Below are 60,948 nucleotides of genomic sequence, written 5' to 3' on the forward strand. Positions count from 1 at the left end.
CCAGCGCTCTGCCGGGCCCGTGGCTCGCTCCGGGACCCTCCGAGAACCCTGCCGCCAGCGGGCCCACGGACGGCCGCGTGGCTCCTTGTGCCGAGCGTGCAGTCAGCACAGGGGTAAAGGGTTGTCTGCGGGACCCCCAGAGATTTCGCTCCCAGCTACCTTGCTCTCCGTAGCACTCACACCCAAGGGCAAGTCTAAGCCTGGCCCAGGGGCTACTCCTGTGACCCTAGCCAGTCAGGTGGCCAAGGTCTGAGAATTAGGTTCAAAGCCAGCCCCAACAGGAAAGACCATGAAACTCTTATGCCCAATCAACCAGCCAAAAGCCAGGAGTGAAGGTATGGCTCAAGCGGCAAAGAGTGAAAAACCTAAGGGAGAATACAAAGGCGGAAGTTCAAGTCTCACTACCAGCATGTGTGTGTGTGTGTGTGTGTGTGTGTGTGTGTGTGCATATCACTATGAAACTAGTGATAGATGCTACACCGCCTGGTAAGGTTCCCGCAGAGGACAAGAACTGGGAACGTTAGGAATGAAAGGGATTCAAAGCTTACGGTCATGGAAGACAGGGAAGAGGAAATCGTCCATCTCCGGAGAACAGGGTGAGCAACGAGGACACAAAGAAAGGAAAATGAACAGCTGTCCTGCCTCACTGAAGCCGGAGACTCATTTGCTTCCCCGAACGGTCGAACCCACTGGTTGGAGGTGACGGACAGGAAACGTATAACTCACCAGCAGACAACGCTGAGCGTGTGTGTGTGTGTGTGTGTGTGTGCGTGCGTGTGCGGATGTGTATTTGTCTCCTTGCTTCCCATCACTGACTACTCTCTTCCTCGTATAATAGCCATGTGATCTTTTTTTTAAATCAAAAGCTCCATTTCCTATGCACGGAAGATTCTTGGCCTGAAAGCGAATTCCTTCCACGCTTTATTTTGCTCTGAAGCGTTTTCTCCGACTCCACACTTGCCTGGCGCTAGCTGCTCCCGCCGCGCGCGCGTGCGTGTGCGTGCGTGCGTGTGCGTGCGTGTGCGTGTGTGTGTGTGTGTTGAGAGCTCGTGGCACTGCAGGCCTCCGAGCCTGTGAGCAGCATGGCGGCTGACGTGGGCGGGCTCCGCTGTCGCCTGCTTTGCGGCCTCCATCAGGCAGCGCTGACTGGGTGGCCGCCTCCAGCCCGCGGTGACTTTTTCCTCGCAGGGGGTGACGGGGCTCCGGCTTCCACGCAGAGCATCTTCTGTAGGGTTTCCTGGAAATTTCCCAAGGTGTTTAGTGTCATTGCTTTCCTCGCCAGGAACAAGGCCAGCCATGAGGCTCCGCCGCTGTGCGTTCCCTGATGGCAAGAGACAAAGGCCCCTCCACCCTAGATCCCTGCTGCTGTTGCAGAGATAAAGCCTTGGGGAGTTTTCTTCCCAGGCTGCTTTTGAACCGGGATCCTTTGATCTCAGCCTCTTGAGTAGCTAGAGACAAAGGCCTGAACCAGTGGCCTCAAACAAGGCATTTTTGTTGTGATCCTCACCACTGATTCCATTCGATTCTTTTGAGTTTTTAAACTGGAAATTATCTCATGGAAATATTAATAAGAAATTGATTCAAATAACGAAGAACTACTAATTCCAAGAGGCCAGGATCACAGAGACTGGTCACTTCCATTATTATTGTTGTTGTTGTTACTGTTACTGGAATTTCTACATTTTTCTTATCTGACTATGTCCACGAACACGGATTTCACACCTTTTCTCAAGTCCACACGCAGTGGCTATAGGCTCTTAGCTTAAATTTCACCACTGTGGGAGCTTTTGTTTTCATGGCTGTGGCTCAAGTGGCACAGCTGTAGCCTTTATCAAAAAAGCAAAACAAGAGCAAGAGGCCCTGAGTTCCCGGTACCAGCACGTGCACACACGCACACGTACACGCACACGTACACACACAATTTCAAATACCACCATTATAACTGTTCAGATTCAAATACGCTCCTAGAAAGGTGGTTTGTGTGTGAGCGTACAGTACAGAGGCTTGAACTCAGTGCCTGGGAACTGTCACTTAAGTTTTTGCTCAAGGCTGGTGCTCTGCCACTTGAACCACAGCTCCGTTTCCAGCTTTTTGGTTCTTCATTGAAGGTAAGGGTCTCATGGACTCTCCTCCCTGGGCTGGCTTCCATCTGCGACCCTCAGATCTCAGCCTCCTGAGTAGCTAGGATGACAGGGGTGACAAGTTTGATACGAAAGCCACTCACTACCTTACCTATGTGACAGTAACCCCTCTGTACATCACCTTGACAATAAAATTAAATTAAGTAGAAATTAATTCGTGCTGCTTACTTGTTTGGAGATGCTAGCGGGGACTGTAGAATCCGTGCACTAAGCTCACAGCTCACCGGACATGGGCTGGCGTCCGATCTCGACTCCGGTACAGCTGGCAGTTTGTCCTCCGGAGTCTGCCCTGGTGAAGGGCAGTCGTGAAGGAAGTCATGAAGGGCATGATGGGGTTTCCTGAGCCCTGGGGAGCCAGGCACCCTTGGCCACATCAGTGCGCTTCGGGGAAACGGCTCGGCTCTCTCTGCCGTGTGTATGTTGGTGTTTGCTTTGCGTCTGCAGGAAGGCTCGTTTCAATCACCTGAGACCCGCAGCCATCTCGGGAGCGTCCACCGGGGCGGGCGGCCCCCCCACAGTCCCAGCAGGAAGGCCCCGCGGTCCACGGACAGCCGTTTGTCCAGCAGGCTGGCCGGCCCTCCCTGCTCACAGGAGACGGGTCCGGACGCCCCGGGCTTTGCTGCTTCTGCTGGACAAAGTGCCCGGCACGGTGGCTTGTGAGCCTAATTATGTACAACAGTCACTTTCAAATTGCATGTGTGAACAGGTAAGAAAAGCTGATGCGTCGCCTTTGAAATACCTTCTCCCGTGTTGTCTTCTTACAGTCAGGGAGCTAAAACAAGCACACCATCCATTAGGCCCTCAGTCACTCCTTGCTGGACCAGACGGCGTCAGCGCCCAGAGCCCCTAGGCCAGGCACGTGCCTCTACTGCCATCTGGTGGCCGGAGACTCTGCTAGGCGTCTCCCCGCTGCCTCCACGCTGCCGCTGGGGGTTGAAGGTGGTGCTCAGAGCTACCGGCATTGGCAACCACCAGGTCACAGTCTGAAATCCAGCCAGAGGAGGTGCAAGCCAGCACGTGCTGTGTATTCCGTGTATTCTCATGAGAGGAACTGATTCCGCACCGGGGAAATATTCAGGCTCTTTGCTGTTGGGTAGAAAATTCAATTCTTGTTCATCTTGAAGTATACTTAGCCGCTGCATAAATTGCAAACTTTAAAATGCACTTGTGCGTGTACTTCACAGGTCTCATTTAGAGGAGAAAGGGAGGGGAGGAGAAAGGGAGAGAGAGAGAAAAAAAAACAAAAGGGAAAGGAAGATGAGAGAAGAAAAAACTTAGTGGGAGATTCAGCTCACCCCTCGCGTATGGTCTAAATATAAAATAAGCCGTGTGGGTGAAAGCCAAGCCCAGGGACAGGACAGAACGCACACTGACCACTTTGCACCCGCGAAGGCCTCCGGCGCCGTCTCCACGTTGCAATGGCCCACGGAACAATTGGCGCCGTTCAGTTTGGTTGCTGGGGAGGCCCGGCTCCAGGCTTTCATTAAACCTGAACAACCATTTGTCTGCTCACGGCACACCACGGCACGCTGAAATGATTAGTTTTATTATTGTTCAACGCTAATGACTCACATAATTCCCAGATTGGACAAATCAACACGGGTCCCGTGGAGAGAGACAAGAAATCCTTGCTTCTGAGTAAAAGGAAAGGTTTTTGAACCGCACCCCAGGAAAAGTGGGTGAGCGGGCCAATGCCACTAGCACTAACAACCCTGGGATTGAAAAGGCAAAGACATGAGTCCTTCTAAATTTAAAATTGAAATAAAGAAGCCCCTCTAAATGGCGTATTTTCTCTTCATTCCGCCCCTCCCGATTGAAAGCTAGCTTTCTTTTCCATGTTCCTTCCTCTTGTGCCAGGACTCGGCTGGATCCTTTGGTGTCCCTGCTTATCTATAAGGAATACGGCGTGTCCGGCGGAGAGGACCTTGTAGGTTCACACTTGGACCCTTCTCCCCAGTGTCCAACCCGGAGCCATAACAGGGACTCTTACTTCAATAGACAAATGGAAACACAGGGTGAGTCCAAAACCGGAGAACTATCTCCTCAGAAGAGATACAGAGTAAATGCAAAGAAGCAAATGAGCTGACCGTGTCCGTGAATGAAGCAAAGTGTGGAGAAGCAGCCTCGGACGGCCTCCCTGTGCTGTCCATGCCCTACTTGACGTGGAAAACAAACTGGAGAGGCGGAATAAAGAAGGGTTTTCAGTTTTCTATGGTTATAAACAGTTGGTATGGGTTTTTAGATAAAGTCGAAATATATCAAAGAGCTTAATGTAAGACCTAAAACTATGAAAATACTACTACAGGAAAACGTGGAAATATTTTTCTATCTAGGCATAGATGGGGGTGATCTGAATTGAGTTCCAAGAGCTAAAATTGACAAATGAGGTTATATCAAAATAAAATATGAATAAATACAAAGCTCTTCCCAGCAAGATGAAGAGGAGGAAGCAGAGGAGGGAGAGGAGAAGGAAGAGGAAGAAGAGGAGGCAGAGGAGGAATCAAGTTGAACACAAAAGGGTGACATGTTTGTCTAGGAACAAGTCGTAGAAGGAGTGGGAAAAGAGAAGACATATTACATGTACTACATGTATGTGTGTAATTAATGTAATAAAATTCACTGAAAACTATGAAATAGAGGTTGGAAAGGGGAGGTTGATAAGAATGAACAGGAAAGATAGTCATTTCATTTACAATATACTGTATATGTAAATGGAAATGTCTCAGTGAAGTCCCTTTGTACAATTAGTATATGATAACAACGTTTTTTAAAAAGAAATCTAGAGGACAAATTACAGGCTTCATTATGTCTAATGTGAATTCCAGAGATAGAGATATCAAAAAAACAACATTTTCTGGGTACTGGTAGCTCATGCTTGTAATCCTAACTGTTACTCGGGAAGCTGAGATCTGAGGAAGGCAGTTCAAAGCCAGCCTGGGCAGACAAAGTTATGCCATGATTCAGAGGTGAAATGAAATGTGCTAAGTTCTGGATTTATTGTTCATAAATACAAGAATTGTAGAGATATAAGTAGTAAAGAGCAATAGACAGTTGTGCCTTGAAAAAACTCAAAAAGAATTAGAGAACTGTTAGTAACTGTTGATTTCTTAATTGAATTTTTGTCCTAAGAGGTGAAATCTAGATAGACTATATGTTCAATGTCAAAAATTTATAAAACAAAGCGTACAAGTTAAAAATTGTCCCCATTTTCGACAGAAATGACCACTGGTAGTATTAGCAAAAGCAGAGCATTATTTTCAAGCATATTATAATAAAATGATTATTATATAATGTGACATATCTGTAACTTCTCGCAAATATATTTTCATGTTACTATTACCAAACGTCTCTTCCTTAAGAGCTTAATGTCATTAACTTTTAAAAATTGTCTTAATTGGATAACCAGTATACTCTTGAATGTTTTACATATTTATAGACTTTTCCCTTGTTTTTGCTATCCTGGATTTGCAGTTTGAGCAAGGTTGTTCAAAGTTTTTTTTTTTTTTTTTGGCCAGTCCTGGGCCTTGGACTCAGGGCCTGAGCACTGTCCCTGGCTTCTTCCCGCTCAAGGCTAGCACTCTGCCACTTGAGCCACAGCGCCGCTTCTGGCCTTTTTCTGTATATGTGGTGCTGGGGAATCGAACCTAGGGCCTCATGTATCCGAGGCAGGCACTCTTGCCACTAGGCTATATCCCCAGCCCTCAAAGTTTTTTTTAATAGTCCTCTCCAGTTCACAGTATATCAGCATTATATTATTTAGCATTCCTAAGGATTATAAGTATGAAGAGTAAAAATGTTAAAAACAATTTTGGGTTTTTCAAATTATACAACTTGAGCATTTGGATCATATTATCAACAACATCAGTAGAAGTAGATGAACACTTCAACCTGACTGTGTAATTTATTTTCATTTTAAAAAAAGGCTCTTTGAAGATCACCGGCTAGTCAGCAAATAATTGCTTTAACTTGGACTTAACATAAGCACTGAATGATTTGTGTACATTAAATAATGTGATTCTCGCTAACCACTATCTCCCTCTTGTGGATAATCATACTTCAGGGAAGAAAGGTTAAGTGGTTTGTCTAAGATCACCCAGTCAGTGGATTATCTCAAAACACCATCCTGAGTCTTCAAATCATTACCCTCCGCTGGCCACAGCAATCCTTGGGAGGCATCCGAGATAGGCACTGGGAATTCTGTTCCCCTGCAATGATTTTGGTGGCACAATGCTGAATTTGTTTACATGACTTTTTCTGTTTCTTAAAACAATTGAAAAGATTCTTCTTCTGAATGCTACGACACTGTTTGCTGGGAATAGAAACTTGTCCAACCACTCTGGAAAGCAGTATCAAGGTTCCTCAAAAGACTGAACATAGTACTTCCCTATGACTCAGCAGTCTTACTCCTGGGCATTTACCTACCTGACCACAAACAAGATCACACAAAAGCCACTAGTACAACCATGTCCACTGTGGTATTGCCCCATAAGGAAATGGAGTCTTGGAAAAAAATTATATTAAGCAAAGGAACACAGGCTGCATGGTGTCCTTCATTTGTAATAATCAGAATGTGCCTGTAAATCCACAAGGTAATCCAATGGATAATAAAAGACAAATAATTACACTTGGACATGATTGATTGAATAGCACTCAAAACATTTACACAGTGAGGACAAAGGAGGATCTTCTTGAGAGAGAACTGCGGGTACTCAATAGCTATGTGCATATGATCATATAAAATGACGCTTATAGGAATGAATGCCAAAGAATGGAAATGAGAGATGTTTTATTGTACTGTTTATAGTTCTGTTTTTCTTTTTCTTTTTTCTTTGGTTTATTCCCTTTTGTCACTGTTTTTATTTCTGTACTCTTTGTCTCTTATGTAAGTTTATCTGGTTTGGGGAGAGAGGGGAAGCACAGAAACAGTGGGACAAAAGGTGAACCATTTCAGCAGTGATACCTGCTAGACACTGTGTTGAAAATGAACCATACAACTCGGGAGGCGGGAGGCCTAGAGGAGAAAAACTGGGAGCAAATGAGGGAGGACGTGACACTGTTCCAAAAGAAATGTACTCGTTACCTGATTTATGTAACTGTAATCTCTCCGTACAGCACCTTTACAGTAATTTTTTAAATACATACATAAATAAATTTTTAATTAAAAAACCTCCCTTTGGAAAAGTCTCCAGTGGCCTTAGAGCAGCAGTTTCCAAAACAGGCAATTAAACTAAGCGGACAGTAGAATCAACCATTTGTGGAAGGGCCAGAGGAGAAAGAGAGGATCAGAAAGCAAACAGAGGGCCTCTTCTGTAGGACTACAGATACCAGCAAACTTCAGTTGAAAGATGGATCCCATCATTGGCAATGCAGGGGGTGGGGGAGGGGGAGGGGGAGGCAGGGCGGTGCTCCCAGAAAGCTATGCTTCTAACTCCCATGTCACACATCCTTAAATGTCAACCTAGCCATAGCAATCGTGGCAAATGACCTTGTACATCCTTACTTTTATTTTGTTGTTTTTATTTTGTGATATTTAAACCAACATTAAAGTTATTGCTTTTATGGTATGATCTTTAAATTTAGCTTTTATTTGCATTTATTTTTATTCACTTTTGTTTTGTTATTAGGAAGGTGATACACAAAGGGATTGCAGTTACATGATTCAGGTAAAGAGTACCCATCGTTTATTGTATTTTAACAAACATGAAGCTTTCATTAGTTTATTATCTGTAAGCCGCTCTATGCAGGGGTTTCAGCTCACCAGTTCACAAGTCCAGTGCGTCTTGATCCCCGTCACCCCCCTGGTGTTATCTGTATCACACTTCAGCACCAGACACAAGAATAGTCAGCCATGATCTGCTTAGAATTAGAAATGACCTCAATGGAGTAGAAGCCAAATTAAAAAACAAAACCAAAAAACCAACAAAAAAGATTGAACTGATTTGTTAGAAGAACCACGGGAGTCCAGTCCGCTTTTCCCCATTTAACTGGTCTTCTACAATGTCATTTTAGGGACAAGAATGGATAAATTATTTAACACAGCTTTTTTTGTTATAAAACTAGAATGGCCAAACAATTCCTTGTTAGCAAAGAACTCCCCTGCGTTTAGTTCTGAAAAATCCCCTATCCTGGGAATTACCTCGGACCCAGAAAACTATAAAGACTAGGCAAAAATAAAAATAAAGCATAAGTGCATTCATTGTCCAATGTTAAATACATAAAATAAGTACAAGGGAGAATTAAAGACATCCATACTGCCAATAGACAGAGATGGCCACCTCTAATGCCACCAATAAACCTTTCATACCCATGGAATATTCATAACAGCATAGGTGCATGTGTGGCCCATTCATGTGACTTGAATTATCTTTTGAAGTTCTAAATAGAGATTTTCAGCATGCCAGGCTCTGCACTGTGCCGTGCAAATCACTGCATCGTGCGAGGAACAGCTAGCACGTTTCCATTGTGTAAGGACCACGTCTGCTCTTCCGCAAATTCCCTCCCCTCACACTTCATCCCGGAAGGTGCTGGCATTCTGCGCACGGCGCCAAGCTTTCTGAGTTCTGACAGCTGTATCCCAGTGCAATCTCACGGCCCGGGGGCAGACGGCCTTCTCACCCCGGTACGCGTTCCCCTGTAGCCCGTCTAATGGGGATGTTACTCGTACAAAACTCCCCCGTGTGAGTGAGACTGTCTCTCACACACAGTTCACTGTTACGATTTATCAATAGCTACTTACACACTGAGCTCCATCTTTTGTTTTCTTTGGCAGGGAGTGAGTTGGGGGCGGGGTCCTTAACTTTCTGAAAGCACTTCAAGTCCTGATTGAAAAGCAGGAGCCAGGGAGGAAAATGAAAGATAGGTAGAAAATATAGATGCCTTTTCTCTACCTGAAAATGTTCTTCCTTGGCCAAGGCCATATTTCAGGGTTATTGTGATCCATAAAAGGCCTCTTTCTTCCAAGTCCCGCTTGCTGTCCGTGTGTGAAGCAGCCTTGCCCTTGTCATCGAGCGCAGAGAGGAAACCTTCCATGGACTCCAGCAAGAAGACGCGGCATCCTCCCTTCCCGGGACCAGCCTCCAGCTGACCACTCCACGCAGGCCTCGCACGCAAGTGTGGAACTACCAACCACGGATCACATACTTGCTCCATTTCCTCTGGCTGATTGAGATTCAACAATGACTTGACTTTTCAGTCACCTTTGAGACATAATATGCTTTGCTTAATTTTCTTTCTTTTTCTTTTTCTAAAATTAATTAATTTTCAAAGTGACGTACAGAGGGGTGACATATGTAAGGCAGTAAGTACAGTCTTATCAAACTTGTTACCTCCCCCCTCATTTTTCCTCGCACCTGCCCCCTTCCCCAATCCCCTCCACCCTCCCCCACCCAAGTTGGACAGTTGGTTTATAGCATATTGTCTTGTAAGAATTACTGTTGCATTGGCTCACCTTTTACTCTTTGTCTCTCCATTTTGATGTTCCCAGTCCTTTCCCTAGTTCCAATAAATGTACATACAATACCCAGGGTACCAAAATCAGTCACAGTGACATCAGGGGTAAAACCATGGGGAAGAACAGCAAAAGGAAAAGGGCATAATTTCACATGGTACATTGAAAATACCCACAACAATGATAAACCACTTATTTCCATAACTTGGAATTTATCTCACTTAGCGTCATCATATGTGTTCATATGCACATAGTTGTTGAGCTATTGTGATCTACAGCTAGGGCTATCCTAAACATGTACTAATTATTACCAATGAGGGAAACCATAGGATCTATGTTTCTTTGGGTCTGGCTCACTTCACTTAATATGATTTTTTCCAAGTTTTTCTATTTCCTTACGAATGGGGTAATGTCATTCTTTCTGATGGAATCATAGAAATCCATTGTGTATATGTACCACATTTGCTTGATCCATTCATCTACTGAGGGGCATCTGGGTTGGTTCCATACTTTAGTGATGGTAAATTGTGCTGTCGTGAACATAGTTGTGCTGGTGGCTTTAGAGGGATCTTACTTGTGATCCTTAAATGCCCAAATGTGGGGCTGCTGGGTTATAGGGAAGCTCTATGTTTAGCCTTTTGAGGAACCTGCACATTGCTTTCCAGAGTGGCTGAACCAGTTTACATTCCCACCAACAGTGTAGCAGAGTTCCCTTTGGCCTCATCCCCTCCAGCATCTGTTGTTACTAGTTTTCTTTACAATGGCCATTCTTACTGGGATGAGGTGGATTTGCATTTCTGTTAGGGTCAGTTATGCTGAGCACTTCTTCATGTGTCTCTTGGCCATTCTCATTTCTCTCTTTAAGTCTTTAGCCCATTTATTAAGGGGGCAGTTGCTTCTTTGAGGATTTGTTTGGGGGAACTTATTTCTTTGAGTTCTAAGTATATTTTAGATATGAGGCCCTGTCTGTTCTGTGGCCAGTGAAGATCTTCTCCCAATCGGAGGGCTTTCTTTTTTTTTTAATTTTTTAATTTTTTTACAGTTCCACATATTAGGCCATGGGTACATTTCTTGTACTGTTTGTTACCTCCTCCCTCATTCTCCCCTTTCCCCTCCCCCTTTCCCTCTCTCCCCATGAGTTGTTCAGTTGGTTTACACCAAATGGTTTTGCAAGGATTGCTTTTGGAGTCGTTTGTCTTTTTATCCTTTGTCTCTCGATTTTGATATTCCCTTTCACTTTCCTAGTTCTAATACCAGTATATACAGTATCCAGGGTTCTCAGATGAGATACAGTGATAGTGCAGGTACAACCACAGGAAGGGGATACAAGGGGATCATCATCAATAGAAGCTATGGTTTCACATGGCATGTTGAAAGGAATTACAGCAGTGATATAACACTTACAAGTATGTCCTTTGCCGTGCAGAAGTGCTGCAGTTTCATGCAATCCCATTTGTCCAACCTTTCTTTGATTCGTTGTGTTTCTGGGAAGACATGAAAGAGCTCTATGATGAAAACTTTAAAAACCTGAAAAAGGAAATTAAAGCAGAACTAAGGAAATGGAAAAACCTCCCATGCCCCTGGATTGAGAGGATTACCATGGTGAAAATGGCAATACTGCCAAAGGTTATCTACACATTCAATGCAATACCCATCGATATTGCAACACCATTCTTTAATGAAATAGAGGAAGCAATCCAAAAATTCATATGGAACAATAAAAGACCCTGAATAGCAAAAACAATCCTATGCAGGAAAAACAGTACTGGAGGAATATCAATACCAAACTTCAAACTCTATTACAAAGCTATAGTAATAAAAATAGGTTGGTATTGGCACAAGAACAGGCCTGAGGACCAGTGGAATAGAACTGAAGACCCAGAAATGAACCCAGAGACCTTTGGCTACTTAATCTTTGATAAAGAAGCTAAAAAAAAAGATGGAAAAATGACAACCTCTTCAACAAATAGTACTGGCAAAACTGGTTCAACACCTGTAACAAACTAAAGCTAGATCCTTATTTATCACCCTGCACCAGAATCAATTCCAAACGGATCAAAGGCCTTGATGTAAAAGCAGATACCCTGAAAACATAGCAGGATGGAATAGTAGAAACACTTGGGTTGCTTGGCACAGGTCGAAACTTCTTAAATAAAGGCCCAGAAACACAACAAATTAATTTTCTTTTTGAAAAACAAAGCAGGAAAAAGATAGTTTCTGTTGGGCATTGATAGCTCATGCCTGTAATCTTCAATACTCAGAAAGCTGAGACCTGAGGATCACAGCTCAAAGCCAGCCCGGACAGAAAAGTGCATGAGACTCAACTCCAGTTAACCAGTAAAAAGCTGTAAGTGGTGAGATGGCTCCAGCGGTAGAGCACCTCGAGCTTTGAATGACAAAGTTCAAGGATGGAGCCCAGGCCCTGCGTTCATGCCCCAGGACTAGCGCATGCGCGTGCGTGAGTGAGCACACACACACACACACACACACACGCACACGCACACAGCTTAAAGAATGAAAAGAGTAACAAAACACAACCTTACAAACTTACGTTTTTCTAGAACGCCGTAGTACTCGTGTTTGTGCTCATGTGGTACTTTCTAGAATGCCCTAGTACTCGTGTTGACGCTCGTGTGGTCCTCCTTGTGAGACGATTCTCCGTGTTCTGGATCTGCCTTGATCAGAGGACTTTTCTCAGACACAGCAGCTGCAGCCAAGCTGAAAGCGGAGACGTCATTCTGTGTCTTTGGCAACCCGGCGACTTGCTGAATCCCCTTCATTCTAATGATGTGTCCTCCACCACAGAGGTGTAGGATCAAGAACCCCTGGTTCATCTGATCACTGTAGAGAGTTCCTCTGAATAATTAGAGCTCCAGAAGTGCTCATTTAGGCACACATTAACCCTGACAATAAGCAATACCCTGACAAATTGGAAACTTAACTTTCTTTCCGTTACTTTTTTTCAGTGTGTGGGCAGGCGTCCAAAGCAGCATGTAAGAATATTTCATCAAGTGCAGATAGCTCACCCTGTAATCCCAGCTACTCGGGAAGCTGTGACCATGAAGCCCTGAGTTCAAGGACTGAGAGTACACACACACACACACACACACACACACACACACACACACACACACACAGAATATCTAACATTTGTAGGTGCCCATACCTTTCCCCAAATTGTGGACATATACACTAATTTACTTGGAATTCACAAGACCCCCTTTTCATTAACCAAGGAACCTGAGTACCAGATTTATTCAAACTTTTGTAACAATATGGTAGAGCCTTGATCCCACACTTTTTAATTCCTAACCATTTTATTTCTTTACAATATACTTTACTAATCTTCATTTTCTACTGCAGCGGACTTAAAACTATCAGGAAGAAAATTGCTTCTTACTTGCTGATCTTCCCCAGTGTATCCATCTCCTGCAGATGACAGGACCTCTCGCCTTGCTACCTGCTCTTAGAGAATCTATGGATGGCCAGGGTGAAATCCATGCCCCAGAGAGCTGCAAACTCACCCCGTGGAGACTTGTGCTCACAGACTGTAATGCAAGCGTAAAGCAGGAGGTAACGGTTGTGGTTGTAGAGGAGCAGCGGGTTAGCAAATCTGGCTTATGCCCTTGGATCTCTGCCTGTTTCCAGACAGACCTGTTTCCGGATAGTTCTTTTTAGGAATTTAAGCTTTACTTACATGTGAAAAGTTATTTCAACAAGCCTCTCCTCTGGAATGCTTTGGGCAGTGTCTCTGATCAAGACTGAACGTTTGAATCTGTCTGTTTACCACCCAAATAATTTTGCAAACACAATTTGGCCGTGGCTTTTATATAAAATTCAGTTCGTTTCAATTAGAAGGCAGCCTATCCTTAAGCCAATATACGTGTAGTCTGAAAGTGTATTCTCAATCACCTGCTCACATTTCATTAACACCAAAGTCCTTTAATACAGAGAGGCTTGAGGAGGCAAAACAGCGCTAACCACAGAGCTGCAAAACAAGGCTAACCATAGAGTTACGGTGTCAGATAAACATCACAGTTCCACGGGAGCATTTAAGCTAAACGACAATTCCGAAGGCGTCGTCCCTCTGGGACTCTGAGGGTTTTACTCCCCCTTACACATCATCTTAATTTATTGACAAGTATTGTAAAGTCGAACCTCCTTCTGCCCTTTGTAGAGATCACCTGGAACAAAAGGCGGGCAGCCCTTTTCCTCTCGCCAGACAGCAAGCCCTTTCCTGCAGTCACCATTTATATTTTTTATTATCTCGATGGTTTCTTCCGTGATTGTCCTTAGCTGTGCTTTTATCTTGTAAGATCCCATCTCCATGTCAAGTTCTATTCTCCACGATCTGATTCACAAGAAGTTATTACAAAGGCCCTGTCTCCTTAGGATAAGCGTCTACATAAAATCAGCGCTTAGGTAATTGAGCATCCCAGAGCAGAAGAAACCAACCACTCTCGTGCTTATCTATGGAGAGTCAGTGGCGGCTGAGTTTTTACACATTTTCAAGGTTCCAGCTAAGCTTTGGCCTTACCCAAGAATAAATACAAGCCCATCCCCATACATTGAGTGGGTGCTGTAGGATTTAATAAGTCATGGCTAAGTCTATAGAGTTTTCCTTGTGTCTAGCTATTCATTACAGATGAAAAAAGTGTTGTTCCATCTCTATCCACCTTGTGCAAAAATATAGCACTCGCCGAATCTGTGCGGGAGTCACAACCACGGCTATGTGGTCACTGCGCAAAGATTTTGGAGACGTTTGCTGAAAAACGGCTGACAAATCACATTTCCTGGGTCTGAAAGTGGATGACAGACTCCTGCTGGTACGTGAATCACACGTTTAGCTAACGAAAGAGGTCTTCTGTGTTGAGGAGTTGCCCGTCTTCAATCTCAGCCCTTGAGAAGCAGAGGCGGGAGACGGGGGCCAGGGCTACGAAATGAGATCCTGTCTCCAACATCCTAGATAGCTGAACACAAGTAAATAAGTAAGGAGGTCAGCTGATAGCTTGAGCGACTTCACCGATGAGGAGAGAGAGAGAGAGAGAGAGAGATCCGTCGTTGGAACCGTTAACATGAGCTGAGAAGGTGAGAAAGTTCCTTGAGGACCAGCAGACAGGCTCAGATGCCGCATGAGGACTCAATCCACAAGCCTGGAAACGTGTAGCTGGGACTGGGGCTTAAGGTAGGTGGTAGCTTAATGTAAAAAAATTTAAAAATGGCCCCCAAGGAGCAGGAATTATGTCTTTTTACATGAAGACCAAATAAAAAAGAACTACAAGAGCTCTAAAGCTTAGTTATTTTGATCACTTAGGCAATTAACTTCTTAAATTATCTTGCTCATGCATGTGTGTGTGTATGTGTGTGTGTGTGTGTGTGTGTATGAGAGAGAAAGAGAGAGAGAGAGAGAGAGAGTAGTGAGGTTTAAGTTTAGGGCCTCCATTCTTGCTAGACTTTTTTTTTTGAGAAAGATCTTGCCATTCGTAAACTCTTGTTGAGGAAGTTTCCTTTTATGCTCATCTAAATTATAAGAACTCAATTATATTCACCGCTGAGGGTGGAAAAGAGAAATCAAATAGAAATTTCAATCATGTAAGTGATTTTATCATCATTCTGGTCAATGAATATAAGCCCTGCATGAGCGTTGAACGTGAAAAGAATTCTGTGTATTTTCCTATCAGTTCCCTCTTGAGCTTATCACTGTGCTACAATCCACCACGCCGAGGAGGTTGGAGAGCTTTTATTCAACATAGCCTCGTTGTTATTCCAAAGATGAAGAAAAAAAAACCCAGCTCCGCTGGTGTCTTGTGCAGAAAGCAGGGTCTCCCAGGGACTTGTAAGGGAGATTAAGATTAAATGGAACAGTAGCTCAGCCACAGACGTCACACCTGACTGAGCTCGGAGATGTCGCTCTCATGCGTTGTTCAAATGAAAGTAGATTAAGGGCCCAGTTTTGCAGAATTCTTTTATTCTACTAATTATCTAAAAAACAGTTTGGGTTGCCTTTGAAATGGCCTGCATTCTTTTTGTCTTCTCAAAACAAGAACCTTTACTTTCCCACTTGTTAGAATAGAACGGATGAATTAAAAAAAAAAAAAAAGGAAAATGATATTCCTGATGTATATTTGTTTTCATATTTTTACAGAAAAAAATGTAGTATCCAATTACTTATTCACTCTCTGTGTCATGACACCAAAGTAATGTACTATTACTTTGCTCATGTTTTAAGGTACCTGAGCTGTAATAATATTATATTCATTGGCTAAGGATTTCAAACTAAAGAAACACAAATGGGGTGGTTTGAACAATAAGAACGTCTTATAATTCACAGTTCTGGAAGCCCAAAGTCCAAAATCGAGGTGATTTCAGGAGTGTTTCTTTCTTTAGTTTTTTTTTTTTTAAACTTCTTCTTAAGTATTTGTCCAAAGGGGTTTCCGTTCCGTCTGTCGGTTTGTGAGTGCAGTGCGTCTCGATCGGTGTCTGGGTTCTTCCTAATGACCGGGAGGACGGCGACTCTCATCTAGCATTGGTTCATACTCCCTGGCTCAGGGACGCGTCACTCAGATTTACACCATCGCGTGCGTGTACAGCGCATTCTTCGTATGTGTGTGAGTGCCGACCCCGGGGATTGAACTCAGGGCCTGGGGACTGTCCCTTCGCTTTTGCACTCTAGAGTGGCGCTCTACCACTTGCGCCCCACCTCCGCTTGCAGCTTTTTGGTTGGTTAGTTGGAAGTGAGAGTCGCAGAGACTGTCCTGTTCTGGCTGGCTGGCGACACAACCCTCAGACCTCAGCCTCCTCAACAGCTGAGATCGCAGGCCTGAGCCAGCAGTGCCTGGCTAACTCCGTGCTCTTAAAGCAACAAAACTCAGCAGCATTGTCGAACACGTGACAAAAAAAGTAATTTCCAGGTCCCCCAAGTGTTTTTGTGCACTGTTTAGGGGACACACCTTATAACAAGTATTGATTTGTGGGTCCAGCAACAAGAGATTGAAGACTGAAATTAACTAGGTGCCCATATCTGAGTTTGTACATGTCAAATAGACCCAAATTTTAATATAGGTGTTAATAGATTACTAGTTATAAATACAAATATTTAGATTTATAACTTATAACTATGATAACCTTTACTATTTTGATTCATTTATTATTAACTTTTATTTTATTTTAAACTCATTTTCACAAATGTTTGCTTAGGTATATAATGATAAGAACTGGACAAAATTTACTTATATCTGTTTTCTCCTTTTTAATTGGCAGCCCAGTATCTTTTTCTTCCTTGGCCCAAAGATGCAGCTAGAAAAGTTTAAGGAAATCTTCATTGACAATCCCTTGGGCTCCCCTGAGATTTCTGCATGGATCGACCCTGAGGGAAGCTCCCGCAGACGAACAGAACACGCTCCTAAACTCCTTCAACCTTCCAAGAAATCTGTATTTCAGTGCCATGAGTCAGGATGGACGAGAAGCTGAAGCATATCCTGAGTGAAAACACTCAACTCAAAGAAAAGTTGACTCCGTCTCACAGGAAATATTCTAGCTCCGCTCAGGGCTCCAATCACAGCTTCACATTTCCGCTACAGCTGGTGGGTTAGTGGCTCCCAGTGACGTGTGGAGGGAGAAATCCCTTTCAGCACAGACACACACATGCATGTGTGCATATACAGCTTGCACACATAGGCACTTGCATACATATACGTGTGTGTATAAATATGCATATACAAAAATACACATATGCATATGTACCCACATATACGCATGGATATGCATGTATACAAATACATGTGAACATCCATATGCACAGAGCCATGAACACATACTACATATACATGCATGCACACTCATACGTACATGTGCATGCATACTATACACATATATACATGCATGTATATGTGCACATGTGCATATAAGCATATACACCTGATATATATACTCACACATACATACATTTATACACATGCACACATATACTAGGTTTATATACATACACATATATTGAGTATAATGTTATGTATCTCCTGGACATGTGCACAGATTCCAACAATAGTAATGGTAGCACCACAAAGGCAGCTCCTAAAGAATTGGGTTCTAAGTAGAGAAGTCAATGAATAGAGTTTAGTACTATAGTACTGGACATTAACAGAGCTCAGTACTAGAGTGCTGGATATTAACAGAGTTTAGTACTAGAGTGTTAGACATTAGGGTTCATAAAATGAAATTTAAATGAGTACTTGCAAAGTCGTCATCGCAGGACCCGGTGGCCGGCTGGATCTACTGTGGCGCTAGGAAGTGCAGTCCATGCACAGGTAAGCTGATTTACGAGAAGGCAAACTTCATGTGAAAAAGGGTGAAAGAAAGCTACACTTCAGCAAAGGTTCTTCTGCTTTGAGCGCCACCGTGGTTCTGGACAGTGTCCAATCTTTTTTTCCATTTTGTTATAAATCTGTGCTAGAATTTTCAAGCCCCTGTGGTGATTCACTTCAGAAAGGCCTAAATTGCCTGTAGTGAAAATTCAGTTTAGAAAGTAACACAGAAGAGTTATTCTGAGTATCCAGATCCCCGTGGATTTGTTCAGCTCTTCCAGAAAGGGCGAAGGAAGGTTAGGAAATTACGCAGATCATATTTAAACCACTGTCCTTTTCTTTACCAGATGTCTTGAAATAGGCCACGCAATGATTGAAAAGGACATTGAGTTTGAACATCCACACTGTTCACTCACTGCCACTGGTGTTTTATCCGGTAATGATTGAGAGACTGATTTTAGGCCGAGCCTTAATTTTTCTAGTAGCAAAGCATGTGTGAATGTGTTTTGTCATAAACTGAAAATCAGTCATGTGAATTAGGTGTTTTTTTAAATAATATTTTAGTCTGGACATTAACAACTTCTCAACTCACCAAGAATAGTAGGGAAGCAGCCATTACAAAACGTAAATGAGTGGCGAGAGAGGTATCTCAACGAAACTTTATTTATAAATGATAAGGTTTGGCCTGAGAGCCACAGGTCTTCAACCACCACACTAGCAAAAGAAACAGATGAAATAATTCTATTGAATTTATGGCTCAAAGAAATTCAACTCAATGTATTTTCTTTGTTTAGCAATCACCTCTCCCAAATGCCTTTATTCCTATTCTCTGTGTGTTACACATATCTAATTCAAGATTGGCTCCTTTTCTTTTCAAGATTGGCTGCTTTTCTCTCAATACATTTCCCCCTCTAATTTCCTTATATTAACAATTTTTAAATATCTTCTGCTAACAGAAGTCACGTCTTTTCTTTTTCATTTGTGAAGTGTAGCACTTCAAAAATGAAACAGGAACCATAGGTTTAATTTGAAGTTGCAATAGTATCACTATTAATGCAACATTAAAACTATAGCATTATACCTGAGCCACTTGATTTCCCCATTCTGAGTTTCACGCCCACAAGTCTTTTTTCTGCCCTTCGTTGCCATTTCTTAGCCTCCTGATTCGGCCTGGCATCACCTGTGGAGATGTTTTCCTTATGACTGTGTCCAGGACAGATTGCACCTCCTTCAGATCAGCAAGCTCAACCAGTTTCCTAAATACCAACGGGGAAAGAAGAGTCCGTGTCAGACCAACTTGTCTGCCACATATTTAAACTAAGAATGTCTTCAAATATTTAACCCTTCTTCTTAGCTTCTTCCCTTTCTAGTTCTAGGAAAGAGTCTTGAAATCGCACATAAAATCAAGTACCTTTTGTAGGACATAATTTATATTTGCTGAGATTATTCTTATAGGTAAAAGTTTACTAATGAACCACCAAATCTCTCATTTTTCCCCAAATATCTCAATTTTAAAGTAACCTTTGTGTTAAAGAAGCAGGGTGCAAAGGGAAAATGTTTTTTTAGGTAAAGTTTTAGGAGCATTTATGATTGCGCGGTTTTCCTCATCTCTCCCTTTGTGTCAATTAATTGAACAATTAAAGCATTTATCTATACAACCAATTCATTGAAGTCATTGGATTCAAATATTAAATGTGTCTTCTATAAGGCCACTCTGTTTCACTGACGGACGCCGTGCCGTCTCCAATGCCTCTATTAATGCTCTCACAATAAAATGTCTGGCTGAGGGTAAGAATCACTTCACATCCACTTTCCTGGTCACCAGCCCCTACCAAGTAGAAAGGAACCTTGAGAAAGTTGAGAGGGGGAGAGACATGATGCATGATTCCCCCCTTGCTTCTTCTGCTTTGCATATCTGCGGGCTGGGCCCATCCTGGGCCAAGAAAATTGTGCCTGGGAAACATTCAAAGGTTTTCTTAGTAGCAGAAATAGAGTGAGGCCCTGAGCTCAAAATAATAAATAGATAAAGTTTCTCTTTCTTCTTTACTTTGTCTGTGAATTGGTTGACAATAGGCCGAGGCATAGAAGAAAAATATACATTTTATTAAATGCCTAAACCCTAGAGCCAGCACCCATTCAACACGAGACCCCAAACCTGCCAAGGTGGTCACCTTCACGCAGAGCTGGGCTTGAGGGCGGCCCGGGGCCTCGGGGAGAGGCAGCAATGCAGCTGGGGAAGCTGATGAGAAGACGGGCACCGCGCGAGCGTGTCTCATCGGGATGATGACGTTGCACTCAAATGCCGTACGGCGTTGCTGCCCTGGGTAAGGGCCACACCCCCAAGCTCTTCCAGACAGAAAGGGGACGGCCACACAGGACCGATGCCTTCTGTTAGCTGTTTATTTCAGTGACACAGACATGAACTTACAAACCACCGTGTTCAAAGCAAACGTACAGCCAGTATCTCTGACTTACGCCTATAATCCTACTCGAGATGGGTGGATCTAGGTTCAGAGCCAGCCTGGGCAGGAAAGTCCTCATGACTCTTATCGCAAATTAACCACCAAAAACCCAGAAATCCAGTACTAGCTCAAGTGGTAAAGTGCCAGCCTTGAGCAAAAAATAAATAAAGCTCAGAAATAGTGCCTGGGCCTGCAGTTCAAGCTCCAGTATCAACACACACACACACACACACACACACACCACACACACACACTCAATAGATCGATCAATCAACCAATCTACCAATTGCATTATTAAAGACAAAAAGAAGCACCATTTTTTTTAGGTTATTGCTGGAACAATACGTGATGTGTTGCGACAAGATATGGGGGCAATTGTTTTTGGTTTGTTTTCTACCATATCTACATTTAGATATGATTTGATGTGGTCTCTTCAATTAAAGTGAGATGTGTGTCTTTAAGATCATGTGTCCAGGGGCTGGGGATATAGCCTAGTGGCAAGAGTGCCTGCCTCGGATACACGAGGCCCTAGGTTCGCTTCCCCAGCACCACATATATAGAAAACGGCCAGAAGTGGCGCTGTGGCTCAAGAGGCAGAGTGCTAGCCTTGAGCAAAAAGAAGCCAGGGACAGTGCTCAGGCCCTGAGTCCAAGGCCCAGGACTGGCCAAAAAAAAAAAAAAAAAGATCATGTGTCTGACCACACCTACCTCAAATTCTTACAGAATGTCTCTGCTGGGTGGGATGTAGCCAGACATATTTACAAAGATCAATGAGATATAGAAACTGTCCCCACACCTTCTTTGGCTTTCGCATCTCAAGCTCGTAAGATGTTGAAGCATGAAGAAGGAAATCTGTTTTTCCATTTGTGTGGTTAAAACTGGCTCAGATTTCTCAGTAACTGTTGTTTATGGGTTTCTGCTGTTTTTTGTTGTTGTTTGTTGGTTTGTTGGTCATGGCATTTGAACTTGAGGCCTGGGCGCTGTCCCTGAGCTCTTTTTGCTCAAGGCTAATGATCTGCCACTTTGAGTCTCAGCTCCACTTCTGGTTTCTGATGGTTAATTGGAGGCAAGATTCTCAAGATTTTCCTGACTGGGCTGGCTTTGAACCACAATCCTCAGATCTCACCTCCTGAGTTGCTGGTATTACAGGTGTGAGCCACTAGTGGCCAGCTGTTTTTCTTTCTTTAATCATTTTTTCCCTCTATACTACAAGTGCCAAGTACTGTGAGAACATTTGATGAGAGTCATTTGTTCATGCTCAGAGAGTGGAACTGCAGGATTTTCGTTGCTTATAAAAGTGGATCACACATTTGCAAAGCATAACTCTTGCCAATGTTAGCGTCACCGGACTTTTAATAAAGTCAGATCCCATGTCAACTGATTTCCTAACCATTTTCATTGCTACCATCCTTGAGTGCAGGAACAAAGGTTAGATGTTTTCTTGTTAACTTAGTGAAAAAGCATTTAAATCCTCTGAAAATTCCAAGAGTTTCGTTAAAGTCATGATTCTGAGCACAGTTATATTTCAGTGAGAACAGTAACATCAAATATGGAAGGAAATAGGCCATTTATACCAAACTTGAAATATCCCGAGAGTTAAATTTTTTTAAGGTTTGGCCAATGGAGATGGCAATTTCCACCCTTTTTTCATTGCTTTTTGTTTTTACATTCTATTTGGGTGTCAACGGCAAGCAAGTAGAACAATCCCATCTCCAACCTCGCCTATAGTTCCTCCCCCTTTGGAAGCACTACGTGGAGGGTGTGTCCTGACTGAGCTTTCTGGGCATCAGAGACTCACGACCTGACATCTCATTTGAAAAAACACGGACCCTCCTTTTCTTACAGAATGCTTACAGGGTTTTCTCTATATCTCTCTGTATGTCTCTATCTCTCTCTGTCTCTCCTTTTTCCTTCTTTACTTCCCTTTTCCTTCAAAGAGCAAGCAAGCTAAATATGACCTACTAATAAGTGTTTCTTCACTTTCAAAACTATTAGTGGGTTTGGGGTTTTTTTTAAGTAGTTCATTGGGTTGTTGTTGCTGTTGCTAGAAGCACTCTTGGTTTAAATCTACATGCCTCACCATTTACAGATTGCATTTCTCTTCAGGAAATAAAGGAAAGAAAAGGCTTGGTAAATTGTGATAATCACTATGGGTTTTTTTCCTATACAATTACACTGCGCCACTGTTAAAATTTTCATGTAAAGCTTGCAAAACAAAATGAAAACAGCGAAGTTAAAGCTAGAATAAAAAGTGAAATATTCAGAATCTCTTGGCTTTTTATTAAAAATAGGAGTTTAAGTTCATAAAGGAAATAAACTAGTTTTTTTCTGGCTTAATAATAGACAAAGCTCTCAGGCCTCCCGTTTTGTTGCTAATACATTTGTTGCCATATAATATACATCAGGAAAGTTTCCTGATTGCATATTCTAGGAAAATAAAGTAGAAACTGATCCCACCTTTCTACCTAAACCTCAGGTTATTTTGAGCCAAAAGTTAAAACTTGCAGAAGACCTGTGAATGTATAGGCAAGATAAAATACTGAAAAACAAATTAGTTATTGTTTGTTGAAGTCAAAATGAAATTGTTCCAAGCAAATGTTACCTAGGTCCTAACCCTATGAAATATCATTGATGGAACACCTGTCAAATACTACCTATGCTTGAGAAAATTATACAGTGGTATTGTACCATCATTCTTATCTTAAAACGATGTTAATCCTTGGAATATCTTGTAACATGCAGTTTTAAATTTATATTTCAAGTGTGACAAAATGAGGTATTATAAATGAGTTGTAACATTTGTTCTAGGCAACACTGATTAAATAGACTCAAGGTAAAAAAAAAAAAACAGTAGTTCTCTGAATCACACACCATTTAAGGACCGATCTATTCATTAGAAGCATAGCTTCAAGCTGAGCACGGGAGACTCATACCCAGAATCCTAGCTATTCAGGAGGCCGAGTTCTGAAGATTTCAGTGCAAAGCCAGTCTGGGCAGGAAAGTCTGTGAGATTCCCATCACCAGTTATCCAAAAGGAAGGAAAAGAAAAAGTCCAACGTGGAGGGTACAGTTCAAGTGGCAGAGTGCTAGTCTTGAGCACAAACACTCAAGATCTGTGTCCGGGCCCTGAGTTCAAGTCCCAGGACTGGCACAAGAAAAACGAAGTTTCAGTGAGCCATATATAAATGTCATTTATACCAAATGACATTTTCTTCTCCCAGGGAGAGAAACTGTGGGAGGCCGGAGGGCGTTAGGGAAGGGATGGTGGAGAAAGCAGGTGGCGCTCACAGAAACCAGACGGCGGCCATTCCCTTAGGAATAGACAGGAGAAGGGGTTCCAGGGGCCTTGCCACCCTCCACCTCCTCCATTTCCAGGAGACCCCCAAACCAGACAGAGCCAAACCGCGAATCTCAAATCACTTCGCTTAGCTCCTAATTTTTGTTATGTTTTCAACTTCGTAGTACATGGCAACAGAATCAATAAAGCCAACTAATAGTATATAGGGCTATTTAAGGATCCAATAATAATGGTGACTCTGTAGAACGTCCACTCTAGAAACAAGTGGGACATTCTCTCGGTATACAAGCAGTACATCAGAAATGAACTAAAAATTCATCACCTTCGCCTTGGAAATTCAAACTCAGAAAAGCCAGGTTGGGAACCCTGTGAATTTGTGTAATGTTTTCACTGGTGCTTACTTCAGGATGGATTTGTTAGGCAATTATCCTTAGACAAAGCAACTTTTCTCCTTAGGTCATTTCCGTAAGTATACCAGAAAGAAAATCTGCTGCGGTTGAGTCATTTTGCAGAGCACAGGAATATACAAATAATAAATCATGAGTCCTTTTGCTCCCAAGGAGGAATAAGACAATGTGGATACTCAATCACCTTGCGGTGCTAGAAGACAAAACACGCTGGTGGGAACAACCCTTAGAGTAAGCAAAACACATATGGACTTATAAATTGAGTATATCACCTTATTTGCCTTCATAAAAAATTCAATTCTGATATCTTTGACTATTAGATAAATATCATGTTTTTGTGCGTATAGCAAAAGACCATGCAATAGAGTACAATGAGCATTTTTTCACATATTCCTAGTGAGCCCTTCTGGTTGATTTTGCATCTAAAACTGCCAAGTAAGGGGGAAAAAAATCCAATGAAATTTCTGGAGTGCTTGCCATAGCTGGCTGGAGTCGTAATGAAGTGCATCATCATTTTTGAGCCTGTCTCAGGGAGCTCTTTACCAGAGGAAAACTGGAGTGTATCGGGGGTCATCCAGCAGGAGAGGTTTTTATTAGAGTTCTGAGAAAGCGCCGAAATCGCCTACCATCACCTTTCTAGCCTTAGAGAACAGAGAACTGCAGATCTCACAGCTAATATTCAAACTGAAATTGGACCACATAGAGAGGAGATATCAACCTGACATCAAAGGTTATCCCTCCCCCAATGCTCGCCTTTCTGGCTGCAATCTCAATTCCTTGGTGGCTTTTATTTTGTAGTTCACTTTCTGGGACAAGAGAGAAAAATAATGCTTTGCACAGCTGTATTTCTCCCAAACTAGCAGATGAATCTTCAAGTCTGGCTATGATTCTTCAGTTGTCTCTCAAATATAGATAAGTCTATAAACAAGGGTACAAAAATAAATAATTGTACTGACATTGAAATATTATGGTATAAACTATCCCAGCTTTATTTTAAACTACGGCTCCCTTGTAATCTTCATTCCCAAAATAAATTTGATAAATGTCTGAGTTGGCTGGGAGGGAATATTCCTAGAGAGAAAGACAAAACAGAAAAGGTTAAATTAAAATAGCCCCGAATAGCAGATGTTAGTAGATAAAACAAGCACAGATCCAGGCACCAAGGACCCACACCCACAATCTTAGCTACTCGGAGGCTGAGATTTGAGGAGTAAGTTTCAGAGCCAGCCCTGGGCAGGAAAGTCTGTGAGACTCTTATCTCCAATTCACCACCAAAAAGCCCCCCAAAAAAACTAAGGTACAGCATCCAGACCCTGAGTTAAAACCCCCAGTATGCTTATACGCACACACACGCGCACACACACACACACACACGCACGCACGCAGAAAAGGACCAAGCAAACATAGAAAGCACTCCAGAATGGTCCGCCTTTATTATAATTAGTATGATCAGAACATTCATCTTGTGGTAGTAATTTCAATGTCACCTTGTCACACCGAAATCTTATATAACTGAAAACTAAGCTGCAAAAGACCACTTTATCAAACATCCCTCGGTGACTTGTGTTGCTATGGTTCTGCTACGGAGGTGACAACTTTCTCTCGTAGCTGTCGCTCTACGACTTGAGCCACGCCTCCAGTCCTGTGCTTTTTGCTGGTTATTTGGAGATAAGAGCATCGTGGGTGTGTCTGCCCAGGTTGCCTCTCGGCCACGGTTCTCAGCTCTCGGCTCCTGAGTGGGGCGGATTCTTCTGCACGCTCTGCCATGTTGAACTGCAATCCCTGCCCTGCCAATGAAGGGCCAAAGAGACAGGGACGACGTGCTTAAACAGAGCGAGTTCATGCAGAATGACAGGAGAGAAGGAGGCCCTGCGCCTGCCTTCCGGGGCTCCCGGGCCTGGTGGGAACCGCGTGGCATTTTTCAGTTGAGTCACGGTCCCCCCTGCCATATTGACCTTTGCTCTCAGTTCCCATTTTCTACCCCAAACTGCCTTACCAGTGCACATTAACTTAATATACTTACGGACACTTGCAAATACTTACAGATAATTATAAAAATAAACAATGACCAAAAAGCATTAAAGCAATGCTTTTAAAACTTATAAAACGAGGGAACTGGAGGGGAGGGGCGGGGTTGGAGAGGTGAGGGAGGGTGATGGGGGGGGGTGATGTGTACCGAGATGCACTGCACTCAGACCCTGACAGGCCAAGCTGAAAGCCCTTTGCACAACTGCTAAAGATAAGTTAAATCACGCGTGTCTGCTAAAGCTTAGAAAGACTTCCATTTCTTGTCTCTTCCAGGAGGACGTGCGAACGTAGCCAGGCCCCTGCCCAGCCGCTCTCCGCTCTGTCATTTTACGTAAGCATGTGGAGCGGGGACAGTCCCGTGTTAGCAGAGCCGCTGTCTTCTCCTCCTCTCCAGGAAGAATTTACACAACACACTCTGTTGTGCAACATTCACACATGTGTTTTTTGTTTTTAATTTGCTCCATAGTACAATAAGACGGTTAACATTAAACGCAAACAAATGCTGAAAACACGCACAAATTTGTACTTATCAGATCCAACTTCACTTCCCAACTCCTGTCTATTCGATTTTCTAATCCTCAGCGGAAACTGAACCGGGTGCTTGGGTAGCTAAAAGGAGTTCTCCAAATTATGAAAACAATAAATGCAAAATGAAACTAAGCAAACAACAACAACAACAAAAGAAGTTCTTTGCTGGAGCTGTCCCTAGTATACAGTAAGGGAGCATTAGGCAGAACAGCAGCTAAGCAGACGGCCCAAGGCTTAACCCACCGCCGCTCTGCCGTTAGCCTTCTGAGAACGCTGTGTCTTGTGAACCTCTCTGTGTTTTTGCTTTGTTGTTTAGGCAATGGAGTGTGAACATAATAGCCTTACTGATATAATGCACATAGAGTCATTAGGACAATGCGAGCAATCAATGACATTAGCTCCTTTTTATTACCTGCTCCAAGCTAGGAACTTTTCTGGCAAGAATGAAGTGGAAACAATTCGCCTCACAGAACGCCATTTTCAGCCCCACCGACAATAAGAGATGTACGTATTTTTACTCATAAATGAATGAACTTGTACTCATTGCTGTGCGGGCCTGTGGCATGACCAGAGGACTCGAGAGAGAAAGAAGGACACTTGGATTTCTGGGAGCTGGCTGGAGCGCTTGGCTCCATTTTGCGTTTGTGAAATGTTTTGCCACTGACAAAAGCAAACACTTAGGAGTAAGAATTGAAGCAGTATATCAATACTAGCTACTTGGTGGGGGACGCCAGAACTAATCACGCTATCTTGGGATGTGGTGGCGTCATACATCTTTTTTTTTTTAATGATAGACTAGAAGCATACAGGAGGCCCGGCCTTTGTGGGAAAGCAAGGCTTATGGCAGCAGGCAGGTGGGTCACGTGGACATCCTGGGCATTGTGCCCTGTTGGTGGACGGTATGGAAGCCAGAGGGCTCTGTTTTGCAAAACATCCAATAAATCCCTCCTGTAACGCGGGAAAGGTCACGCACGTCAGGCAGATATCCCAGGGATGGGTGACCTCATCTCCGAGTCAGTAACTTTCCTACAGAAATCCAAGGACTCCAACAGGAAGAGTGTGTGAAGCTGATGTTACCACAGATAGGATTACCACAGGCCAACGGTGGTGTGTGTGTTAGGAACCTGCCAGTCTTTGTTGCCATGCGATAGGAATGACACGGAGGAAGGGAGACTGTTAGGCCGCTATGGATAAAAGGTGTCTGACATGGAGGACCTGTGGCCAAAAGCACGTGTCCCCTGGCATCTCTTCTTCTCACCGTGCTCTGGACGCCTCCTCCGGTGCCTGTTCTTCCCATGATGCCTTGGGTACCCAGCCCATAAGAGAGCCATGGCTGCCCATGCACAAGCCGTCCATCCACCAACCCGTGCAGAGCCAGGGGAGGAGGGCGGGGAGGAGGAGCCTGTACCCCCAGCCCCCCCCCCCTCCCGAGGCCTCCCTCCCCACCCCCGGGGGGACCTGAGATCAACGTTTCAATGAACTCGCTTACCTTCAACACTGCCCTTGCCTTTGCATTTTTCAGTGGATGGAAAGCAAATGCATGCTCCTCCCAGCCGGTAGTCCCCTGTAATGGCCGGCTATGCTTTCCTTTTTCTAGGGATCTCTACGCCGCATCGTGATACAGGAGGCGCCGCGGAGCTGGGTAGTGTTTCAAGGAGCTGGAATCACGCTTCGCCCTATTTGCCTTATATGTCTTGGACCCAAGGTCCTGACGTGGAACGAGATCGCCCATGTCCACCTCAGCGCTCAGTCACACAGCCCGTCCTCAGCTTCCAGACTCCTCTCTGGGTCCTGCCGGGCCTCCCTTCGTGCAAAGTCTGGCACGTTCCGTAAGGGAACCCACGGGGCGAGGGCCACCCAGCAAGCCCTTGCAGCTCAGTGACCCCCGACCAGCTAGAGGGCGGGGTGGGGTGGGGGGGTGGCCTTTGTTACAGAGCACTTGGGAAAGGAAATCCGGGAGTCGTTTCAGAAGAAATCATTATCAGGGAATTTGACGTTTGGCAGGCAAACTGTGAGAGCTTAGTGCCATGGCCTTGTATAAATGTAACCACGGGTTTTAAGAGCTAAACCAGCCATGGTACCTTAAGAAACAGTGGTTTCTTGAGCTGTCGGCTTCCATGGCGCCCTTAGTCTCGTTGCGGGTTTGTTAAATTTGACACGAATATATGTCCACCCCGGCTACAAGCAAGTCCATGGAGGAAACGTACATATTTCAAAGTTGGCCTCAATTTAAATGGGGAAGGAAGACACACTCCCCTTGAGTAAAATTGAGTTATTGTTCTTCACATTACCCTAAAGGCAGAAAAAAAATATTCTCTTTATATTCTGTTTGTCTGAACTGGATTTAATCTGCCTTCCACTGAGCAGAGTGACTAAAACCCTAATAATGTACTGCCACCTACAGATGCAAGATAGGTCTGAAAATATCTGCTCCCAGCAAGAGAGACGAGCCTGGAATTCACACTAAAGACCCACACGTCGGAGCACGTGAATCACATAGATATGGCGGGTGAGAAGTGAAGTCTTGCTTACCATCCGTAATTACGATCTGCTTGTGGTTGGTGTGACTTAAGTGGAATTAGAACTCCTGAAGGAGTAGGTTCTCCAACTGTACCTCTCTCCTTAAGGACAATAAGCTGCCAATTCCTGTAGCTTATGTTTCAGGGAGAGGAGGAAATCTTTCACTCAAAATTTTGTGCCCACCAATATTTGCAAGAATCTGTGACGGTCTCCGGAGCCGGGAATGTCGTCACGGCCCTCTGGCTCAGCCACACCGACGGCTCAGAGCGATCCATTTCCGTGTGTTATGAATCGTGATTCTTCTGGACTCAGACCCGAAAGGCCTCAGACCTCGTTCCAACGTTATCTAGTGTGTGACTAATTACACACATTGCCTTGTTTTTCCGTACTTAGTTTTCATTCCATTTAATCCTCTTCTTCCTTTCGAAGAATGCAGAGGAATTTGTTCATACCTCCTTATTTTTCTTTTGCTCTTTCGAACAAGCCTATATTACAAGTCTCAAATGTTCACTTAGGAAATATAAACCATTCTACAGGGAGACAGTGACACAAATTCTCTTAAAGACTCAATTGAGAGTATCGCCCTAGAGAAAGAGAAACCATTAAATTGAATATTTCAAAAAATGTTACCGGGTTATTCAGGCAAGAAAGAGTTGTGAGCACAGTGGTATGGAAAGGGAGGTATTGCCGCTGGTCAGTAGCTTCAGAGGAGAAGAACCCAGATTCTTGAGTGAAGAGTATTCAGTTCTTCTCCTACAAAGAAGTGAATGTGCGCACACACACACACGTGCACGCACGCACACAAACACACACACACACACACACTGAAGTGGCAATGCAGAGGCCTGGCAGAGAGAGAAGGAAAGTAGAGAGTTAAGGGAGATGGCAGGCCTGAGCAGCCAAGAGCAAGCACAAGTTTGTTCCTAGGATTTTCAGGGTTTGGGGGGGGGGGGACAGATCAAGCAATGTGCAAGCAGTTAGGAGGATGGGAGGGGATGGAGTCATGTTCAGGTTATCAGGTTTTGTCTTCTTCTCTTTCTATGGGGAGGGGGGACTGGTTGGGGGAAGCTGATGCACAAAGCTGTGCCTTGATGTACAAGGCACAGTGCATATGCACGCAGTTATAAGCGTGTGCACAAGGAACAACGCATACACACGAAGCCCTAAGTAGGAGTTTGCTGCAAAAAGTTCAGGGGCAGGATGGGAGGGCCTCCCTTGAGCAGGGGCCTCGGCGTGGTTGGATCTAGCCACCAATGACCGCCACGAAGTGGCTCAGAGGATGTGGGTTTCCCCGGGGCGGGGCTGGGAGCCACCCATTCCAGCATCCTTCCCCTGGGGCTAACTTACCTGAGTCCTGGCCCTCGTCCACCCGCCTCCGCCTGCCTTAGCCGGAGCACTGAGATGACAGACACACGGCTTTACTTCCCTCATCCGCAGAGCAAACAGACCCGAGTCCTACGCAGTAGAGACCCATCACCAAACCCCCGCCACGTGGGCCTGGGCAGCGAACACCGTCCGCCCTCAGCCCTCTCACCACGAGACCTCAGTGATGGCGCAGGAAGGGCCCATGCGAACCTTCTCACAAAATGGGGGAGTTCAGAGTCTCAGCAAGGACCGCTGAGGCCAAGGACAATCCTTTTTCTGACTCCTCCCTTGTGGCGCTGTGGGTGGACCACGTTCCTGCCGGTTCTGGAGGATGTGACCTCCGTCACCACTGGCGGGGCCTGTCTTGGAAAACACACAGCAGGTGCAGACACCAGCCACCCAATGCCAGTCCTAATCCCAGGGAGTGTGCTGATCTTATCTAGAAAAGTAATTTAGCCTGTGAAGAACGTGGCTTCCACTCCAAACTATCCAGTCAAAAGCCAACCAAGTAAGCGAATGATAACCATGATGAATTACAATCTTAAGAAAGAAAGTCAAAGTACACTTTATGTTTTAAGAAGACTAACAATGGTCTTTCATTTTAATAACTTACATGAATTTTTTTTTATCTCCAGTTTTGTTAGATGGGAAAACTGAGACACAAGAAGACTGATTGTTTTCCAAGTTCACATAAGGTGGAAAATTTAGGAACTGGGACTTAAAGAATGCTGCTAAACTCTCAATGATGTGCTCTCAATAATTCCTATGATGACAATAATTCCATCATGGCATTTTGTTCGGGTCCAATCGATTTTCCATAAAAATATATGCTGCAAACAATTACTATCTTGAGATTATTTAGTATTTCAAAAGTCATGAAGTATAATTTTAATAAAATATTACCATTAGACCCCATTTAGTATTCTATCCAAGACATTCTTGTCCAGAATTCTTCTTTTCTTGTAATATCTTTGCTGGGGCTTGAACTTGGGGCCTGTCTGTTCTCGTTTGACTATTTCACTCAAGGCTGGTTCTCTGCCACTTGAGTCACAGCTGTACTTCTGGCCTTTGGTTGGTTAATTTGAGATGAAGAGTCTCAAGGACTTTTCGGCCGCGGCTGGCTTCAAACTGTCATCCTCAGATCCCAGCCTCTTACAGATATGAACCACTGGCACGCTACCAGGCTTGAGTGGTTGTCTTTCGTTTGTTTGTTTGTTGTTGTAGTTGTTGTTCAATACTAGAGTTTGCCCTCACCGTCTTGTGCTAACTTGGCCTGTGCTCTTTCATTGGAACCACACTCCAGCCCTTTTCTAATATTCTTGGACAGGGTCTCACGGTTTTGTGCCAATGGCCCAGCTTGCGTGTTGGTGCTGGGAGACACTGTCACTCGCTTTGTGCCAAGGCTGGCTCCAAGAAGTGTGGTTCTCTTTATCTCTAGCTCTTAGTTTGCGGGAAGGCAAGTGTAAGCAGGAACCACCAGGCCAAGCCAGTCCAGAATTCTTCAACCTTTGTGGCTGTAAGGCTTCGTTAAAAGTGGTTGTTTTATTCTGGAGATCATCGACATCTCATAGACAAAAAAGAATGGTAACATAGAAAACTAGACTTCAGGGGAATTCTTATACAAGATTCTTCACTTCGTTGTGCTGTGGTCACTGGGCAGCTCAAGTGGTTTATTTCACCTTGCCCAGTATGGCAACTTAAAAAAGAACAAATAAATACACAACATGGAGTCAACATCCTGCTAATGTAAGAAATGAGGACTAAATAAAGTAGAAAAAATAAATGCCAAGAAGAAAGATTAGCACAATGATATACGGAAAATAGCTCAGAAGCATCAAAACTCAGGAACGAACCATTCATCTCTTGTATTTTATTTTGCATTAACCTGTTGTATTTGTATTTTACATTAACTTTTACATCGTTCAGAATGACAAGCCAGGGCTGGGGATATAGCCTAGTGGCAAGAGTGCCTGCCTCGGATACACGAGGCCCTAGGTTCGATTCCCCAGCACCACATATACAGAAAACGGCCAGAAGCGGCGCTGTGGCTCAAGTGGCAGAGTGCTAGCCTTGAGCGGGAAGAAGCCAGGGACAGTGCTCAGGCCCTGAGTCCAAGGCCCAGGACTGGCCAAAAAAAAAAAAAACAAAACAGAATGACAAGCCACTCAGATAATTGAGCCGTGCAATTTCAACACATCAAAGAGGTTTGATTGAGGGATTTTAAAAAAAAATTCAACAAAAGAGAAAACTAGCAGCAGCGTGGGCAGGGAGCCCAGGGGTCTAGGCAGGGGGACTGAGCAAAGCCTTGCACGCCTGTGACCAGGGCTGGGTCTAGGAAGAAGTTCTGAGCAGGGCCTTGCACGCCTGTGACCAGGGCTGGGTCTAGGCAGGGGTGCTGATCGTGGCCTTACACACCTGTGACCAGGGCTGGGTCTAGGCAGGGGTGCTGAGCTGGGCCTTGCACACCTGTGACCAGGGCTGGGTCTAGGCAGGGGTGCTGAGCAAAGCCTTGCACACCGGTGACCAGGGCTGGGTCTAGGCAAGGTTGCTGAGCAGGCCTTGCACACCTGTGACCAGGGCTGGGTCTGGGCAAGGGTGCTGAACAAGCCTTGCACACCTGTGACCAAGGCTGGGTCTGGGCAGGGGTGCTGAGCAAAGCCTTGCACACCTGTGACCAGGGCTGGGTCTATGCAGGGTTGCTGAGCGGGCCTTGCACACCTGTGACCAGGGCTGGGTCTATGCAGCGGTGCTGAGCAAGGCCTTGCACACCTATGACCATGGCTGGGTCTGGGGAGGAGTTCTGAGCGGGGCCTTGCACACCTGTGACCAGGGCTGGGTCTGGGGAGGAGTTCGAAGCGGGGCCTTGCACACCTGTGACCAGGGCTGGATCTAGGCAGGGGTGCTGAGCGGGGCCTTGCACACCTCTGACCTGGGCTGGGTCTGGGGAGGAGTTCTGAGCGGGGCCTTGCACACCTCTTACCAGGGCTGGGGCTAGGGAAGAGTTCTGAGCAAGGCCTTGCACGCTTGTGACCAGGGCTGGGTCTAGGCAGGGGAGCTGAGCGGGGCCTTGCACACCTGTGACCAGGGTTGAATCTAAGTAGGAGTGCTGACCGGGGCCTTGCACGCCTGTGACCAGGGCTGGGTCTGGGGAGGAGTTCTGAGCAGGGCCTTGCAAACCTGTGACCAGCGCTGGGTCTAGGCAGGGGGGCTGAGGGGGGCCTTGCACACCTGTGACCAGGGCTGGGTCTGGGGAGGAGTTCTGAGCAGGGCCTTGCACACCTGTGACCAGCGCTGGGTCTAGGCAGGGGTGCTGAGCGGGGCCTTTCACACCTGTGACCAGGGCTGGGTCTAGGCAGGGGGGCTGAACGGGGCCTTGCACACCTGTGACCAGGGCTGGATCTAGGCAGGGGGGCTGAGGGGGGCCTTGCACACCTGTGAACAGGGCTGTATCTAGGCAGGGGTGCTGAGCGGGGCCTTGCACACCTGTGACCTGGGCTGGGTCTAGGAAGGAATTCTGAGTGTGGCCTTGCACACCTGTGATCAGGGCTGGGTCCAGGCAGAGGTCTGAGCGGGGCCTTGCACACCTGTGACTAGGGCTGGATCTAGGCAGGGGTGCTGAGCGGGGCCTTGCACACCTCTGACCTGGGCTGGGTCTGGGGAGGAGTTCTGAGCGGGGCCTTGCACACCTGTGACCAGGTCTGAGTCTAGGCAGGGGGGCTGAACAGGGCCTTGCACACCTGTGACCAGGGCTGGGTCTAGTCAGGGGAGCTGAGCGTGGCCTTGTACACCTGTGACCAGCGCTGGGTCTAGGCATGGGGGCTGAATGCGGCCTTGCACACCTGTGACCTGGGCTGGGTCTATGAAGGAGTTCTGAGCGTGGCCTTGCACACCTGTGACCAGGGCTGGATCTAGGCAGGGGGCTGAGGGGGCCTTGCACACCTGTGACCAGGGCTGTGTCTAGGCAGGGGTGCTGAGCGGGGCCTTGCACACCTGTGACCTGGGCTGGGTCTAGGAAGGAGTTCTGAGCATGGCCTTGCACACCTGTGACCAGGGCTGGATCTAGGCAGGGGTGCTGAGCAGGGCCTTGCACACTTGTGACCAGGGCTGGGTCCAGGCAGAGGTCTGAGCGGGGCCTTGCACACCTATGACCAGGGCTGGGGGTCTACTCAGGGGTGCTGAATGGGCCTTGCACACCTGTGACCGGGGCTGGGTCTAGGGAAGAGTTCTGAGCGAGGCCTTGCACGCTTGTGACCAGGGCTGGGTTTAGGAAGTTCTGAGCAGGGCTTTGCACACCTCTGACCAGGGCTGGGTCTAGGCAGGGGTGCTGAGCAAAGCCTTGCACACCTGTAACCAGGGCTAGGTCTAGGCAGGGGTGCTGAGCTGGGCCTTGCACACCTGTGACCAGCGCTGGGTCTAGGAAGTTCTGAGCGGGGCCTTGCACACCTGTGACCAGGGCTGGGTCAAGGCAGGGTTTCTGAGTGGGGCCTTGCACACCTGTGACCAGGGCTGGGTCTAGGCAGGGGGGCTGAACAGGCCTTGCACACCTGTGACCAGGCCTGGGTCTAGGCAGGGGGGCTGAGTGGGGCCTTGCACACCTGTGACCAGGGCTGGGGCTAAGGAGGAGTTCTGAGCGAGGCCTTGCACGCTTGTGACCTGGGCTGGGTCTGGGGAGGAGTTCTGAGTGGGGCCTTGCACACCTGTGACCAGGGCTGGGGGTCTACTCAGGGGTGCTGAACGGGCCTTGCACACCTGTGACCAGGGCTGGGGCTAGGGAAGAGTTGAGTGAGGCCTTGCACACTTGTGACCAGGGCTGGGTCTAGGAAGTTCTGAGCGGGGCCTTGCACACCTGTGACCAGGGCTGGGTCTAGGCAGGGGTTCTGAGCAAAACCTTGCACACCTGTGACCAGGGCTGTGTCTAGTCAGGGGTGCTGAGCGGGGCCTTGCACACCTGTGACCAGCGCTGGGTCTAGGAAGGAGTTCTGAGCGGGGCCTTGCACACCTGTGACCTGGGCTGGGTCAAGGCATGGTTTCTTAGTGGGGCCTTGCACGCCTGTGACCAGGGCTGGGTCTAGGCAGGGGGGCTGAACAGGCCTTGCACACCTGTGACCAGGGCTGGGTCTAGGCAGGGGTGCTGAGCGGGGCCTTGCACGCCTGTGACCTGGGCTGGCCCTACCACTACAGTTATTGGCCTGCGCGGCCCACCTGCCTCTCCCCGTGAGCTCCAGCATTCTCTCCTATGTCTCCAGTTCAAACCTCACCCCTAAGGCAAACTCAGACCTGTGGGTTGAAAGTCAAGGATTTTCGGTCTGGGCCCCCGGTCAGGTCTCCAGGGCGACTCAGGGAAAGACAGCGTTACGAAGGATAATCTGAGGAAGACATTCCCGGTGAGCCTGCCAACAGTACAGTTGACCCGATTCGTCAGTTTCAAAAATTAATTCCGAGGAAGCCTCTGACGGAATTGAAGGAAGAGAATTCAATTAATAGCCACACTAATCCGATGAAATCCCTAGACAGGGGGTTCTTGCTGTTCATATCCTTTTCTTTTTTTTCTTTTTCAATTTTATTTCCCTTGGCTTAGTAACTACAAAATTGCACTTCCACCAGTGATTATATTTCTTTATAATGTTCAATAACTAAGTATATTTGAATGTGTTTTATATGCACACCCAGTGACAAGGAGGGATGGTTTAATGTTAGTTTATTAGTCTGAATCTTTCACCATGAGTCTTCCTAAACTTCTTGTCCTTACTGAAAAATCCCCTGTCTACACGGCAAAATTCAAAGGCACCAGTACAGAACTCAACTAGGATTTCCTTCCAAGCAACCCAAGACAGGAAGGACTAACAATATGTTTCCTAGTAAGATCACCATGCTTTTGATCGTGTAAATAAAGATCTTCTAAAATACCTGCTGTGACCTGACCTGTGTAACTATCGCCTCTCTGTACCTCACCTTCTCAACAAAAATTAATGTCAACAAAAATAAAATACCTACTGTCTTCTTGAAACATGCTGAGAGGGGATGTAAAGTACTCTCACTACAAAATGTAAGGACACATATATAGTATATGAATTAACTCGATTTAGTCATCCCACAGTTCTGAGTAAATGCTAAAAAAAAAAAAACATAATAATGTGTTCTACACAACCAATACAATTTCATCTTTCAACCTAAGTAACATTGAGAAAGTTTGTTTAAAAATGAAGGAAATCTTTTAAAACTAACCAGCTAACTGTCGACCTACTGAGAATGAAGGTTCTGGCAACGTCAGGGCGGGAATTCTCTGCTTTGCTTTCCCTCTGGGGAGGACACACTTGTGTGGTCTGTGGCTGAGAACGAGATGCATTGGCTTAGAATTTGCAAGGCACTGTTTCCCTTTCCCCTTTTCCCACTGCGTTACGTGTTGACTTGGACGGGATTGTGTTGGCTGTGAGGCACAGAAAGGCACGCAAACCACCTTAAAACAAAACAAGCAGAGGAAAGCAGCGATTGTCTCTCCTCAGAACGTCCAAGGCTTCGGGCGGGGACCAAGCTGAGCTCGACCTCATCCCTGTCTTTATTCTGCTTTTCTGTCTGGCTTCATCTTTCAGCTGGTGGGCTCACACCAGCCTGCGGTCCAAACCAATGAAAAGCCCTCATCGCGTGCCCCTTCCCTAACCCCGGAGGACGCTTCTAGAGTACTGAATAGCAGCATGGGGAAGATCTGACAGGCAGCCTGCACTGGCTCCCAGGCTAGGAGAGGGACGCGCTAGACAAAGGCCTGCGTTCCTCTTGCATTTTTTTTAAATTCTCTGCAGAACCTGAAATGAGACAGAGAAGTAAGAACAATGCCGCCTTAAAACTTAGCAGCTGACAAGGGTTCCTGCCAAAATAAGGACGGCGCTGTCCCAAACTGCGAAATCCATCACTTCCAAGTGCAATTTGGATTTTCAGTAAACTTGAAATTAACTGTCCCATCAATTAAGCATCAAGAAAAATGATTTAACTTGATTCCTCACGTGTTGGCTGATAGGCACACATCATTATATATCTCTACAGATACATTCATAATTCTAGGTAGAACTAGTTTAGGTGAAATATTCTTTGCTTCTTAGTCCTTGGTGTAAGTGATCGCAACCTAGAATTTTTTAAGTGTCATCTCTGTGGTTAGAATAATCCACACAAATAAATTCAACATGCAACTAAAGTAAATTAATTCCATGTTTGATCTAATTCACCCAAGTTACTGCGTGTGTGTCTGTGTGTAAGTGTGTATGTGGACTGGAAATCGAACCCAGGACCTTCCCCCTGCATGCGGCGCTTCTGTATTCTCAGTTCTGGAATTTTTGTTGTTGGGTTATATAATCCAGGCTGGCCTTGAACCCACCATGCCCTGACTCTGACTTCAAAGTGCTAGGATTATGGGTGTGTGTTATCATGCCTGGACAGAAATCATTTTTATTTAGGTATTGTCTCATAACCTTGGCTTTCTGTCATCTTTGTGATATGGTCCAAATCATTAATACATGTTGATTCTGGTACTATTTTTGTATTAAATAGCATAAATAGTGGAAAACAAAACCATTTCTCACAAAAGCTTCTTTAAATTTTTCAAACTTAGCCGGGTTCTGGTGGCTCACATCTATAATCCTAGCTACTTGGCAGGGTGAGATCTAAAGATTATGGTTCAAAGCCAGCCCAGACAGGAAAATCCATGAGCTTCTTATCTCTAATTAACCACCAGAAAACTAGTGGAGCTGTGGATCAAAGTGGTAGAACACTAGACTTGAGCAAAAAAGCTCAGGGACAGTGCCCAGACCCAGCGTTCACATCCAGAACAGGCAAAAAAAAAAAAAAAAAAAAAAAAAAACTAAACTTAGGGTAGTGAAAAGCAATTTTTTTCTGATACTTTTCTTTTCATTAAAACTTTCAAAAAATGTTGGTGTCAGTACTGAGGCTTGAACTCAGATAGTAGTTTTTCTACTCAAGGTTGGCACCCCTGCACTTGAGACAGCGTTACTTCAAGCTTTTTGTTGTTTAATTGGAGATACGAATCTCACAGAATATTTCAAACGAAGAACCTCAGCTCTCAGCCTCCTGAGAAGAATTACAGGCACGAGCCACCAGCCTAGCTCAAATACTTCCTTATCTTGCTAATAGTGTTATCTCTTCCAATTAGTTTTTAAATGTACACAACAAAGGAATGAATAGAGTGGTGGAGATTTGGGTAGAGTTTATTATTCCTATAAAACTTTCACAAATTGGCACCCTTCTTAATTGCCCCCTCTGGTTTCCGTAAAGCGTGCGTCAAAAGAGTTTTTGAGATGCTGAGGTTGAAAGACCTTTTGAAATATTTCATTTCTAAGTGGAGTCAAAAATAGGCATGTTTGCTTAAAAAAAAAAAAAACCTCCTCACAAAGAAGCTTGCCTCAGAAAAGTGTTCTTCAAAACTGTAGACAGTTCTTTCAGAAAGTCTCTGTTGCAATTCACAGAGCTTTATTATTCTGGACTCCCGGCGTGAATTTCAGTCCTCACAGCGTGAATTTCTTTCCAAAATTGTTTAATGACTTTTAAGATTGCATTTCTTGCTAAGCCTTGTGAGCCTCTGGTGTCAATGTTTGCCTTGTGGTTTCTGGTATTTCATTCACTTTTGCGGTTTGGACGTTGATAAAAACAAAAGCCAGGGCGAGGCGATTGGCTTTTGGTAAAATAGGAGCCAGTCCAACTCAGAACCCTGCAAACACAGGTGTGATTTCACCACTGGAGTGTTTCTTCACTCATTTTCTGAGCTTGCTAATTACTGGCCGCAGTGTAGCTGGTGTAGAGAAGGGGTGGACAGGGCAGGAGAGGGGTTTGCAGGGAGGGGAGGGCGTGGCCACGCAGGTGAGGACCTGACCTCACAGTGCGGGAACCTCCCACCATGCACAGGAGGAGAAGGAAGGGAGGGCGGGAGGGAGGGAGGGGAACAAGAAAGGAAATGAAAATAACTTTGGCTTCCTTTTAGTCCGCTGTGCTGCCTGGAGGTTCGATCTAATTGACCAAGCTTAGTTTTAAATATTAAAAGTATTTCTTCCCACCTGGAACCAAGTAACATCTCAGTGTTCTTAGACCCTGGAGCTTGTTGTTATTATAGCAAAGTACTAACGATGTTAAAATTCAGGTTGTAGCTTAAGCTGTGCTGTGTCCACGAGGGACAACCAACAGGGGATCTACACACAGGAGAGTCACGCCTCAGCGTGGTGGAAGGCGGCGCTGCACTCTCCTGCAGTGGAAGGGGAGGAGAATACAATAAAGTAGGTCCTGTGCTTTCACAAGCATTTACCTAAGCTGAGCTTCCTCCCTCCCGTCCCTTCCCTCCCCTCTCTCCTTCCCTTCTTACCTCCCTCCCTCCTTTCTTTCTTTCTTTCTTTCTCTTTCCTTCCTTCTTTCTACCTTCCTTCCTTTCCTTCTTTCTCTCTTTTTCTTTCTCTTTTCCTTCTTTCCATCCTTCTTTCTTTTCTTTTTTTGTGTTCTGGTCCTCAAGGCCTGAGCACTATTCCTTAGATGTTCTACTCAAGACGGGTGCTCTACCACTTGAGGCACATCTCTGCTTCTGGCTTTTGGATGGCTAATTGGAGATAAGAATCTCACAGGCTTTCCTGCCTGGGCTGGCTTCAAACCATGATCCTCAGATCGCAGCCTCCTGAGTAGCTGGGATTACAGGCGTGAGCCACCAGCACATGGCTTCATAATACTCTTTATCTGTCTAAAGTCCTTATATTTCTCCCCTCTACACATGGCCATGAACATCTGGTTCAGGACTTTGCCTCCACCTGAACCCTCTTAGTCTTTTTTGATTGGTTCTAGAATCAAAAGAGACAGTCAAGAAAAAAAATAGTTCACACTCACACTGAAATAATTTGATGAAAGTTTAACCCAGGGACTATTTGCCAAAACAGGCGTAGGGTGTTGGGGAATCCAAAGAATGTCCCGTACTCAGGTGAGTAAGAACCACCATTGCCCTGGAGGTGAGCATTCACGTGGGCACAGCCACCAGGGGGGGCAGCTTAGAGATTACTCAGGAAACCAAGCACAGAACACAGATGCAACCATGCCCCTCCTGGGCATTTATCCAGAACATCACCAGTCAGGAAATGGTAAAGATGCTTGCACACCCATGTCCATTGCTGCACTATTATTCACCTTACAGAAACAGCCCAGATACTCCACAGCAAAGAACAAATCAGGAAAATGTGGGGTGTCCGTGCTTTGGGAAGATCAATGTATCATTTGCGGGTAAATGGATGGACTTGGAAACATTTTGTTAAGTGAAGTAAGTCAGACTCAGAAACCAAGAATGCATGTTTTCTCGCATATGCGGAATTTAGATCTGAATTACAAACCTACGGGGAAAACACATACAGGGTTATGTGCTTATATACATAAACATATTGACTAAAGTATAATGCATGCAGGAGAGGGTTGCAGTGGTGTAACTCCTTTGAACAGTAATTTATAGTTAACAAATTAGCACATGAAGCTGGAACACGTGGGGGGGCAGACCAAGAGGAGGGGGGCGAGCGAGTGGAGAGAGCAAGGTGTGACAAGGTAGTCAGGACACTCAGTGGACACAGGTGAACATGGAACCGGGGCCCCTGAGGAGGGGTGGCGTTGGGAGAGTTGGGGAGAAGGATGGAAGGGGCAACAGGGATCACGATGCACTGTACCCACACACTGACACACTGACAGGCTGAATCAAACCTCACACAAGTACTTAAAGATCAGTTTGTAAATGTTTGGATAGAAGAAGCACTGTTAGCACTCTAAGGCAAAAGGAAGGCCAGAAGAGAGCAATTCTTTGGGTCCTGAAGGAAGGGATATGAAATGAAAACTGTTAAGGGTCTCCTATGGAGTACGGTCAATCTAACGTGCCCCGACAAGAAGCATCAGGGAGAAGCCCCTGACGTCACCCGCCCTTCATTTGGGGATGTCTGGAAACCCCCACCGAGAGGGCATGAAAGCCTGATCCGTTTGTGCCATGGAGGCCAGTGTTCCGTGGCGGGGAGAAGGTAGCAGGAGGCAACAGGAGGTTGGGAGGGATTTAGAAGTTGAATATAAAGTACTGCTAGAACCTAGCACTTAACAAAACATAGTTGATCTCCACTTTTTCTTTTCTTATTCCTTAGCCTGCCTTCACATTCGGAGAATGGTCCTAAATACTTCTCCCTGCAGGAAGAACAGTCTCAGCACCACAGGCATAAAGGTGAAAGAGATTTAGTATGACCCATGTAGTTCATGTTTCTTTATGTTCGCCAGTCAAGGTGACTTCAGTAGCCATAACCAAAAAAGACTCTACCTCCGCCATGACCTCCGTTCCGTTCCGCAACCAGGGCCCGTGCTCACTCCGTGGTTCACGGTGCCCTCTTCCCTCCCTCAGCTCTGCCTCTCGGGGGCCTCCAGCCAGAGATTCCGCCGTGACCGGTTTCCGTGTGCACACTCTGATCATGGGGCAGAGCTCAACGTGGAGAAGTGACTGGAAGAGTGGAAGCTATTAAATGGAAGCGGCAGCTAAGACATGGCATCTCAGAAATCCCAGCCCACCGGAGACTAAAAGTCAGAAAGGGAAATCCATCTTCATGCAAGTGACATTGTTTCCAGATCAGCAGAGATGCTAATTGTTTTATGATGGTGACTTTTACACTTCCAGAGGCACCGAAGCCTGAAATCTTGCACACCTATCGGTACTCTGACCGTGGTTTATGGCATTGCTTCACATCCGACTTAACTCAAAGCGCAACTTGCCAAAAGTCAGAAGTCCCGAGCTCGGGCCCCCGTTGTGTTTATCCAGCTCGCGATGGGTATTACCATTGGCGAGAGGTATGTGTGCAAGGGTAGCTCTTAATTTGAGAGGATTCCCACATCTCTACTGAGCAAACCCAGGATCAGAGCACTGAAACATCTTTGTACAAACACATTTTAAAAGTTGAACGATGAACTTGAACGATGATCAATCAAGATGCATGTGACTCACAAGCTTCCATGTCAAGTGACAAGAAACCCATTTGCACAATTACACCACGTATTAAAAATAACTGATTCCTATGAACTCAGAGACACTGTCCACTTTGTTGCTCTTCATCTGATTCCTCATACCCACCCGGTCTTTCTTTCAGCACTCTCCCAGAATCCTCTGAGCCCGTCTGAATAGTTCCTTAAGGAAGTTCGTGAATGTTTAGTCCCATGTTACTTCTGGGGAGTTCTGAATTAAGCATGAATATAACAATTGAAATACAAGGTAAAAGAGGCAGCCTTTATCCAAATGGAGATTCTTGTCCATGTGGATTGGCACCTAATGACAATGACGGAAGTAACAAGTTCATGTTACGTTCTCGCAAAGCTTCTTAAGTAGAAGTGCCTCGAAATATTAAATATGGTCTGGATGCGTATCAAGTATTTACCATCCTAGGTATGAATGGTGACCAGAAGGCGGTGGTCTCAATGCAAGATCAGCCAGTGAAATTAGTTCCAGTCAACTCCTCTACTAATAATCTGTGTGTATATGTGTGTGCACGTGTGTGTGTGTGCATGAACGCACCCATGCACATGCGTGCCAGTCCTGGGGCTTGAACTCAGAGCCTCTGCATTGTCCCTGAGCTTTTGGGCACAAGGCTGATGCTCTACCCCTATGAGCCACAGCTCCCCTTCTGACTTTTCAGTGGTTAGTTGAAGATGAGTGTCACCGATTGTCCTGCTCTAGCTGGCTCTGAACCACCATCCTCAGATCTCACGCACCTGAGTAGTAGGAGGATTACAGGTGTGAACCACCAGTGCCCGACTCCAGGAATCGTATTTAAACCACTTCCCGTCCTCATCCCTTCGCCTTCTGTCATCGGCAATCGCGCACTACGACTGGCCTCAAGGGGGCCCCTCAGAGAAGGCACGCTGAGCCCAAAACACACTATAAGGGGCCAACGGGGCCCCGTGCTCAACTTTCACAGGGAGCATGCGTGGAGAGGAGCCACTATCACAAAGTAGAAATGCTCAGGGCCAACCCACCAGGCCATGACGGTCTAAGAAGAAAAGACCCATGGTTCCCTTTGACTAGCTTGTCTTTACATGTGGTAAGGATCTTTTCATTCTGTGATGGTTCCTGAGTGGAGCCGGGCTCTAATGGACTCATTTCCAATTCCCACGGAACGTAACTGAACTCTTCACAGGTGACAGGAAGAGCCACGGGAATGGAGCAATCGTGCGGGTAAAGGATAATGCCAGGATCACTAGAAATAGGTGGGAGAGATGGGACACCAAACTGGAAGTGATACAAGCCTAGTCTACAGGGACTGGCGTCACGAACCTAACGGGTTGCATTTTCACCTAAGACTTCTCTTGTATCATCAACCACTTAGAAATGTGCTCGCTTCCTCTCGGAGCTTCCTCTGCTTCTCTGGTTTCGTTTACTCATCGACAGGAACTGACATCACTTGGAGCCAGGACGCCCAGGTGACCGGTGGCCCCGCCGAGCGGTGTGGACGTGGTTTCTCTTAGAGCGAGGTGACAGCACTTCCTGGAAATCACGGCTTTGCCACAGAAGGCGCCGAGCAAGCGTGGGCTGCATCAGCTCAGACTCAAAATGAGTCCTGGGGGGGCCAGTCCCCCCCCAGCCCAGAGCCCTCCCGCCCTGGCGATGGAGGCCAGCACACCCACCGCGCCCTCCCTCCTCCGCCCTGCTCTTCTGTCTGTGTTGCTAGGCAGCAGGGGGAGGAGCAGCTCTCCCTCGAGCTCCCAGGCAACGGGAGGGGAGCAGCCCCTTTCCACGGCGTGTCTTCTTGCACGGGGGCCTCGTGCTCTCGCCTGGCTTTGTCCTCCAGGCTGGTCCTCCACCGCGCCAGCCCCAGCTCCTGCCTGGGTGGGCACAGGACTTTCACAGCCCTTCCCGCCCTGGCCCCCGCCCTTCATCCTCAGATCCCAGCCTTGTTACGATTACAGGCGTGAGCCACGGGGGCGGGGGGGGGGGCTCAATACCACTCACCAACCTGGCTGTAGCCTCACCACGCACCATGGATTTAGTGAAAAGCATTTCGCGAGCAATGGTGACATTGTACCCTCCCAACAGCAGATCCGATGCTAAAAACGCGAAAATGCGAAGCGAGTTATTGCCGCTCACGGTGCGTCATGTGTGATTTACTGCCTGTATACACATCTTAAAAGCGTTTTCCTGTCCAGTGCCAGTGGCTCACGCCTGTCATCCTGACTACTCGGGGGGCTGAGATCTGAGGATCGCAGTTCAAAGCCAGCCCGGGCAGGGACGTCTGTGTGGTTCTTATCTCCAATTAACCACCACAAAGCTGGAAGCAGAGCTGTGGCTCACGTGGTAGAGTGCTGACCCTGAGTAAAAAAAATACCCAGTGAGATCTCAAGGCTGTGAGTCCAATCAAGTATTGGTGTATGAGATTTTGGTAATAAATCAGAGTTTTGACTTACTACAAGACTACACATGAAAATCATCACATTTCACACTTGAACACCGACATTACGTGACTCCGCGTCGAAGGGAAGAGCAAATACACATTTGTTTTACAGAAGTGACTTGTGAAATTATATGTAGCAAAGTAAATCTCTCCTCACGACAATGGCACAAGCTTTGAACACAGGGGCTGAAGGCAGGACTGGTTTGAACTCACTCCCGGCCTGCTTGCCTTGCCCATTCACTTACTGGCTAGGCTAGTGCTCTACTGTTGCAGCCAGGCCTCTAGCCCAGCTTTTTGCTGGCTGTTTTAGGAAGGAAGACGGACGCTTCAGCATTTCTGCCCCGTTTGGCTTTGAACCACAGTCTTCCAGATTCAGCCTCCTAAGTAGCTAAGATTACAGATGTGAACCTTCAGTGCCTGGCTAGGAATTCTTTTATGAATTATATGCTAAACCTGTAAACATTTGAAAAAAAAAAAAACAGTCTATACAGGACACCATTTATCTTGGCATGGCGTGTAGAAGGTTTATTGATCAATCCGAATTGCAATAAATGACTTCTTAGTTTTCCTTTATTACCAGCTAAAGAGTGGCTCATCTTAGTGTTGTTTCGATGACTAAAGCAGGATGTGCTACTTCTGTATTTTTTCCTAATTAGTATCCTAGAAATGTAACCCATAATTTCGATGAGCTTTATTACCCAGGAAAGGGTGATTCTAAAGCGCAGACCTGTTTTCTAGTTTTAACATTAGCTTACTCTTTGCTTCCACCCAGTGGGCACCTGCTGATGTAGCGAGTCTTAAAATCATTTCCGTGAAAAACATGATCTCTTTGGTTTCCACAGCATATGGATTTTGTTTCTTTTGTTCAGGTACATCAAAATCATCATCGTTTTTGTTTCTAACCTAAGGAATGAAGCGAAGACTTTAAAACCTATGCTAACATGAAGATGCTGGCCTGTCTTAGAAGATTCCGGAGTCCTGTTTCCCAGGCATACTCGGCCACACGACAAAGTCTCGATGCACGCATTTACAAACGGTGACAGGCGTTTCATTGACACTCTCCTACTGCACATGAGGGCAGCTCTTCAGCTGAACTGGAAGTCAGCCAACTCCCAATAGTGGCTCCTATCCATGGAACATGCTTTGTTTTAGTTAGCCTCAAAAAAAAAAAACATATTCTCACAGTGCACACTGCCTATAATCTTACCTATTCAAGAGGCTGGGAACTCAAGATCACCACTGAAGACGGCCATTCAGAGCCAACCCAAGCAGGAAAGTTCTTGAGATGCTTACCCCCAGTTAACCACCGAAAAGTAGAGTTGCGGCTCAAGCGGTAGAATGCCTACCCACCCACCTACCCCAAGAGCAAGCTAAGGGATGGCACCCAGGTCATTAGTTCAAGACCAAGTTACCAGCACACACACACACACACACACACACACACTTAAACTCTCCAAATTTAACATTTTTTCCATAATAAGCACAATGCACATTTCTTATAAGAAGAACAGTTGTGGTGTGGTATAAGACATGTTTTAATTTGTTCTACTTAAATGTACTCATGGAAACTCTTTGATTTAACTCATGCCTCACTTACCTTCTCTCTCCTAGAAAAATCTTCAGAGTTTTTTAATTGTTGATATTCTACAATATTAACAACTCATAATAAGTCAAGGGTATTGGGCGAGTTGAGTTGCTATCACAAAATAAATACCACAGTGGTAAGACGATGGAAATTAGGGATTAGATTTGGTCCCTGAGAGCAGGGACTAGATCAGTGGTTTCCTTTGTGCCAAAGACCACCTTCTCACTGTGTCCTTAGCCTCAAATGGTGTGTGTGTGTGTGTGTGTGTGATATCTCTTTTTTCGCCAATACTGGGGCTGGCACTCAGGGTGTGGGCACTATCCCTGACCTTTTTTGCTCAAAGCTGGTGCTCTACCACTTGAGCCACAGCTTCACTTAGGGTTTTTTGTTGACTAATTAGAGATAAGGGTTTCATGGACTTTCCTACATGGGCTGGGTTGAAACCGTGATCCTCAGATCTCAGCCTCCTGAGTAGCTAGGTGACCCCAGGGCTGTGCGTCGATGAAATTAATTTTGATCTGCGTGGCATCCTGAAGCGTTTTCTTGTTATCTGTGATGGGGAATCCCGCCTTCTTCCTGACAGGACCATGCCCTCCCCTGGGGAGGGAAGGAGGTCAGGACTCTGCCCTGACCACCCTTTAAAAAGAGAGCACTCTTTTCTAATTCTCTGGGAATGTGGCAAAATCACATCTCTAAAATCTCTAAAATGACTTGTACTTTGAGACCACTGATGTGGAGGTGCAGAGAGCCAAGGACTCGCCCATGTGACAGGGTTGTTGTGTGAGGACCAGCACCAAAAACAAACAACAACAAAAACAGGGCTGGGGATATGGCTTAGTGGTAGAGCGCTCGCCTCATATCCATAAAGCCCTGGGTTCGATTCCCCAGCACCACATATACAGAAAACGGCCAGAAGTGGCGCTGTGGCTCAGGTGGCAGAGTGCTAGCCTTGAGCAAGAAGAGGCCAGGGACAGTGCTCAGGCCCTGAGTTCAAGGCCCAGGACTGGCCAAAACAACAACAAAAGGAAGGAAGAAAATGGACTTGTTCAAGTGGTTTTAATTACAATACACGTCCATGCCCTTTTCTGCGGCTGGTACACGAGACTTACACGACGGTGCCTTAACGCATTACAGGAAAGACGGACTGGGGGCAACAATTCCTAAGGGAAGCATCGCGCACACTCTGATGACTGGGGCCCCAGGGAGGGCACAAGCAGGTGCTGCTCACCCGAAGACATGAGGAGGCAATCGGACCTGTGGTCACCTCTTAAATAAACAAATGCAGGATACAGCGCGTGGAAAAGCACGGCCGGAGCCCAGTCCCGGGCGGGCTCAGCGAGCAGGGGGGGCGGCGCCATGGCGCATGCGCAGTGCAAACCCACGGTGCGTGCATGCGCAGTGCAAACCCACGGCTCATGCGCGGTGCAAACCCACGGTGCGTGCATGCGCAGTGCAAACCCACGGTGCGTGCATGCGCAGCGCAAACCCACGGTGCGTGCATGCGCAGTGCAAACCCACGGCGCGTGCGCAGTGCAAACCCACGGTGCGTGCATGCGCAGTGCAAACCCACGGTGCGTGCATGCGCAGCGCAAACCCACGGCTCATGCGCGGTGCACAGCGCGCAGCCGGCGCCCGGTCCAGGGTGAGGCCTGCGTGAAACCAGCCCCGTGGTGCCCACGCGGAAGCCAGGCCGCGGGAGCAACTTCCGGCCCCTGACCCGCTGGGCTCGGAGGAGGAAAGGCAAGCCAGCGACTGGCGCCGCGGCGCGAGCACGGGGCGGGGCGCACACGCGCGCGCGCACGCGCACTTGGTGAACGGTCATGCCACGCCCCCCGCACACACGCACGCGCACACACGGGGAGAACACGCGCGCACACGCACACACGGGGAGGATGCGCGCGCACACTTGGTGGACGGTCATGCCACGCCCCCCGCACACACGCACGCGCACACACGGGGAGAACACGCGCGCACACGCACACACGGGGAGGACACACGCGCACACTTGGACGGTCATGCCACGCCCCCCGCACACACGCGCGCACACACACGGGGAAGATGCGCCCGCACACTTGGTGGAGGGTCATGCCACGCCCCCCGCACACACACGCACGCGCACACGGGGAGAACACGCGCGCACACACGGGGAGGACACACGCGCACACTTGGACGGTCATGCCACGCCCCCCCGCACACGCACGCGTGCACACGGGGAGAATACGTGCGCGCGCGCACGCGCACACACGGGGAGAACACGCGCGCACACACGCACGCGCACACCCACGGGGAGAACACGCGCGCACACACGCACGCGCACACGGGGAGGGCGCACGCACGCGCACACCCACGGGGAGAACACGCGCGCGCACACGCACGCGCACACGCACGGGGAGGGCGCACGCACACCCACACCCACGGGGAGGACGCGCGCGCGTCAGCGCGGGCCCCGGGGCGCGGAGGCCGGGCCCAGGCCGGGCTCGTCCCGCAGCAGCGCGGGCGGCTCGGCCGGCAGCGGGCGGCCCCGGGCCTCCTCGGCGAAGGACGGGCTGCGCTCGGTGTTCACGAAGTTGGGGAGCTCGAAGGCCACGAGGCGGCCGAGCGCGGGGTCCTCGGGGAGCCGGGCGGCCCCGGCGCGCACCTCGCCCAGCGGGCAGTGGCGCGGGGAGCGCGGCGACTCCGCGCCCGGGCGGGCCAGCGCCTTCTCGGGCTCCGGCGGCTTCGCCAGGTCGGACACGAAGCTGTTCATTCGGAACCTCTTCTCCGAAGACTCGGGGTTGCTGCGGGGAACACGGGGGGGGGGGGGAGACGCGTGAGACGGCCGTGTGCGCCCCCCCACCCCGCCCGGGGCCTCATCCCAGCCGCGCGGCCGCGCCCCGGGACGGGAACAACCTCCACGGAGCAGACCGCAGCCGGGCTCGAGGGGTTCACAAGGGCAGAACGCGCCACCCAAGGAAAGGAAGCAAGAAGGTGGGTCCCCGAGAGCCAGCCGCGCCCCGCGGGGTTCTGCCTAGAGCAGGCTCCGGAGTCCGCGTGCCGTGCGCCATAATCCCAGATCCCAGGGATCCTGTTCTTAACCCGTCCTGACAGCTTCAATCCTTTCCTTCCTGAACACCCAGTACGAATTTCTAACGGTGACATGCTGACGGCTGAGGGGCCCTGAGGGCCATGAAAATCCGATTCATGCCCCCAACACCCCCATTGTCAAGAAGCAGGCCAGGTGTGCTGACGAGCACCCATAATCCCGGGACTCAGGAAGGAGGGCTGGGAGTTCAAGGCCAGCCTAGGATACGTGGTGAGATCCTGCCTCAAGAACATCACACACACACACACACACACACTCACACACTCATACCACACGTGCTGACTTCCGTCACATGGGTGTGCTAGCGATAAGAAGAGGAAAAGAAAGGAGGTGAGGGGCGAGGATGGAGGGCCTGATGGAGGCACAGGGCGGGCATGGGAAGGACAGGGAAGGGCAAATCCCCCTTGCCCAGCTAACTGATACTGAGGAAAGATGTGGATGGGGTCGGCGGGGAGCCTCGGGCTTCGGAGAGGAAGCCCCTCCCTGCGGTCCCCAAGGCAATGATGCTAAGCCAGGCGCCTGCTACCAAAGGCCCTCAGCCAGCTGAATGGAAACAGAGAGAGAGAGAGAGAGAGAATTTGATACGCAGTAAAGCCCACCTGCTGTTCTTCTTTCCTAAAGTATTTGGGAGAATTTGACCTTCAATGTAAACACTCGGTTCTTTGTTGTTGCTGACTTGTAGAAGTTTGGATGTATTTGGTGTACAAGGTCTTGTCAATGTGTTCTGTGTGTGTGTGCACATGTACCAGTGCTGGGGCTTGAACTCGGGGCCTGGGCACAATCTCTGAGTCACTTTGCTCAAGGCTGGCGCTCTGCCACTTGATCCACAGCTCCACTTCCAGCTCTGGGGTGGTTGGCTGGGGGTCAGAGCCTCACACACTTTCTTCCCCAGAGCTGGCAGTGAACCGCCAGCCTCAGATCTCAGCCTCCTCCGCCGCCGAGATTACAGGCACGGGCCACGGCACCTGCTGCCTGTGTTCTCTTGATCTGACCTGGCGTTTTCCTTTCTAGAAAGATCTCTTTGCGTGAGCTGCAGGAGCTCAGGTGCCACAGGGGAGATTCTTGTCATTTGTTGGTGAGACTGGCCTCCAGGAAGACAGAAACATGGAGTGCCGTCTGCTTGTTTGACTTGAAGTCGGGGCCTCTTGCTCTCACGCTCCCGGACCCCCGAAGCCCACACAGAGCAAAGCAGAGGTGTGTGCTGGGCCTCGCTGTGGCTTCCAAAGAGAGGCTCGGCCACCGCCCCGGTGCCTTAGCAAGTGGGGGGTGTGTTTGTTCCCTGCCATTCAAAACGACTGTGTGGACAAACGTTCCCCAATCCTTGACGTCTGTGTGCTGGGCAGAGGCATCGGTTACCGTTCGAGGGCAGAACGAAGGTACCAGGGCCTGAGTTATGTCATCTGTTAGGGACCGCGCGCAGTTTCCCCCACCCCTCCCCCAACTCCTTCCACCCCCACCCCACCTCCACCCCCCCACCCCCCACCCCTCCACCCCCCACCCCTCCACCCGCGCTCTTTGCTCTGGGAAGCTGGTGGTGGAGGAGCTTCTGGCTGCTGGCCATGCTCAGCCAACAAGGGGCAACTGCGAAATGGGAAAGGGGAACGGACAGGTTTGATTTTATGTTGAGGCCTTTCCTGAGAGATCCCGGCGGGGCCGCCGGCCGCTCCCCTGAGATCCAGGCAGCGTGGGAAAGGCCCCTGGCCGTGGGGAGCCTTGGGAACTGCCCTTGCCCGAAGCATTTCTAATTACCAACGCGAGTAGGTATCAGTTGCTTCGTGGAACCAACTATAAAGTTCTTCGACACGTCATTTTCCTGTTTGTTCTTAAAGAAATATATTTTTTAAACCATCCCACTAGGGCTGTGAATGTGGCCTGGCGGTAGAGCGCTCGCCTAGCATGCACGAAGCCCTGGGTTCGATTCCTCAGCGCCACATAGACAGAAAAGGCCGGAAGTGGCGCCGTGGCTCACGTGGCAGAGTGCTAGCCTTGAGCAAAAAGAAGCCAGGGACAGTGCTCAGGCCCTGAGTTCAAGCCCGTAACCCTGGCTACTTGGGAAGCAGAAGTTGAAGAGCCACAATTTCAGGCCAGCATGAAGTCCAGGCCGGCCCAAAGACGCTTGGGAGACTCCATCTCGACCAGCAGCTCGGTGTGGTGGCCTGTGCCGGTCTCCCGAGCTCTGGGGAAGGCATACAGACAAGATGACGGCCCAAGCCGGCCCAGGCCAGAAGGCCGTGGAAGCCAGCAGTAAGAGGGACTGGAGGCGTGGCTCAAGTGGCAGGGCGCCTGGCTAGCCAGCGTAAGGCCCCACGTTCAATCCCCAGTCCTGAAGGGGGATAAGTTACTGTCTGATATTAGGGGTCTGATGTAAGCACACTTCATAAATCCATGGAATAATCTCCTTCCTAAGTCCAAAGCCCAGTGCCGACGCTCCTCAGCTTGCTGGGGGCATTAAATAACAGATCTCCTTTTATCCTGTTATCAAGGAAGTTCAAGTGGAACTCAACGAGCTCCTTGGTAAATAGCTGAGCTGAGTACTTCCTGACAACTATTCCTCGGCTCTTTTCTTCCATTGTCTTTTTTTTCTCTACTTTTTATCTGGCAAGTTATGTACATGCTTTTCAAAATAAAGACAAAATACATCCCAATTAGTCACCCTTTCAATCTAAAAATCAGCCTGGGTCAACAGGAGCATTGTAGGAAAGGACCACGAAGCTCAGTTTCAGCAGGGAAGCGAGAGGCAGGAAGGCCAGCGGCGCACACCTGCCAGACCAGCTACAGGGGAAGCAAAGATAGAGACATGGCGGTCCAAGCCGGCCTGAGCTAAACCCACGAGACTATCCCAAACATGGCGTCCAAGCCCCAAGAGCTAGGAGCCCCTGCCTGGCGAGAGCTAGACCCCGATCTGCCCTCCTGACCGACCAACACTTGGGTCCTGGCAGCAAACTGCAAACTGTTCAGCCCCGGTCCCAGCTGCCGCTGCTCTGGGTCACTGTGGAGCCTGAGACGCCGAGGGGCAGCCCAGACTTACTCTTGGTGCGGCGCGCCCGTCTTGGTCAGCAAAGTGAGCACGAAGAACATGAAAATCACGAAGACTGCAAGGCCGACCCAGAAGCCAATCACGATGGAATCTGGAAAGCAAGCAACAGCAGGGTCGGGGCGTGGCCGGGCTGCGCACAGTGAGCAACAGAGCTCAGGGACAGCGCACGAGCCTTTAGTTCGAGCCCCATGACCAACGAAAACAGAAGAAATTTAAGCGTAAGCACCGTGAGCACAGTTAGGCTTTTTTAAAAAATAAGTGATTAAAGGCAGGCACGTGTGGTTCACGCTTGTATTCAGGAGGCTGGAATCTGAGGATTGAGATTCAAAGCTAGCTAGCCCAGCCATGTAAGACCATGAGTCCCATCTCCAGTTATTCACCACAAAGCCACACGTGTGGCTCGAGTGGTAGAGCAGTAGCTTTGAGCAAAACAGTGTTTAAGGACAGCACCCAAGCCCCGAGTTCAAGTTTACTTACAAGTAAATAGAACTTAGGCGTTGAATGGAGTTAAATGTACAGCGTTGTTTTAATTGCACTGTGCCTATGTTGTACAATTTTCTAAAGAACAAAGGGAGCATTAGCGACTGACACTGCACTCTTCCTGCTTCCACGCCGCGCCTGTGGCCGCCTCCGGCCAACATTGTTTAGCCCTGCGGATGCAGAGATGAATGTTCTGGTCCCCGGTCTAACCGCGAGTGCCGAAGGAACGGCAGCGTCCTCCCACGCTGCTCGGCCACGCCACGGCCACGAGACAAGCGCCCGAGCCCACGCTCTCGAGTGTGACCGCTCACGACCGCCTCCCGGCCCGCGTGACCGCGCGGAGCCCCGACGGGCCGACGGCTGCTCCCACGCTGCGCCCCTTCAACTGCTGCAGAGCAGAGCTGAGCGGAGGCGGGGGAAGGGGGGCGGTGCCCTCCCCGGGGAAGGTGGACGGCGCCGGGCCCCTGTGACTGAGGAGAGGCGGAGCCCGGTCGCTGTCACCTGCGGCTGGGACGCTTCCCGGGGGACGCCGCACCCACCTCCCTCACGCAGGCTCTGCTGGCGGCCACACCTGCAGCCCAGACCCGAGCGTCGCCCTCCAGCGCCAGCCAGGGCTCTGAGTTCAAGCCCCGATCCCGGCACCGACGCAAAAACCCAAATCAACACCCTTGGCCTTCACCGGGCCCACGATGCATCGCCTGAGCCGGGAGAGCTGAGCTCCAGCACGGGGCAGCGGCCTACCTCGCCCCCCCCCCAGTGACCCCAGCCCCGAGCTCCTGCTGGGGTCCCACTGCCCCCTGCCCCACGCCCGGTCCGCCCCTGCCCCGGGACAGCCCCCAGGGGACGCTCCCCCGAGCGGGTGTCGTCCGTGAGCCTGTGAGCGGAGCCGGGGCTTGCCCGGGCCTGGCGGCGCGGGGGAACCCGGCTCCCCGGTGCGCCCCACCCCAGTGCGGGGCCTGCCCGGCCTCTCCGGGCTTCCGTTCTTGGAGGACTTCCGCAGGGCTGGTGGCTCCCTTCCCTCTGCGGGAAGTCCTCCTCACATCCCGCCATGCACCCCAGACCTGGATCCTCTCCGGCGGCCTCCCCGCCCACCCCTGCTCTGCCACTGTTTCCAAAGTCAGGATAACAGACCCCGGTCCTCAACCGACGCGGCCGCAGGTCTGGACGCGGATCGCGGTCTCCACGCTGGTGAAGGTGGAAGAGGCTCTGCCAGTGGACACGGTGCAACTGCTTGTTTGTGTCTGTGCCTGTTCTGAGACTTGAACTCAGGGCCTGGGTCCTGTCCCTGAGCTTCTGTGCTCAAGGCTGGCACTCTGCCAGTGGAGCCTCGGTGCCCCTTCCGGCTTTTTGGTGGCCGGTTGGAGATGAATCTCACGGTTGCTCCTGCCTTGGCTGTAAACCCCCATGCTCCTGTCTCAGCCTCCTGAGTAGCGAGGGCTGGAGGCCTGAACCACACGGCAGCAGCTGACGTTCTCGTTCCACTTCCCTGTATACGGACGGGGATTTCCCTTACGTTTCTCACGCCTTACCCGGTCCTGGGTGCTAAGAGTCTTTCACAGGTCTCTGGCAGCAGGACAACCTGTAGCTGCTCACGTGGACACCTTTGCGTCTTCACGATGTCCATATTAAGACCAGCAATGTCCACTGATGGACAGTAAGTGTGATAAGTACCTGACGTGACACCGCTCTCAGTTTCATAGAGATTCATTTCACGCTGCAGTCATGTTTACAATATACTAGGACCCAAAAAAAAAAAAGATTTTGCACAGTTGTCTCTAGAAATGTTCCAACAAGATCACAGCCATAGGGCTGCCTTCGGGCCTCTCTGAAACCAAGGAAAAGGGAGAGACGCAAGGTGGCATGAAGTTGGGGCAAACAGAAGCGCAGTGGCGGGGAGCCGGGGTGGGTGATCCCGTCAGAGGGCACAGGGCCCGCTTTGCCCAGGCGTTTTGACCTCCGCCATGGTTCACGACAAGCAAGTGTCCTTACTGAAGGTCACCCTCCACACACGAGAGCTCGGCGCGTCCATGGGGGACGGTGGTTTCCCTCCCAGGCCCTCAGGTCACTCATGGCGGCCTATCCTAACAAGTCCATAAACACGGGGCAACCACGGCCACCCAAACACCGAGGAAGCCCACGTGACTGTTGGGCGAGGCAAGCAGGACGCGGGGTGAGGCCGCCGGCTTTCTGGAAGCCTTCCGTGTAGCACGCGGGCGTGAGGGGTCACACGGGTCACAGTGACGGCGGGAGAGCTTTGCCTTCGCTCCCTTGGGCCTCTGGTCCTAATCTTTGGACTCCCCAGTGTGTCACACGAGTTTGGACCGATGAAGCACCCCCACGTTTTAACCCGGTGCCACGCGTAGCTCACGCCGATCCTTCTCTGGAAGGCGGCGAGGCGAGGGCCTGGGATCAGAGACCAGCCAGGGCGGAGACGTTCCCCCGCCTCCCCTCGGCCAACGACTCGCCAGCCACCAGGGAAGCCGTGCGGGGCTCAGCGCGGCCCCTGCGGGCCCCAGGGCCCCGGGCAGCCCGGGCAGGGCGATCACCGCGCACGCTGGCCCTGGGCGCTCGGGGGTAAGCGGTGGGATGATGGGCAGTGGAAACGCGCGATGGGGAAGGGCCCGCGGGCCCGGCTGGCGTGGAGCGGGCACGCGCCTCGCACGCGCGGAGCTCGGAGCTCAGCCTCCCCCGGACTGACAAAAACCAGCAGACCGGGCGGCTAGGCTCGAACCCGGGCATGAGGGGGGAGGAGGGCAGGCTGCGGGCCAGCCTGGGCCACACAGTGAGTTCCTGTCATAAAACACAAAAGAAAACCAAGGAAAGGAACGGACGGTGTTTGCAGCAAGCAGCCAGGCACTGGCTCGGCAGACAGGACCGGGAGCGGGGGGCAGAGCCCCCCAGCTCTGCTTCACACAGAGGGGCCACCGTTGCGCAAGTCAGCTAAAGAGCACGCTTCTTTGGGGGTGTTGCCGCCCCTTCCTCGGCCCCCTCCCAGGTTTTAGCGTCCATCCCCACCCCCGAGTCGTGGAGTTCCCTTCCCACACGGCGTGCGGGGAGCACGGGGCTGCGCTGCTCGCCCTGCGACCCTCCGGCGAGTTCCTTCCACCGCAGCACATTTCCCTTCCTCGCCTCCGAGCTGCCGTCATCTGCCTGACACACAGCGTGACTCCGCCCGGCACCGGGGCTGGGCATGGAGGCGGCCGCCCAGCGCGTCAGGAGCCAGAAAGCAACGCTGTGCGCACGACACCAACACCACCGCCTGTGGGCTGCTGCAACACAGTCTCCCACACTGCCTCCTGACTCCACTTCTGCACATATTTCTGGTGGCCCAAACATTTATACTTTGGGGTACCTGAAACAGTTAATGCCACACAAATGTGTGGCCTGCATTTTTCCCCGATTCACCTCTCTGCGGGAGTCAGAATGAGGTCCCCTGGGCAATCGGCCCACGTGCGGAATGGGTGCTGTGTGGGGAGAAGACACTTCTGGAAGTGGATGGAATGTCCAGGAGACATTATCAATGGGTCCTCAACAAGTAAAGAGAAGTCCAACACATGCTTCCAGCACTTACATTTGTGAGCTTTCAGTCCTTCAAAGGAGACCGGCCCGATCTCGTAATATTCATATTCCCAGGTATAGTCAGAACGCGGCACCGGCTGCTGCGAGGTTCTGTTGGAAATTAACCTCTGGGCGGACATCTCCACTCTGCACAGAAGGGCACAGGCACAGGCTTGGAACTCGAGCACATTCACCACCGGCCCCCACCTCCCCTGGTGATGTTGGTGATTGGGGGGGGCTGACCCCCCGCCTCTTGCCAGGGGCCGCTACTGCCTTCTCCCACTCCACCTTCAGAGTATCTGAAGGCAGGCCCTGATGTCTTCGTGTGAGCTCCACCAAAGGCCTGACATGGAATCCATGTTAGCCGGGGGGAGGGGGAGGGCCGTGGCGCCTGTGAGCGTCCGGATTCCACCTCCTAACCTCCATTTGTGCAAATACACAAAAGGCCTGTGAGCCACCGAGGCGCGCGCTCTGTCTGCTCCGGGAACACCAGCTCGGGGTGCGTCTCTCAGCATCTACTATGCACCAATCAAGTTGCGTAGCTTTGCTCAGACGTCAGGAACTCACGCCTGTCATCCTAGCTACTCAGGAGGCTGAGAGCTGAGGATCACAGTTCAAAGCCAGCCCGGGCGGGGAAGTCCCATCAGACTCCCATCTCCACTTAACCACCGAAAAGCCCGCCGCGGAGGTGCGGCCCAAGGGGGAGAGTGTGAGCCTCGAGAGGAAACAGTTCAGGGACGGCGCCCAGGCCACGAGTTCAAGCCCCAGGACTGGCACAAGAAACAAAACTGTGAAGCTATACGGGGTGGCGTGGAGCGGGAAGTCCCAGGAGACACCGTGGGCGACGCCACGGCCTTGAACCCCAAGTCCCCATGCTTCTTCTTTGCCAACCGACAAAGATGATGAAGAAATGTTGCCAGGCCCGTGTCCGACCCCTTTGGCACAAAGCGTGCCCAGAGTGCGGCCAGCACACGCGCCGGAGCCCCACAACAGATTCCCGCACCCCACAAAGGGAGAGCTCCCCCCCCCCCCCCCCGCCTCGCCATCAGTCACCACCAGTCACCCGCAGAGCCGCGGGGGCCACGCCCTCCGCACCGCGCTGCCCCCACCCCCCCCTCCCGCCCCCTGCCCCCGGCCCCCGGGAACGAGGCCCTGCCCCCCCACCCCACCCAGCATGGGTGATCAAACCCACAGCCTCCACGATTCACGCCGGCATTCGTGCATTCCACCAGCTCAGAACTACGTGAGCAGCCGGGGCCATGGCGCAGACGCCGGCCATCCTGGCTGCGCCCGGGGCGGACACGCGAGAGTCGCGGTTCAAAGCCAGCCCAGGGCTGAAAAGCAGCGGGACTCCCATCTCCCGTGAGCCTCGAGGAGCTGGAGCAGAGCAGCCGCCTTACACACGGGGCCAAGGCCCGGCGCCCTGACCCCGGTTCAAGCCACAGTGCCGGCAAAGACGGCGGGAGGCGGGAATGGAGAGGCGGTGCGGCAGCCCTGCCACCCCCATGCTGCCTGCGCCCCTCCAGCCCAGCCGCACCCCGGGGCCAGGCCTGCCGTCCTGCCGGCCTCTCCCTCCCCACCCCGCTCCACACCCCCCCCCCCCCCCGCAAGCGCCTCCTTGCTGAACCCTCCCCACCTCCATGCCCGGGGACGGGCACTCCCCGTGGCGGGAAGGAAGCTCGGCCCCGCCCTGCGTGAGCTACCACGGGACACTTTCCTGTGAGTCGCCGTCTTGAGCTCCGCGTAAGCCACCGGCGTCAGGACAGGTGTTTTTCTCATCGCTGCCAGCTCAGGCGTGGAACTGACACGCTAAAGAAAATCCAAGGGATGCCCACAAGTGCTGGACAGTGAGCACGCACGCACGCACACACGCACACACACATGCGTACATGCACACACATATATGCATACCTACATATGCTCGCACACATGCACACACACACACACACGCGCACACACGCACACAAGGACACAGCTAGAAAAGCAGGTCAGGAAGCCGCGGATCCACAGCATACGCGAGCGCGGGCCACCGCCGGCGAGTGCAGAAGCGAACCCAGGCTTTCCGACTGGAGACCAAAGCTCCAGCTGCGGGGCTGGAGGTGAAGCCCTGGGGAGGAGTCCCCAGCAAGGGGAGGGGGGACCCCAAAACAGGACTGCCGGTTGCACTGGTCCATTCTCCTCTTTCCAGTTGGTCCTCGAGCTCCAGCGTGAGGCACGCGCCACCCAGGATCAACAGTGTCTGTCTGTTTTGTTTTTTGTGGGTTTTTTGGAGCCAGTTTTAGGGCTTGAACTTGGGGCTAGCAGAATGTCCCAGAACAAGCAAGCCTTGGAGGTGCATTCGGAGAGACATCCGACCCCATGGAGCTGAGGCCTCCCCTCCCCGCCAGCGGCGGCCTCAGGACGCCCAGCAGGGTGGCCCGCGACTCCTCTCTTCCTCCCAAGTCCTGGGCTCTTCCAGTCATCACAGCAGGCCAGGCTGCAGGCCTGTGTTCGGGGCTGCATGCTACTCCCGTCCAGCCCACGCGTGCGAGGCCGAGAGCCGGCCTGGGGCCTGGGCGGGATTTCTGGAGCGGTGCGGGGCCTTGTCCGGCTTGGAGCACAGCCGGGGACGCGCTGATGCCCCCCCCACCCCGTCCACTGCTCCCCAAGCCGCCTGGCCGCGCGCGCCTCCCCCCCACCCCCCCGCTGGACGGGTCGCGACCCCGCGTCTCGGGTTGGGGTCGCCCGGGACGCTATGCCGGAACTTCCTACCCAGTGGGGTCCTAGGCAGCGCCAGGGCTTTGGGGGTGACGTGCGTAGGGCGCACCCCTCATCCACAGGTGAGTGACGGGGGGCGGCGGAGGCCAGGGCGGCCCGCAGTGGCCCCGCGTGCGCGGCCCGCTCCCAGCCCACGCGGGCTCCCGCCACACCGCATTCGCGGGTTCTGGGGCGGTGCGCGCCCCGCACCCCCGGGCCCCGGCGCGGCGGGCCTCGTCTCCGCACAGAATGTGCTCGCGCGGGTCGGGGTTCCGCGCCCCCCCGAGCCCCCCGCAGCCCGCCCCCCCGTCCAGCGGTCCAGGGGGCCCCCCAGGCGTCCCGGCCCGCGCGGGGCCCCCCTCCCCTGGCCTGCCGCCCTCTCCGCGCCCCCCGCGCCCGCCGCGCGCCCGTGCGGAGCCCCAGCCCACCGCCCCGGGGCTCACCCGGGATGGCGGGCCGAGCCGCAGGCGGGGTGGGAAACCGGGGTGCGGTCCGCGGTCCCCCACCCTTCCCCGGCCCCCCGCCAACCCTGCTCGTCCTCGCTCGCCCGGCCCGCAGTACCCCGATGTCCCCCAGGCCACAGTCCTGCCCCCCCCGTGCCCCCCGCGCCCCCCGCGCCCCCCGCGCCCCCCGCGCCCCCCGCGCGCGCCCCTCCGGGGTTACCGGGCGCTCGCCGGGCCGCCGGGCCTGGCGTCCTCCTCTCGGTCCTCGGTGCCTGGGCTCCGCCGCGGGCTCGGCGGTGGAAACGGGGACCCCGGGGCCCCGCGCACCTCCGCCGGAGACGCGCCCGGCCGACCCGGGGCCGGGGCTGCGCGGGGAGACGAGACGGGCGCCGCGCCCTGCCGCCCCCCTCCGCCGCCCAGGAGCAGGCAGGGCCCGGCCCGCCGGGACAGGGGCCCCGGGTCCCCCGGCTCCGTGCGCGGGGAAGCCAGGCTACGGAGCCGCGGAGGGTGAAACCCGGGCCCGGGGCCCGAGACGGCGGGGTGAGGCGCCCTGGGAACCAAGGGAAGGAGGGCACAGGGCGGGGCGCGGGGCCGAGCGTGGGGCGCGGGGCCGAGGGTGGGGCGCGGGGCCGAGCGTGGGGCGCGGGGCCGAGCGTGGGGCGCGGGGCGCGGGGCCGCGTCTGGCTTGTTTGGTGCCGGTCGGGGGCTTCCCTCGGGCCTGAGCTTCGGGCTCTGCCGCAGGCCCCGCCTGCTTCCCGCGGCTTGAGCCTCCGCCCCACGCGCGTGTCACGTGCATTTGCTGCAAGCCGAGGCTCTCGTGGGCCTGGTGCTCCCGCGGCGGTGCTCCCTCCGGGCCCCGAGTGCGCAGGCTGACAGATGGGAGCCGCTCTTCCAGTTCAGCTGCTTGCTTTGGGGGGCGGAGGGGGGCATGGTTTTGTTGTGCCAAGTCGCGAAACGACCACCAAGAAGGCCACCGAGAGTCAGACGTTCCGAAACGCAAAAGCGAGGCTTTATTCAAGCGAGCTGCAACTCGGGCCTCGTCCTCCCCACCGACACAGCGGAGGTGAGGAGGGAGCCCGAGCTGCGATTGCACAGGGCTTAGAAA

The 60,948-nt window shown here is 49.7% G+C and overlaps 1 protein-coding gene across 1 annotated transcript; it reads right to left on the bottom strand.

Annotated features, from left to right (window-relative positions):
* Positions 1-48,941: 48,941 nt before the first annotated feature.
* Mrap2 (melanocortin 2 receptor accessory protein 2) lies at positions 48,942-56,804 on the bottom strand. Its single transcript, XM_048354696.1, has 3 exons — positions 56,678-56,804; positions 52,618-52,717; positions 48,942-49,284 (listed from the first exon to the last, which is right to left on the bottom strand). Exons 1-3 carry the CDS (start codon positions 56,802-56,804, stop codon positions 48,942-48,944), a joined length of 570 nt encoding a protein of 189 aa, XP_048210653.1.
* Between the last annotated feature and the right edge of the window lie 4,144 nt (positions 56,805-60,948).

The sequence above is a fragment of the Perognathus longimembris genome, chromosome 9 (genome assembly GCF_023159225.1).
Source record: "Perognathus longimembris pacificus isolate PPM17 chromosome 9, ASM2315922v1, whole genome shotgun sequence".
NCBI lineage: Eukaryota > Metazoa > Chordata > Mammalia > Rodentia > Heteromyidae > Perognathus > Perognathus longimembris.

Coding starts and splice junctions, on each gene's coding strand:
- Mrap2 (XM_048354696.1), bottom strand. CDS start 56,804: ATGTCCGCCCAGAGGTTAATTTCCAACAGAACCTCGCAGCAGCCGGTG. Junction 52,718..56,677: donor AGGACTGAAAGCTCACAAAT/GTAAGTGCTGGA, acceptor CTTGCTTTCCAG/ATTCCATCGTGATTGGCTTC. Junction 49,285..52,617: donor ACGGGCGCGCCGCACCAAGA/GTAAGTCTGGGC, acceptor TGTTCCCCGCAG/CAACCCCGAGTCTTCGGAGA.